The sequence below is a fragment of the Stegostoma tigrinum genome, chromosome 1 (assembly GCF_030684315.1).
Source record: "Stegostoma tigrinum isolate sSteTig4 chromosome 1, sSteTig4.hap1, whole genome shotgun sequence".
Classification (NCBI taxonomy): domain Eukaryota; kingdom Metazoa; phylum Chordata; class Chondrichthyes; order Orectolobiformes; family Stegostomatidae; genus Stegostoma; species Stegostoma tigrinum.
In genome coordinates this window covers 23,245,627-23,317,715 of record NC_081354.1, presented here as the reverse complement: position 1 = coordinate 23,317,715, position 72,089 = coordinate 23,245,627, and positions in this window count along the sequence as shown.

Below are 72,089 nucleotides of genomic sequence, written 5' to 3'. Positions count from 1 at the left end.
TAAAGAGGATAACTCACCACCATCTTCTCAAGGGCAACTAGGAATGGGCAATAAATGCTGGACAGCCAGTGATGCCCACAGTGAATAAAAAAAAAGCTATAGTCAAATTCTTTGTTGCATTGACATGCAGGAAAGATAATGGGAATGCAATGGATGGAATATATTTGGATTTTCATAAGGCATGCTATAAGGTATGACGTGGCAAAACATAAGAACCCATATTAGCATGGAAAGGAGCAATAGAATCCATACAATCTGGAAGCAGGCCATTCAGCCTATTGCATCCTTATCATCCCTCTGAAGAGCATCCCATCCAGACCCACCCCCAACTTCCTACAGCCAATCCACCTAGCCTGCACATTTTTGAACTGGTAATGGAAACTAGAGCACGTAGAGGAAATCCACACAGTCACAGGGAGAATGTGCAAACTCCATTGAGACAGTCACCTCAGGGTGAAATTAAAGCCAGATTCCCTTGTGCTGTGAGGCAGCAGTGCTGACTACTGAGCCACTGTGCTGTCAGGTAACTGATAAAAAACAGAGAGCTGGGATAAGGGAGGAATTTTCAGGTGGTGACCTGTCACCAGTAGAGGGTTGGGACCACAATTATTTCCAATACACACAGCGAACTTTTATTAACCAGCGCATATTGGAGCAGGAGTGCACCAGTTAATCAAATATTCTGGTTGATCAAGAGGTCCACATTATCAACATTAAAAAAACACTAAATAATAGAAACATGACAAAAGAGGTACACATACCACTGGTATACTTTATTTCCTGCATAAATCACATAAGTAGTAACGCAACTTTTCCTTAAATAAAACTTACTGGCAGAGAACCTTTTCATTCATGCCCTCAACTGACTGCTCAGACGTCATAGATCATACAATCTGTACAGTGTGGAAACAGGCCCTTTGGCCTGGAAAGTCCACACTGATCCTCAGTACGTCCCTCCCAGACCCTAACCCTAGCCCTAGCCCTAATCCTAACCTACACTTGCCTGAACATTGTTGGAAATTTAGTATGGCCAATTCTTCGCATATCTTTGGACTGTGGGAGGAAGCTGGAGCACCCGAAAAAAAACACACACACACAAACACATGGAGAACATGCAAACTCCACACAGACAGTCAGTCAAGCCTGCAATTGAACCCAAGACCCCGGTACTGTGGGTTAACAGTACTAACCACTGAACCAATGTGCCACCCAACAGCAGGGAAGCTGCGATATTACAATTAACTTCGGCTATTTCAGGTATATAATTTTTGCTAGTTTATCAAGAATGCTGGTTCATAGAGTGCCACTTAAAACAAAGTTTGCTACATATATACCCTGGATGAGGAAAGTGAATATTAAATAGCCAAGATTACAATGAAACAAAAATGGGTTGGAAAGCAAGTGCTGATGATGACAAGATATGCCTGCAGATGAAGAAAATCAGGTTAAGCAAGTGGGCAAAAACTTGGTGGATAGAATGTAATGTGGGAAAATATATACACTTTGGGATGAAAATAAAGGAGGTGAATTTTACCTATGAAGAAAGACTACAGAAAGATACAGAACAGAGAGAATTTTACAGTTTTGTCAATGACTGACAGAAAGCTAGCATCCAAATTCATAGAAAACTCAAATGAATTGTTCGGCTTTACGTTAAAGGGAATGAGTATAAAAGTGGAAACATTTCGGTGAAACAATACAAGACACTAGTCAAATCACCAAACAAACCGAAAAAAAGAACTGTAGATGCTGGAAATCAGAAACAAAAACAGAAATTGCTGAGAAAACTCAGCAGATCTGGCAACAATTGTGCAGAGATAACTCTTTGAGTTCAGTGACCCTTCTTCAGAATTGATTGTGGTTGGGGAAGGCTGGTGATAATTTTTCAAAGTCAGGATGGTTTGTGATTGGAGGGAACATTGAAGATTATGGTGTTACCAAGTATCAGCTCCCCGTGTTCTTCATTGTGGTAGAAGTCAAAGATTTGGAAAGTGCTTTCAGAGGAAGCTTGATGAGCAAAAGTAATATAGCTTGTAGATGGTAGACACTGCTGCCTTGGGCCATTATTGGGATAAAATGCTGAAGGTGTTGGATGGTGTGCCACTCAAGCAGGATGCTTGTCCTGAATAGTGTCAAGTTCTTGAATCTTGTTGGAACTGCGCTCACCCAGGCAAGTGGAGAGAACTCCTTCACACTCCTAAATTGTGGTACGTGGAGGGTAGACAGCCATTGGAGAGCTACAGAACTACTACCCACGAACCTGTTCTTGTGCCAACAGTATAGTAGGTCCTCATAAATTTCTGCCCCATAGAATTCCCCAGGCTGATGAGGTTGAAGGAGACATATGAGAAGTGCTAGCAGGCTAAGTGGCAAATTGAGAGAATGGAAAAACGTTCTTACAGGAAGCAGGCGTGACAAAATGAAGTCAAGGCAACTGTGGATTCAGTAGCTTGTGGTGAATACTGCTTGATAGCCTATTCCCAGAAATAATGGCAATGAAGATAAGGAAGGGAAGTACCTGAGATGGGCCATGTGAAATAAAAGACAAGTGCAAATTGATAGGGAAATTGACGGCATTTTCCAGTACAGGACTTGAGGAAGCAGCACCGATACTATCAACAATGTACCGGAGGCTTGGGGACTTTGGTTTGACCAGAAAAAAGAATGTTACACATTTATCATAAGATGATAGGCTTAGCTAAGATCCAATCATATACCTAAAGTGATAACACAACGTGGAGTTGGAGGAACACAGCAGGCCAGGCAGTATCGGAGGAGTATGAAAGTTGATGTTTTGGGTCTGAAGGGCCCTGACCCAAAACATCAACTTTCCTACTCCTCTGATGCTGTCTGGCCTGCTGTGCTCCTCCAACTCCACACTGTGTTGTCCTTGACTCCAACATCAGCAGTCTTTATTATTTCTGAGATACCTAAAGTGAACTGCTTTTTTTGAGAAATGAGTGGAATGGCAAAAGATGTTGCTTAATGCAAAATCAGTTGCTCCAAGAAGGGAAGGGTAATGTTTGTGTACTATCTGGGCTTTCAATCAAGGAAGATGGGAGCTCTCAATCTGTACCTAGTAAGAGATGGAGCTTACAAGAATTAGTTCTCCGTGGTAAAAAGGCAATACTTTCTACAATTGCTTTACAATGCCTTGCCATGCCTTTTTTGACAGGATATTTCAAAATCACAATTTCTGCCACTTTAAAGAACAAGGGCAACAAATGCATGAATATACCATCCCCTCTAAGGGGTTGGTTGCTTCATGATGCAGAATGATGGTGAAAGCATGAGTTCAATCCTTATACTCGTTGGATTCAGAATGAAGGTCCCAAATTCTCAACCACACTCCCCAAACAGAATGGTGAGCCTTTTGTTAAATGATCACGTCTCTCTCTCTCTCCCTCGCTCTGCAGAGTGAGCAGCCTTATCAGAAAAGGTTTCATAGCACAGCGGTCATGTCCACACCTCTGGAACAGGAGCACATCCCTTCCTCTTCCTGGTGTATAAGCCCTGCCTACTCCAAAAGCATGTAAGAGCGTCTCTGAACAGGTTGATTAGACAATATCAAGAAAGAAAACAGTTTTTTTAAACTCTGACTATTGTCGCTGGGTCAAAGTCATGAAACTCACTAGTGACTGGCATAGTAGACATTGATCCACAACATGTGTAACAGTAATGCAAGAAGACACCACCTTCTCAAGAATAACAGGATGAACAACAAATTTAATGGGAATTTAGTTTGAATATAAAATCCAGAAAAGGCCAGTGTGTGAAAGATGCTGAAGAGAAACAGAGAAGCGGGTAAAATGTTGACAAGCCAAGCACTTTGCTCTCAAAGCAGGAATCTCACACTTTTGAATCGGCAATTGTCTGGCAATCCAGCCAACGTCCTGTGATGCACCATTAAGCAGTGTGGCTTTCCATTCAGAACTTATTCACAGAGAAAGGTTGTAATAGGTTGTAACATTGTATCTGTCCGGGCTGGGTTGGCAAAGGACAAAGTTCCTTCCCTTTGCTACCTACAAGATCGCTATTCAAGAAAGGTTTGACGATTTCTTACAGTTGCAAGTCAATAGTACAAGATATTGTTCAGCATTCAAAATTATTTGCAGTCAGAACTGCGAACATGGCTAGCTATTATTAGAAAGGGAGCTATCATACTGCTGCAGTCAAAAGTGCTGGGGTTCAAAAAGTGACTTTGAAAGAAGATTGCATTTCGATGAAAAAAAATGTATTATTTGACAGTTGCAAAATATCAGGATCATTTTTCTGACTTCGATGACCTGCTGGGAAGCCTCACTTTCAAAGGCTGCATGCCAGAAATGTGGGTATATAACTGTCCACTATTTGCAGACCATCTAATATAATAGGAAATTGTGGACAGTTTACACAGTGGAAACCTAACCAGATAAATAGAAAGCGGGACATAACACCAGCGCTTCGTCGGAGGCTCACTGATGATGTTACCTAGAATGGTGACGAAACGTCTGAAAACTAACCTTCCAGCTCAGCGAGCAAACTCACATCCAGAATGTCCTCAATCTCAAGGGATGCCATACAATCACAACCATGCCATATGTTGAGATAACAAAGTGTGGAGCTGGATGAACACAGCAGGCCAAGCAGCATCTTAGGAGCACAAAAGCTGACGTTTCGGGCCTAGACTTTCTGATGAAGGGTCTAGGCCCGAAATGTCAGCTTTTGTGCTCCTGAGATGCTGCTTGGCCTGCTGTGTTCATCTAGCTCCACACTTTGTTATCTCTGATTCTCCAGCATCTGCAGTTCCCATTATCTCATGCCAAATGTTGAGAATGGTTAACTAGCACAGCTGCAACAAATGCACTTACTTTTCCTCCCCCTTCAAATTTCAGCAGAGAGTGTGAAAAATACATAGTAACAACATAGAGACAATGGGAACTGCAGATGCTGGAGAATCTGAGATAACAAAGTGTGGAGCTGAATGAACACAGCAGGCCAAGCAGCATCTTAGGAGCACAAAAGCTGATGTTTCAGGCCTAGACCATTCATCATTTCATCCTAACTACAAGAAATAGATGAACTAAAAGTTTGAGATATAATGCAATGTAAAACATGGTCAAAAATATAGGCAATTACAATCTAAGAGAGGAAACAACAATGAAGAATTCCAAATTGTGCGCACAAAAAACCGTTTCCATTGTGCATGAAACAGACAGTTGTAGATCAACTGCCAATTTTGCATTCATCTGATATTGATCTCACCAAAAAGGAACATTGTGTGGGTCATATAACACACAGTCAACCTTTTTTCTTTTCCCACCTAGGCAGTACAATTTAAATCAATGCCAAAGGTAAATTCCCATTATAACCTCTCTGTCATTACTAATAAGAACGTAAGAACTAGGAGCAGGAGTAGGCCATCTGTCCCCTCGAGCCTGCTGCGCCATTTAATAAGATCATGGCTGATCTTTGAGACTCGGCTCCACTTACCCGCCCACTCATCATAACCCTTAATTCCTTTACTGTTCCAAAATATATCTAGCCTTGCCGTAAAAACGTTTAGCGAGGTAGCTTCAACCACTTCACTGGGCAGGGAATTCCACAGATTCACAACCCTTTAGGTGAAGAAGTTCCTCCTGACCTCAGTCCTACATCTGCTTCCCTTTATTTTGAGGCCATGCCCTCTAGTCCTAGTTGTACCTGCTAGCGGAAACAACCTCCATGCCTCCACTTTATCCATTCCCTTCACGATCTTATATATTTCTATAAGATCTCCCCTCATTCTTCTGAATTCCAATGAGTATAATTCCAGTCTCCTGAGTCTCTCCTCATAATCCAACCCTCTCAACTCTGGAATCTGAGTGAATCTCCTATGCACCCCCTCCAGTGCTAGTATATCTCTTCTCAAGTAAAACTGCACACAGTACTCCAGGTGTGGCCTCACCAGGACCCTATACAGCTGCAGCATAGCCTCCCTGTTTTTAAACTCCATCCCTTGAGCAATGACAGGCAAAATTCCATTTGCCTTTTTAATCACCTGCTGCACCTGCAATCCCATCTTCAGCAGTTCATGCACAAGGACACCCAAGTCCCTCTGCACAGCAGCGTGCTGCAATTTTTTTACCATTTAAAACATGGTCCATTTTGCTGTTATCCTCACCAAAATGGATGACCTCGCACTTATCAACATTGTACTCCATCTGCCAGACCTTTGCCCACTCACTTAGATTATCTATACCACTCTACAGACTTTCAGTGTCTTCTGCACACTTTGCTCTACCGCTCACCTTAGTGTCATCTGCAAATTTTGACATACCACACTTAGTCCCCCACTCTAAATCACCTATGTAAATTGTAAACAATGGAGGTCCCAACACTGATCCCTGAGGCACACCACCAGCTACTGACCGCCAACCAGAAGAACACCCATTTACCCCTACTCCTTGCTTTCTACTGACCACCCAATCCACCATCCATGCTAATACGTTACCTGTAATACCGCACAACTTTATCTTTTGTAGCAGCCTTTGTTGTGGCACCTTGTCAAATGCCTTCTGGAAATCCAGAGATACCATATCCACAGGTTCCCTACTGTCCACCATGCAAGTAATGCCCTCAAATAATTCCACCAAATTAGTTAAACATGACCTACCCTTCATGAACCCATGCTGGGTATTCCCAATGGGACAATTTATATTCAGATGTCTTGCGATTTCTTCCTTAATCATTTACCCCACTACTGAACTTAAGCTAACTGGCCTATGTCTACTTCCTTTTTTAAGCAGTGGCGTCACATTGACTATTTTCCAATCTGCGGGAATCGCCCCAGAGTCCAGTGAATTTTGGTAAGTAATTACTAGTGCATTTGCTATTTCCCCCATAACCTCTTTTAGTATCCTGGGATGCATTTCATCAGGGCCAGGAGACTTGCCTACCTTTAGCCCCAGTAGCTTGCCCAGCACTGCCTCCTTAGTGATGATGATAGTTTCTTGGTCCTCACCTGCTATAACCTTCTTGCCATTAGTTTTGGCATGTTATTTGTGTCTTTCACTGTGAAGACCGACACAAAATAACTGTTTAATGTCTCAACTATTTCCTCATTCCCAGTTATTAAATTGGCCTTCTCACCATCTAAAGAACCAATGTTCACCTTTGCCACTCTCTTACAATTTACATATTTATAGAAACTTTTGCTGCCTGTTTTTATATTCTGAACTAGTTTACTCTCATAATCTATCGCACTTCTCTTTATAACTTATTTGTGGCTTTCTGTTGGCCTTTAAAAATTTCCAAGTCCACTAGTTTCCCACTACTCTTTGCTTTTTTTGCATGTTTTTTTTTCAAACTGATACTTTCTTTTATTTCCTTAGACATCCACGGCTGGCTCTGTCTTTCCCTACAGTTCTTCCTTATCATTAGAATATACTTCTGCTGAGCACTGTGAAAAATTGAAAATTGAAAACAATTGAAATTGAAACAATAATCATCACCATTTTCAACAAAGAATATGTTTCCCATGTTTTGAGAGGTTTTCAGAAACCCTGAGTATCTTACAAAAGGGGGAGCTTTGTGACATTTTATGTTGATGTAAACACAGAGTAGTGTGTCAACCGCTTCATATCATGTGTTGACAGAGGGTGAAATATCAAGGTCCAGCGGATTTGCAATTTGTACTTGGCCCCTTGGAGCGCTGTTGCTGCACTCCAATCGATCAGTGCTCCTTACTGGAGGAAAATAGAAAACAATACATTTTTTAAAAAGCTATAAATAAAATTTGAAAACTTCTCAGGGTACATCGTGACAGAATTTGTTTATAACTACAAAACATGAGCCAGCAGTTTCTATTGATTGATAGGGAACAAGCAGCTGACTGAAGCAGAAATAAAAGTTGAGTGCTTTAATCAATTCAAGGTTCCTCATTTCAACACACAACCAAATAGTTCCTGTGCTACAAATCTCAGTGTTAATCAGCATCGTTTATGAAGTCCCTTTAAAGTACAATAAGATTTGATAAAATATGAAAATCTTACCAGAGGAACGACAAAGTAAGGAAAGCAATAAAATAAAATAACTGCAGGTTATTTTCCAAAACCAATATCTGTTTGTCCCTTTAAACAGAAAAATAAATCCACGCGTTTAATATAGGGAGTCTACATGCGCTACTTATAAATGTAGAACATTAATGGCAGGCAAAGATCAATTGATTCATCAAGTTTATTTCACACATTCCATAAAGGCTGTGGCATTGTGACAAGATACATTCCTCCCGCACCTTCACCCCTAACATCTACAAATCAACCCTCCTGTCTATGAGAGATAAAGGAAAGGAGAAAATACAATCAAATACAGAAGAGAAATATTATTCTCGGCAATTCCGCTCTTGCCTCATCATTCACCCACCCATTCCTGACATCTCTGAAATATTACAATTGATGGGACAGACATTGGAAGACCTGACCAACCTTGAGTTACTTAATCAAGAGTTCATCAATACTTGATCAACATTTATACCAGAAATTCTCCAAGGACACTAACTGGAAATAAATTGAGTCTTGTGCTACTTCTCCTGATTGTACACCCTACAGGAACAACCCGGAAAAAAATGAGTGATTGGTCATGGGGTTCTTACTAGGGGCTTCTTTAGTTTGTGTGAAGACTGTGAAGAGGATGTGAGGCCAGGGAATGCTCTTTAATTTGCTGCACAAGTGGTTGACAGGAGAGGGCTGAGATGATATCCTCCGCATGCTACTTATCTGGGTATACGCATGTTAAAGTCAAACTTTTCAGAGTATTTTTAAAATTTATGAGGTCACCTATGACATGGATACTACTTTTGAGGGGCTGAAATTCATGCTACAGTCCAAAATACCCTATCATGAGCAGACGATCAATTGATCTCTCAATGAATAAAAAAACTCAATGAATTACAGTAATTACCAGATAAAGACAATAGAAACAAAAATGAATTAGTAACCTTTCATTTATAAATGCATAAAGTGAAATAGAAATGTAAGATAGCTTTAAATTACAATTACTTAGTACATCTTAAATTAAACATGTCAAATGCAAACGTTCATTAAAATCCTGCATAATCACACTGTTGAACAACATATGGGCCTATCATATTGGAAATGATGATGTGATAAACTTTGTATCACACTAATTACACATATCATAGTACTCGTTCAATAATAAACTGAAGAAATCCTTGCCTAAAGTTGGTGTGAATTGTAGATTTCAAAACACATAATTGCATGAAAAAAATCATTTCTTCATCATAACATTTATGTACAGGATAGTACCTTGACTCACAAATGTTGATTTGTTATCTGTGAAGAATTAAGGTTTACTTTTACACGAGATATGTAGAAGAATCCAGATTTTCTGGCTACAAATAAGGGGTCAACATTTAACATGAGATTGACTTTAACTTTAGTATATGCGGGACTGTAAATCACTCTTCCACAACTATTATTTACAGCAATACATCAGAGAATCTACTTACAGTTCTGAACATCCTATGAATGTCCAGGCTCAAGTATTACCATTGATAATGGGAACTGCAGATGCTGGAGAATTCCAAGATAATAAAATGTGAGGCTGGATGAACACAGCAGGCCAGGCAGCATCTCAGGAGCACAAAAGCTGACGTTTCGGGCCTAGACCCTTCATCAGAGAGAGGGTCTAGGCCCGAAACGTCAGCTTTTGTGCTCCTGAGATGCTGCTTGGCCTGCTGTGTTCATCCAGCCTCACATTTTATTATCAAGTATTACCATTGCTGGATTTGCAAGCCTAGAGTAAACCTTCCGGCTTCCTACAGACACCAACTCTTACAGATGCACCATAGGAATTATTCTATCCGGATGCATCATGGCTTGGTATGGCAACAGCTCTGCCCAGGACCATAAGAAACTGCAGAAAGTTGTGAACACAGCCCAGACCATCACACAAATCCATCTCTCATCTGTGGCTTCCATATATTCTTCTTGTTGCCTCAGAAAGGCAGCCAACATCATCAAAGACCCCTCCCAACCTGGTTAGCCTCTTTCCGACCTCATCTTCGGGGCAGAAGATACAAAAGCTGAAACACATTTACCAATAGGTTCAAGATCAACTTCTTCTTCGCTGTTATTCAACTGCTGAATGGACCTCTTTAGTTTCAAACTGAATGTTGATCTTGCTTCTGTGTACCTCCTATACAGCTGTAACCTAATGTGCCTCACTCTGTCTAAATACCTTATGACCTGTACGTGCTTGTATGCTATTACCTGCCAGTACTGCCTGCAAAACAAAGCTTTTCACGGTACATGTGACAACAATTAATCAGATCAAACACATGAGAAACTGTATTCACACTCTTTTGGTCCCTGAGACACAAGCATGGTGATACAGTGTACCCTGCCAGAGCTCACCTCTCCTTCAGTTGAAGGGATCGAAGGAACTCACAATGCCTTGTTATATGGAAATTGTGGCTAATCAGCAATTCGATGCTAATCCTCCTCATTCTGTTAAAGTTGAGTAATGTCTTGATAAACACTCAATCACTCCAATCTAAGCCTTTCATTAGTTTGCTGGTATCTGTTATGTCATCTTAACTCAAGTTGGCTCAATCAACTATAGAAAGCAGAAATGTTGTATATTCATCAAGTAGAAGACCACAGCCCAACTTGCATTCATTTATCCAACAAACACTTCTTCAATAACAAAAACAAAGTTGCTGGAAAAGCCCAGCAGGTCTGGCAGCATCTGTGGAGGAGAAAACAGTGTTAATGTTTTGGGTCCGGTGACCCTTCCTCAGAACTGATGGTGGCTGGGAAAATTCAGTTTATATGCAGAAAATAGGGAGGTGGGTGGGGTGGGGAGTAAACAATAAGATAGAGCCCAAAGAGAGAGAAAGACAGTTGGACAGGCAAAGGAGTTGCTAACGATCAGGCTGAGAGGTTGAATAGTTGTTAATGGGGACTGTTAGTGACTAACAATGGCGGGGTATGTAGTGGAAGACTCTGTGGTAACAAGGCCTGGTGTGTGGGGTGGGGGCTGGGACATGGGGGAGTTTAGGCCCTAAAATTATTGAATTCAGTTTTGAGTCCAGAGGGCTATAGGGACCCAGGTGGAAAATGAGGTGTTGTTCATCCAGCTTGCGCTGGGCTTCACTGGAACACTGCAACAAGCCGGAGACAGAGATGTTGGTCAGGGAGCAGGGTGGTTCATTGAGGTGGCAGGCAACAGGTAGTTCATAATTCTTCATTATTCATTTTTTTCATACTAATTAAAAGTTTTAAAATAATTTTGGTCATGCTTTGGTTTTGAATTTGTGAACAATTGCAAAAATTTATTAAGTAAACTTTCAGAAAAGTCAAACCCATTTGATTTATGCCAACACAGAACACTGATGCTCTGATGTATACAAAATCTCTGCGAATGGTTTCAGTGCACTCATTGAATATCAGTTTAGATCAAATACGTGTTGTAATTTAGAAGGTTTGCAACAACTTATGAAGGTTTGATGCTATTTTGCTATTTTGGTAATGATTGAATGAGAGAAAAATTAACTGAATTACTTGAATTCAATCTCTCTAACAGATCTGAAAATAAGATAAAACTAAACTGGGAATTCCCCAATCCTAGGCTATTAATGAGAAGGGAGTAATGTTCATAAGCAACCAACATTATCAAACTAATTCTCTCTCACATGCCCAATGAATGTGATTCCCTGTGATGGCACAAAATTACATAGTTATGCCAAAAATGTGAGGATACAAAATACAGTCTCTAAGAGATAATTGGAATGTGTAATGAAACTTACTTAGACAATGGTTTAAATATAAAAAGAGACAGAGTGTTGATATTTTGTCTGGGTGAAGAGGCATGATACGTTGCATAAAATGCTTTATTTCAGAGGAAATATGATTTTTCTCTGCACTCCCAACCTTGTACTGTTTTCCTCTGGACTGTTTGAAGTTTGGACATGTGTCTTATGTATAAAATACACATCACCCTCACCAAAGTTGGACTCACCATTTTTAATAGGGCTGACAATTAGATTTCCTCCTTCACACTAATTTTGTCAGTGGTGCAGGGTTTTGGAAACTCATTAATTGTATTCCAGGTTTCAGAATTTGTGAATAAAAATGGAATGCCTGTTGAGGAGCTGAGAACATTCTGAAAGGTAATTGTGAAATTTTTTCACACCTTCAAATGCTACTATTAGGTGCTGAACGATAGATGTACTTATAATGCAGAGATTCACCTTTGGAATCAGCCCTTTAAAGTTAAGTTGGCACGTATATTGGCTAGAATTATGCAAGCATCCAAACACGTTATTGTTTTTACACTGCTTTTATAATGGAGAAAGCACCATAATGCAGTAAAAGAATACATAGTGAAAGTGTCCTCAGCTGTCATATTTATTTGGAGTGCCAGATCAATTGTTTTAAAAAGAGCCTCACACTAGTGGTGAAAAGTACTCTATCACTTATTACCCACTGAGCACTGCAATACTCAATAAACCCCAACCACCACCAAAACCCCCGCCCCCCGCCCACTAGGCCCCCTGATTGACAGGCATTCTGCTTTGAAATGAAAATTGATATTTGTGTGTCAATGGAGCTGGGAGTTTTATGGTGTACAAAAGTGCCAGAATGCAAGAATTAAGAGCAGGATTAAACCACTTTGCCTCTCCAGTCTGCTGTTCAATAAGAACGTGGATGATCTGTTTATGGCCTCAATCCCACTTTCCTATCTCTTGCCACATAACCATTGCCTTCACTGTCAATCAAAAATATATCTAAATCAAGTTTGTACGTATACAATGACATAGTCCCAACATCCTCTAGAGAAGAGAATTTTGCAGACCACTGACCTGATAAGGCAAAAGAAATCCCTCATCTATTTTAAATTGATATCATTAATTTTTAAGTAATGTCCTTTCATTGTGGCCTTTCCCCATAAAGTGAAATAGCCTTTCAGCTTTCACCCTGTTCAGTACTTTCAGGATTTTATATATTTCAATAAGTTACTGCTCATTCTTTGAAATACCAATAGGTGCAGGTTCAACCTATCCAAACTGTCCTTAAGTGATTAGCCCTTAATTTCCCAAATTAGCCAAGGGAAACCTGCCTGAACTGCTTCAAAAGTAGCCTGATCCTATCTTAAGTAAGTAGACCAAAACTATATCGAGTATTAGACAATATGGTGGCTCAGTGGCTAGCACTTCTGTCTCACAGCACCAGGGACCCAGGTTTAATTCCAGCCTCAGGTGACTGTCCTTGTGGAGTTTGCACATTCTCCGTGCGTCTGCGTGTGTTTCCTCTGGATGCTCCAGTTTCGTCCCGCGGTCTAAAGATGTGCAGGTCAGATTGATTGGCCATGGAAAATTGCCCATAGAGTCCAAAGATATGCAGGCTATGTGAATCAGCCACGGTAAAAATGCATGGTTATCGGGATAGGGTGGACCTTGGTGGTATGCTCTTTGGGGGGTTGGTGTGGACTCAATGGGCGAAATGGCCTGCTTCCACACTTTAGGGATTTTATGATTATTCCAGATGCAATGTCTGTAAGGCTTGCACAGCTGTGGCAACACTTCCCTGCTTTTACATTCAGTTGCATTTGTAATAAACACCATAATTCCATTTGCCTTCCTAATCACTTCCTTTGACTGCATACTAATATTCCATGGTTCATAACCCAGGACAAAAATCTGTCTGTACTGAAAAGTGTAGCAAGCTCTGTCCATATGAATAATTTAATGCTTTGCCAACCTTCTTGACAAAGTGGACAGTTCACAATTTTCCACTTTTGCTCCACCTGCTAGTTTTTGCCCATTCACCTAATTTCTTTGCTAACAACTTTAAAACAGTATTCCATTATGGGTGCTTAGCTCGTTTTAAAAGCTTCAGTAGCACAGGTTATCCCAGATCCACTGAAATTGTTATGAACTTCATATAATTGTCCTTCACGATTCAAGTTTGTTTACAAACCCAGTCAAATCTGAAATAATTGTATGTAGTTTCCCTGTTTTTCTCTATGAAAGTGAATTTGAATTCAGTGTTTTCTTAGTTTGTTCAATGCTTCTTAACAATGATTTTAATTTTAATGCTTTTTTTTCCCAATGATTGTGGACCAAGTGGGAAAAGGACTGCAAAGGAAAGTGTGAAAGATATTGCAGTTTTAAAATAAGTTGTTCAGACTTATTGTGAGTTATGTCAGGGGAAGCACAGTGGCTCAGTGGTTAGCAATGCATCCTCACAACACCAGGGACTCAGGTTCAATTCCAGCCTCAGGTGACTATCAGTGCAGAATTTGCACATCGTTCCTGTGTTGGCATGGGCTTCCTCCAGGTGCTCCAGTTTCCTTGTGCAAGCTAGATGGATTAGCCATGCTAAATTGTCTGTAGTGTTTGGGTTATAGGGGGATGGGTATGGGTTGGATGCTTCAAGGGTCAGTGTGGACTTGTTGAGCCAAAGGGCCTGTTTCCATACCACAGGGATTCTATATTCATATTATTGCCTTCTGAAAGTAGTGTGGGCAGATTGCTGAATGCATGGGCATAATGAGAGCAAGTATACCACAGGTTTGCCAAGGGAGATTCTAGAGACTGATTTTATTAAAACAGGACCATCTATGTTTGTCAGGAATGCTCAGCATGACAACAACTTTTTGATTGGCCCCTAGGCAGGTGGTCAACGTATGTATAAACAATGCAATGGCTGAAAACTGCCAGACCCTAATAAGACAAAATTCTCTCTCTTTCCTTGCAGAGAAGTAACATGTAAGAAGTTAGCTAGCTATTTTCATTCACCATCTGCATATTAATGCATCAGTGCATTACTGGAAAACATGCAGGTTTCCATTAACCAGAAACTGAACTCGATTAACTGTGCAAGAACTGAAGGGACCAGATCAGTTATGAGCAAGGAATCCTGTGTGGTGAGTAACTCAATTTCTGAGTCCCTAAATCTTGTCCACCATCTTCAAGTCAGGAGTATGAAGGAATACTCTCCACTTGCCTGAATGAGTGCAGCTCCAGTTCACTCAAAAAGCTTGATATAACTTGACATGAAAATCATTGGACAAAGCTTTACATTGGAAGGACAACTTTATCATATTATTCTCATAATTTCAAAAAATGCCAGATGTACAACTGTAAAGCTCGGCTTCATACAGGCGATAAAGTTCAATAGGTTGTTCCTTTATTTATTAATGATATCAATAATCCATTCTTTAATTTACTTGTGGGTGTCGTGAGCTGGCTAGCATTTATTGCCCATCTCTCGCTCCCCTTGAGAAGATGGAGGTGAGCTGCATTCTTGAACCACTACAGGACAGCAGGAAGGCTTCATTGAGGAGCATTCTGGGAGTGGTCGGCTCAGTCACTATGATTGATCAGCAGCATGAGGAAGAATCCTACTCCCCCTCCACCCCTGATGATAAGCAGAAAGAAGTGCATCGAATAGAGGCCAGCAGAGAGAATTCAATGAGGAGCAATCTGGGGGAAGACAGCTCAATCACCATGGCTGTTCAACAGAGTGCGGAAGAACACAGTGTCAAGAAATGGCAAGCACCAAACATTACATTGCCATAGTGTTTTCATCTTACTCTCTTCCTCCAACCAAAACAAAAAGAGAAGCGATTGAAAGAAACTGTTAGAAAGTTTGTTGTAGCCTAGGAAGTATTTTGTGTGTTTGTAAAGATTGGCTTGTAATTTTAGTGACGAGTTGATGCTGCTACTTGATGTAAGTGTGGACTTAGGTAAATACTGGGCTTCAGTCAGTAAGGCAAGCAAGGTAAAGGCACGGTAAGATTCTTTTATCTTTCTTAGTGTAAAGGGGCAACGATGGCGGTTAGGACAATGGTATGCTCCTCCTGCCAGATGTGCGGAGATCAGGCACCAATCTAGTGCTAGCGAGTTTTGAAAAGATTTGTAGCTCAGGTTGAGGTTCTGGATGTGAGTTTGCTCGCTGAGCTGGAAGGTTCATTTTCAGACGTTTCGTTACCATTCTCGGTAACATCATCAGTGAGCCTCCGACGAAGCACTGGTGTTATGTCCCGCTTTCTATTTATCTGGTTAGGTTTCCTTGCATTGGTGATGTCATTTCCTGCATTGGTGATGTCGTTTACTGTTCTTTTTCTCAGGGGATGGTAGATTGGCTCCAAATCAATGTGTTTGTTGATGGAATTCCGGTTGGAATGCCGTGCTTCTAGGAATTCTTGTGAGTGTCTCTGTTTGGCTTGTCCTAGGATGGATGCGTTGTATCAAAGTGGTGTCCTTCCTCATCTATATGTAAGGATACTAGTGATAGTGGGTCATGTCATTTTGTGACGAGTTGATGTTCATGTATCCTGGTGGCTAGCTTTCTGCCTGTTTGTCCAATGTAGTGTTTGTCACAGTTCTTGCAAGTTATTTTGTAGATGACGTTCGTTTTATTTGTTGTCTGTATAGGGTCTTTTAAGTTCATTAGCTGCTGTTTTAGTATGTTGGTGGGTTTGTGGGCTACCCTGATGCCAAGAGGTCCGAGTAGTCTGGCAGTCATTTCAGAAGTGTCTTTGATGTAGGGGAGAGAGGCTATGGTTTCTGAGCCCGTTTTGTCTGTTTGTTTGGGTTTATTGCTGAGGAATCGGCAGGCTGTGTTCATAGGGTACCCATTCTTTTTGAATACGCTGTATAGGTGATTTTCCTCTGCTCTGCGTAGTTCCTCTGTGCTGCAGTGTGTGGTGGCTCGTTGGAATAATGTTCTAATGCAGCTTCGTTTGTGGGTGTTGGGATGGTTGCTCCTGTAGTTCAGTATTTGGTCCGTATGTGTTGTTTTCCTGTAGACGCTGGTTTGAAGTTCCCCATTGGCTGTTCGCTCTACTGTGACATCTAGGAATGGCAGTTTGTTGTTGTTTTCCTCCTCTTTTGTGAATGTTATGCCAGTAAAGGGTATTATTGATGGTCTTGAAGGTTTCCTCTAATTTGTTTTGTTCAGTGATGACAAAGGTGTCATCCACATAGCGGACCCAAAGTTTGGGTTGGATGATTGGCAGAGCTCGAACAAACAGAAAATAAGGTCAGTGCAATCACTCTGACAGGATTATACTATAGACTCCCAAACAGACAATGAGACATTGAGGAATAAATACCTAGGCAGGTTATGGGAAGATGTAATAAAAACAGAGTTGTTATACTGGGTGACTTTAACTTCCACAATATTGACTGGGACTCCATTAGAGCAAGAGGCTTAGATGGGAAGAATTATTTCAGTGCATCCAATATGGTTTCTTGAAGCAGTATGTGTAAAGTCTAACTAGAGGAGGGGCCATACTTATTGACTAATAAGCCTGGTCAGGTGATTGACCTTTTAGTGAGACAGCATTTTGAAAAAAAGTGAACATGACTACTTAAGTCTTAGGATATCTATGAACAAGGAGAATTCAGGGACTTGTGAAAAGGTACTAAGTTTGGGAAGGGCAAATTTTGCCAGTATTAGGCAGGAGTTAGGGAGGGTTAACTGAAAGGAGCTGTTATCAGGCATCCTGCATTTGACATGTGGGAATTACTTAAAGCCTTATTGATGAGAGTTCAGGGCTGCATGTTCATGTAAGGAAGAAGGACAAGGATGGCAAGGTAAGAGACCTCGGATAACAAGAGAGGTTGTGAACTCAGTCAAAAAGGAAAAAAGGAAGCATAATAAGGTTTAGGAAGCTAAAATTGGACAGGGCCCAGAGACACATAAGTAGGAAATAAATCAAATAGCGAATTAGGAGAATAGGATGGGGCCATGAAATGACCATGGCATGTAGGGTTAAAGAGAATCCCAATGCATTCTATACATACATTAAAGACAAGAGGATGACTAGGGAGATGGTAAGACCACACAAGGATAAAGGAGGGAACTTGTGCTTGGGGGTAGAGGATGTGGATGAGATCCTGAATGACTTCTTTGTGTCAGTATTCACCTAGGAGAAGGCTAAAGAGGATATTGAGATTTGTGTGGAAAATACTAAAATGCTAGGGTGTTTTAGATCAAGAAAAAGTGGTGTTGGGTCTCTTGAAAAGCATTAGGCTGGATAAATCCCCAGGGTCTAGTGGTATCTACTGCAAGTTATTGAGAGAGTCAAGAGAGGAGATTGCTGGGACCTTAACCAAAGATCTTTGTATCCTTGCAAGCCACTGGAGAGGTCCTGGAGGACAGGTGAGTAGCTAATGTTGTTTCTCTGTTCAAGGAGGGAAGTAGGTATAATCCAGGAAACTACAGACCAGTGAGTGTCACATTGGTAGTTGGGAAGCTATTGGAGACAGTTTTTTGGGATCGGATTTACATGCATTTGGAAAAGCATGGCCTAATTAGGAATAGTCAGCACAGCTTTGTGCACGGCAGGCCATGTCTTAGTGACTTGATAGAATTTTTCGAGGAGGTGACGACGGTGATCAGTGAGAGTAGAACAGTGTATGTTGTCTATATAGATTGAAGTAAGGCTTTCAACAAAGGCCCTCATGATAGGCTCATTTCGAAGATTAAAATGCATGGGACTTGACTGCTCAGATTCAGAATTGCATTGTTCATAGAAGGTGGAAGGATTTTCTGGCGGGAGGTCTGTGACTAATGGTGCTCCGTAGGGATCCGTATTGGAACCTTTCCTGTTTGTAACATATGTCAATGACTTGGCTGAAAATGTAGATGGGTGAGTTAATCTGTTTGCAGACAATACAAAGTTCAGTGGAGTGTGGATAGCGTAGAAGTTTGTCAAAGAATACAAAGGGATATAGATGAATTGCAAATTTGGGCAGAGAAATGGCAGATGGAGTTTAATCTGGGAAAATGTGAGGTGCTGAACTTTAGGTGTTCAAATTTTAAGGAAAAGTATACAGTTAGTGGCAGGACCGTGAACAGCATTGATATACAGAGGGATCTTGGGGTTCAAGTCCATAGCTCCCTGAAAGTAACCATGCAAGTAGATAGGGTGGTAAAGAAGATGTATGGCTTGCTTGCCTTCATTGGTCAAGGAATTGAGTACAAGAGTCAGGATGTCATGTTACAGCATTATAAGCTTTTTGTTACGCCACACTTGGAGTATTACGTTCAATTCTGGTTGTCACATGCTGGCAACTTGGGAGAAGATGCAGAAGAAGTTTAGCAGAATGCTGCCTGGATTAGAATGTGTGAGCTATAACGAAAGGTTAGAAAAACCCAGGTTATTCTTTTTAGAGTGGCAGAGGCTGAGGGGAGACTTGATAGAAGTCTATAACATTATAAGATGTATAGATAGCTTCGAGGGTCAGAATCTTTTTCGCAGAGTTGAAATGTCTAAAACTATGGGCGTGCATTTAAGATGAAAGGGGTAAAGCTCAAAGAAGATATGAGCAGCAAGCTTTTTTTTTACACTGAGAATAGTGGGAATCTGGAAAGCGCTGACAGGAATGGTGGTGGATAGGAGATTTTAAAGGACTTCTAGACAAGCTCATGAATGTATAAGGAATTGAGAGGTATAGACCAAAGGCAGACAGAAGGATTAATTTAGTTTGGAGTCATGTTCAGCTCAACATTGTGGGCCAAATGACATGCTCCTGTGCTGTACTGTTCAATGTTCTTTGTTCACCAGAGGCTATGTGCTGTAGGTTGACCAACAATGCCTTTTGGGAGGGAGTTTCAAGAATTTGACCCAGTGACAGTAAAGATATATTTCCACGTCGGGATGGTGAGGGGCTTCGGGGTCATCAGAGGGTGAGATCTTGCAGGTCATCATGTTCCCACATGTCTGCTGCTTTTGTTCTTCTAGAAGGAACAGTCATGGGTTTGGAAGATGCTGTCTAAGGATTGTTGGTGAATATTGGCAGTGCATTTTGTAGATGATTCACACTGCTGTTACTGAGTGTCAGTGATGGAGAGAATGACTGTGGATCTGATCCTAATCACGTGGCCTGCTTTGTCCTGGATAAGCTCAAGCTTCTTGAATATTATTGGAAATGCACAGTCTGGGCAAGTGATAATCATTTCATCACACACCTCGCTTGTGCCTTGTTGATGATGGAAAGACTTTGAGAAGACAGGAGGTGAGTTATTCAGTGCATATTTATTGGTCTCTGATGAGTTTTTGTAGCTATTGAGTTTATGTGGCTCATCTCATTCATTTTCCTTTCAACACTCACAAATATTAATGGGAAGGACTGGGGGAAATTCACTGATAGTAATGCCATAGGAGATCAAGAGCAGACGTTAAATTCTATCTTGTTGGAGATGATTCTGGCAATTGTGTGGCTCAAATGTTCCTTGTCACTTGTCAGTCCAAATGTGACTCAATCTCCTACGATCCGAAGAATTCCCACCCTATCCAGCCTCTCCTTATAACTCAAATACTCCAGTCCTGACTGAAACAACTCCATAGAGGAGTTCATTGAAAGTGGAGTTGTACACTGATAGGATAGTGAAGAAGGTGTTTGATATACTTACCTTTATTAGTCAGTGCAGTCAGGAGAGGAGTTGGGAGGTCATGTTATGGATGTACGGGACATTGGTTAAGCCACTTTTGATATACTGTGTGTAATTCTGGTCTCCCTTCTATTGAAAGGATTTTGCAAAACTTGAAAGGGTGCAGAAAATATCTACAAGAATGTTGCCAGGGTTGGAGGGTTTGAGCTACAGGGAGAGGTTGAGCAGGCTGGGGCTATTTTCCCTAGACGGTCAGAGGCTGAGGGATGACCTTATAGAAGTTTATGAAACCATGAGGGGCATGGATGGGGGACAAGGGCAAGATCTTTTTTCACTGGATGGAGGAATCCAGTTTAAGGTGAAAGAGGCAAGATGTAAAAGGGACCTAAGTGGAAACATTTTCATGTGTGTATGGAATGAACTGCCAGAGGAAGTGGTGGACTCTGGTACAATTACAACATTTAAAAGGCATCTGGGTGAGTATATGAATGTGAAAGGTTTAGAGAGATATGGGCCAAACACTGGCAAATGAAAATCCTTGACTTTGGCACAGCATCCAAAGTGTCAAAATCTCTGATATTCCTCTTTTAATCTGTCATCCAAGGCTCCCTGATTGGACCAGATTAACAGCCCAAATCAGGGAACTCATATTCTATGTCATCCAGCTGGTTGACCTCATTACAATCACAACAGTGGCAAAAGATTTGTAATTTTTTATGAACCCTCACTAATCTAATAATATCATTCCTATAGAGGGGTAATCAGAACAATACACATTGCCCAAAAAATGGCCTCACTAATATTATGTACAGCCTCGACATGATATCCTAACTCCTATACTCAATAGTTTGAGCAATGAAGGCAAGTGAATGGTGCTGAACATTGCACAGTCATCAGCGAACATCCCACTTCTGATGTTATCATAAAGGAAGATCATTGGTGGAGAAGCTGAAAATGGTTGAGCCTGGGGCACTATCCTGAGAAACTGACAAAGGGCAGCACTCGAAAAGGTTGTGATTTTAAATAAACCTGTTGGATTATAGCCTGTTGTTGTATGTTGTTTAACTGAGGAACTCCTGCAGAGATAACCTGGAGCTGAAATGACTGATCTAGAACAACAACCAACCAGGTGGCTTAAAATCATTGAAAAGACTTGATGCGCAAAACAGCGAGAGTTGTAACCCAGAGTCGGGGTGCGAGGCGAATGCAATGAGAGAGATAAATAAAATGGCTGCCCTCAATGTATGAGGTAGTAGGCAGGAGATGGTGATACCATGCAGAAGATCATTGCCTTCCTCCTTGCATTACTGACAGTCATGCTTCAACCAGGACACAGCCCTCACCTGAGTCACAATTTGGGACCTGGCTGCAAATCCTGTTGTGTAGCCTCTTTGGTAGTGTTTAGGAAAAAGAAGAGCCCTCGTTTTCACCATCCTACCTATCAAGACATTATAGTTGTTGTTTCTGAAAGAGCAAGCATGCTTTCTTTTCTTTCGGGCCATGGATGAGATCAGTTGAGGACCAAAGCGTCAGTTGTAGTTCATGTCTTACAATGCCAGAAGTCGCACATAAACTAATTTCAGATATGTTGCCAGTGGCATAAAGACTAAAGGCACCAGCAGTGCCAAGCGCCTTCACTCTCCAGCTGCACAATGCCCTGGAAAAGGTGCGTAAGAGTCTAATTACTTAATTAATGAGATGAAGAGTTGAAGCTTGCATGAGGAACATTATCCTGAGCTGTGGTAGACTGAGCACCATGAATCTCAATCCACATAATGTTTTAGTTGAGGATGGAAAAGTTCTGTCTCATGTTGAGAGTGATTTAGAATTATTTTGTTTTATTTTCCACATATTACCAACAATAAGTACTATTTTGATTTTTTTAAAGTTGGAAGGAAATCAGTTTGTGTCTGTGTGTTTTACAGTCACAGTACTCAGCACTTCCTGAAGGAGAAAACACCTTTAGGTCAGCTGAGGCCTGGAGAGGGGAGCCATTCCACAACTTTTCCTGCAAGAATAACATCATTACAGGTGTAACATGCCTTCTCTTTCTTTTCTTCGGAACCCATCTCTTAATGTCTCTGGTACACAGGAAAGTCCAGTCCTTGAAACACAGGTATATTTGAAAGACAGAGTTTTCACTTTTGCTGCTATTTATGGAATAGACACACACAGGACAGTTAATTAATCAGCATTCCATGGCAGTCATGTTACATTTGGAAATTCTAAAACATAAACCTTACAACTTGAAAAATAAGACAATATCAACTGGACAGCCAGGGACATGGAAAAAAATGTATATATATACCTACAAGGTATCCTGGGATTGCGTGCACCCGCAATGAGAACAGTTTACAATGTCCATTTTTCTTTTCTAAATTCTTATAACTACGCATCAACAGGTCTACACAGAGAAAATGTTACAAGTGAACAAATACCCTCTCTAGAGTCAGGAATCACGTCTTATCCCCTTGCTTGGAGAGATTCTTTGTCATTGTGCTCTGAAGGAATGCAGATAGATATTCAGTAATAGTCGACAAGGATTAATCGCTCCCTCAGTACTGTGGACAAAAGTGTGAAATAAGCCTTTTTTAATTGACACTGAAAAACCATCGTACTTTCTGTTGTGATTATAGACAACAGGACAATGTAAATTGCAGCTTAAATGCAAAGACAGGCATTTTAAGGTTATAACTGTAAACACAAAGCTTATACACCTAAATAAATCCAAGGTAGCTCAGTTTTAAAAAAAGAGGCATTATTTACAGTACAATTCTTCGACAGCCTTTAAGGGAGGCTTGAAAACGCTTCTGTCAGTTCATAACAAATTTTTCAAAAACTAAAATGGCTTTTAAAGATGACTTATGGAAGTAATTGCAAAAGATTTCTGATTCTCAGCAATGACTTCCTAAGTAACCTGCTTAGTGAAACTTAAAGTTCAAAAATGTAAGTAAAAATAAATGCGAAATATTCACATCAACATTTGCATCTAATATGTTAATGCCGATGATGAGCTCAAATGCTTTTGTGACAAAGCAGCGGGAACTGGAGCTGAAATTATACTTCGAATATATATGAAGCTGCATGGTTCTGTTGTGTGATGGAACCTCATTAGCACCCTGAGGCATCACATGTATTATTTAAGATGGAAATGTCCCAATTATACTTGACCTAGGAAATCCATCACAGTCACATATTAAATTATTGTACTTTCCCTTTGTAATGATTGTAACAAGATCAACTAGGTGGACCTTACAGAATCAGTTTCCTGATTGGGGCTGTTAATTTAGTCCAATCAAGGATCCCTGGCTGACAAAGAAGAACAGGAGTGTCAGAGGTTCAGTTCATCTGGAGCCCAGCAGCTTTCTCATGATTGACAAAAAAGGAAAGAAAAAGTTCTCATCTCTTTAATTTTGTTAGGCGGCTGAGAGATATTACCTTGCGCAACGTTAATTCACAGTCAAGTGACGCAAACAAGTGTGCAGATCAGAACCTCATTCAGAGATTAGGCACAATGGTCGTGGTAAATATTTGAATGCCAATGAAAATGAATGAAAACAAATTGGCCACTACTCCAAAACTGCCCAATTTTCAGTTCCATACTTCTCCTTCAATTTTGTAAATTTACTAACCTAAGGTAAGCTGAAGGCATGACAAGCCCATAGACAGCTGAATCCATAAAAGTATTCATGGAGTTGGTGTATTTGGGAAAAAAAATGATTTTTGTTGCTTGGCATTGCATTTGTGGAAAACAACTCAGATTTCTCTTTTAAAATGCTTGTATTAAACAGGCCACTTTTGAGTTTCATTATAACTTCAGGAACTGAAGTCTCTGCATAGATTATTAGAGTTTTGTGAGGGACTCCTAATGAGAGTGAATAGAGGGGAACTAGTGTTGTATTTGGATGTCAGAAGATGTTTGACAAGGTAATTCACAAAAGATTAAGTCATAAGTTAAGCGCCCATCATTTTAGAGGTAGTATATTGGTGTGGATAGAGAATTGTCTAATGGGCAAGAAACAATGAATTAGAATTAGGGGTTCTCCTTCAGACTGGCATTTTGGGTGTTCCACAAGGAACAGTGCAGGGAATGCAACTGTTTACAATATATATTAATGACTTGGAGGAAGGAAGCAAATATACTGTAACTAAACGTGTAGGCAGCACAAAAACAGGTAGAAAGACAAGTTGTGAGAGAGATACAAATAGTTTACCGAGAAATATTGATAGAATAAGTAAGTGAGCAAAGGGTAATGACGTACAATGAGGGAAAAAGGATGTTCTGTTTCCACTAGTTAGTAAGTCAGTAATTAAGGGTCAGAATTTCGAGGTTGTCAGCAAGATAGCTAGGAGTGAGATGAGGAAAAACCTTTTTACCCAGAGAGTTGTTAGGATTTGAAATGCACTGTCTGGGAGAGTGGTGGAGGCAAATTCTGTGGGAGGTTTCAAAAGAGAACCGGATATATATTTCAAACTGATGAATTTAGGGGGCTAAGGAAATAGGTTTGAAGAATGGGATTACCTGGGTAGCCTTTTCAAGAGCCAGTGCAGACACAATGGGTTGAATAGTCTCCTCTGTACTGTAAAATTCTATGATTCTATCCACTTGATAACTGTCAGGTATATCTGCGATATCAAGGTGTAGAGCTAGATGAATACAGCAGGCCCAGCAGCATCAGAGGAGCAGGAAGGTCGACATTTCGGGCCTCGACCCTTCTTCAGAAATGGAATATATCTGCTGTGTGTTTGCACTTGATCCATTAGTTCCCATTTTAGAATAAAGCTCAAAAAAATGACACAGATTGATACGCAGTATAAAGTATAAAGGAAAGAGAATGATCTGGTTACGTGAAAATATCCTCAAAAGAAAAGTCACTTAATGCAGTGCATTCTTACATAAACAGTGATGCAGCAAATTCCATCTTTAAGTGATAAAAAAAATTAAACACATTAATCTGCCTAAAACTGCCATCGTCTTCCATTTGTTCTCCCTTAAAGCAGGATAGAATAAGGCAGTCTTTAATGTTACGTAAACTCAATGAGAATAGTGAAGTGTTTATATGTTGCCAATTACAGCAACGACTTTTGTACAAAAATACCTAGGCTCAGCTTTTTTTGTTACAAGATTTTAGAAAAGTCAGAAATAAAATCTCCAGCTTGATAGAAAAAGAGTTCAGTACAGCAGACCACTTAGCTTCAAGTCCACACTGGTCCCTGGCATCCCTTTCTCTGGTACTGTCTTAAATTGAACAAGTCTGTTTGCAATCTGGGTGATTGTTTGATTGTCCAATGAGCTTTTAACATCTCTTTCATGCCATCACAAAGACTGCCTATTTCCACCTCTGTAATATTGCTCGGCCATTCTCCTGGCCACGACCTTGAAGTCATTCAGAACTCTGCTACGACATACATTAGTTCTCACTATGCCCTGTTCTACTTTCACCCTGCACTTGCACCTGGTAAAGCAATATCCTGAATTTAAAATTATCATTCTCATTTTCAAATTCTTCAATGGGCTCGCCCGTTCTCTATCTCTGTAATCTCCTTGAGCCCCAAAACCTTATGTTCTACTGATGTTGCATTCCCAGTGATCATTGCTTGAACACTGGTGCCTTCGATTGCCTTAGAATTCACTTCCCATGCTTCTCTGCCTGTCACATTTTCTGCCTGCAATACATTCAGTGAGGCCTTCCACTTTGATCAAACTTTAGTGGCTGGGTACCACACGTGGTTTCATAATAATCTCGTGAAGTGCCTTGGGTTATTTCATTATATAAAGGTGCTGTGTATTGTTGTTATTGTGTTGTCAGCCTTTGGGACCTTGATTCAGAGCTAGCTGGATTGAAAAGATGACTTTTTTCTGTCAGCTGCAATCTAGGCTCAAGAGAGATTATTTCACAACACCTATGACAAAAAGAAAATTTGTTTGCTTCCCATTTTGGATGTGATCCGGGACATTCGTTTGTCCCATGCCTGCACCCATTGACACAGGCAGCAATCAAATATGTGCTGCCTCTCGTTTTGCCTGTTTCTAGTGTGGAGTTGAGTAAAACACATGCTGCAGCTATTCTGCATGCACAGTGAGGAGCCTAACCACTGCAAATGGCCCAGCTAACCTCTAGAAGCAGTGTACCCTTCTTAAAGAGGAGCTGCATTGACTGGAAATAAGCTGTTACTGACTGGCAACACTGCAAATAGCTTCAATTGGAAATCAAGCAAGTGGAACACTGGGATAGAGAGAATCATGCAAGGAGTCATGGAGGTAAAGGAGAGGAGGGACAGCATGGGTGAACTTCAACAAAGAGTCTATGAGCAGGAAACACAGACAACGGGTGCATTCATTAGACATGAACCAAAATGTCAAATCAAACAATAGGCTTGAAAGCACTTCATTTCATTTGGAGAGTTTGGTGCTGTAGCTGTACTGTCAGCACTTCAGAGACAGCCCAGTTTCATAGCCCCTTCTCCTCTCTGTGGATCACAAACTGATAATTTTTATCACAACATGTTAAAGCATCCAAGGTACTTTAGAGGAGTGCGATTACACAATTACTAACTCCAAGACACATGAAAATATATCAGGAAATTTAACAAAATGTTTTGTCAAAAGAGCGTCTTAAATGAGGAGAGGGAGGAGAGATGTGGGAAGATTAAGGGAAGGAATTCCAGACTTAAGGCCTAGGTAGTTAGAAGCACAAGCACTAATATCAGAGTAAATAAAGTTGGGAGTGCACATAAACTGAAATTGGTGGAACATCGAGATCTTGAGTGTTTGTTGATCTGGAAGAGTTTGCACAATTAAGGGGCAGTAATTTAAAGTAATATAGTGTTAGGTTTGCTGGTAGGGTTACTTTAAAATTTGTGAATGTCTAAATGGGTGAGAGTTCAGTCACCAATTTCAGTAGAAGTCATTAGGAAAATATTCTGACATGGTAACACACGGAGGTCAAAAGTTTCTTATCCAAGAAGCCAAAATTGCAAAATGTTCCATTCCATGAATCAGTTGACATTTACACTTTGGTCAATTGGAAAGGAAATATTTCTCTTGGAACCATTGAGCTGCAATCGTTTTTGTAAGCTGGTGTCATCTACAGTTTACAAACAGTTCCTTTGCTCACGGCATATCCTTACTTTGTGTTCAAGCTACTCTATCTGAATTATAAACAACTGACTCAAAAAGGAAGGCTGGACGTGACTTTTAGGATTGGAGACGCAAAATATTTCTTTTTAAAACAAATCTTTGTTAAATAGTGGTATGCTTATATGATTGATTAATGAAAATCGCTTTTGGGATAGTCACAGCAAAGCCAAAAGTCACATTTCAAGTCTCCTGTGAAACAGATTTTAGAAGCATTGAATGTGCTTTTCTGTGAACTTTTCACAGACTGCGTGCAGGGCTTCAGCGACACAATCCATAATCAAGATTACTTTGGCTTCTATGTCTAAAAAGTTCAATTTTGCCAAATCTACATTTGTTTTTGTGCTGGTCTTCAGGTTGGCATTGATTCAGTGGAAGTGAACAAGAAAGATTAATGAAGTAAAGGTTTCGCCAGCCTTTGTATGATCAATCAGATCACCAGGCAAAATTTTTCTCCTAGCAATGAATCATCCCAGCTTGGGTAGAAATAGCTGTTTCACTCCAGCTCCACTGTGACCAATGGTAATGTGGGCATGTTTTACTTCTTGTGCCCAACATCCTAACTCCTGCACAAAAGCCAATGGGTGATATGCCCTTTCTCAACAACAGGTTAAAAGGCATGAATATTTATTATGTCATCAGTTCAAAGTAGTTTCCCTGCCAAGCCTCACATCATCTCGGAAATATATTGGTGTTCCTTCAATAACATGACATCAAAAGTCTGGTTGTTTATCTAACATGTTGGGCAGTTTACCAGACAGTGGCTCAAATAGACACTCCCTCAAGGGCAGTTAAGGGGATGGGCAATAAATTAGATGTGCAAGCAACACCCACATCCCAAGAATAAATTGAAACAAAAGTTAACAGCCTCCAACGTTGAACATTTAGCTTTGATTAGTACCAAGCTTTTATGCTCCTGATTCCCTGAGTTCAGTTAATTTATTTCCGCATGCTACAACTGATTTCTGCTAGAAACAGCATCGTTCCTTATAATGATCCATTTGACTTTTTTGACCAGAAAGCCTTTGGGCCAGATGACGGTCAGTGCTCCCATTAATGTATCAGCACCAATTTAGGCTATAATGAGTGGCCCAAATAAGTTTTATACTGGATCCAGAAGACAGTTGTTTAAAATACAATTTGACAGTGTTTTAATAGCCGAGAGTTCTGCTCTATTAGCATAAGGCTGTTTAGTTGAATCACTATCCAAAATTGAAAAAGGAACTATCATTGTACAGCTGTTGAAATTCTAAGCACATTCTCAGAATTACAAGCTTTATCAAGGAATGAAGTCTACCCACTGTATTCAAGATATTTTGATTAATAATTCTACTAAATAAATATGTGTTCACATTTTCTGGGAGTGCAGATGTCCATGGTCAGAATGATCACACCACATGTTCGCATTTGTAACGCTGCAACAAACTTCTATTCCAGGCCCTTCATAATCACTGATAATGGGAACTGCAGATGCTGGAGAATCCAAGATAATCCAAGATAATCCAAGCTTTGTGAGGGGTAGGTCATGCCTTACAAACCTTATTGAGTTTTTTGAGGATGTGACTAGAAAAGTTGATGAGGGTCGAGCTGTGGATGTGGTGTATATGGACTTCAGTAAGGCATTTGATAAGGTTCCCCATGGTAGGCTCATTCAGAAGGTCAGGAGGAATGGGATACAGGGGAACTTAGCTGCTTGGATACAGAATTGGCTGGCCAACAGAAGACAGCGAGTGGTAGTAGATGGAAAATATTCTGCCTGGAAGTCAGTGGTGAGTGGAGTTCCACAGGGCTCTGTCCTTGGGCCTCTACTGTGTGTAATTTTTACGAGGGGATTGAAGGATGGGTCAGCAAGTTTGCAGACGACACAAAGGTCGGAGGTGTCGTTGACAGTGTAGAGGGCTGTTGTAGGCTGCAGCGGGACATTGACAGGATGCAGAGATGGGCTGAGAGGTGGCAGATGGAGTTCAACCTGGATAAATGCGAGGTGATGCATTTTGGAAGGTCGAATTTGAAAGCTGAGTACAGGATTAAGGATAGGATTCTTGGCAGCGTGGAGGAACAGAGGGATCTTGGTGTGCAGATACATAGATCCCTTAAAATGGCCACCCAAGTGGACAGGGTTGTTAAGAAAGCATATGGTGTTTTGGCTTTCATTAACAGGGGGATTGAGTTTAAGAGTCGTGAGATCTTGTTGCAGCTCTATAAAACTTTGGTTAGACCGCACTTGGAATACTGCATCCAGTTCTGGGCGCCCTATTATAGGAAAGATGTGGATGCTTTGGAGAGGGTTCAGAGGAGGTTTACCAGGATGCTGCCTGGACTGGAGGGCTTATCTTATGAAGAGAGGTTGACTGAGCTCGGTCTCTTTTCATTGGAGAAAAGGAGGAGGAGAGGGGACCTAATTGAGGTATACAAGATAATGAGAGGCATAGATAGAGTTGATAGCCAGAGACTATTTCCCAGGGCAGAAATGGCTAGCACGAGGGGTCATAGTTTTAAGCTGTTTGGAGGAAAGTATAGAGGGGATGTCAGAGGCAGGTTCTTTACGCAGAGAGTTGTGGGAGCATGGAATGCGTTGCCAGCAGCTGTTGTGGAAGCAAGGTCATTGGGGTCATTTAAGAGACTGCTGGACATGTATATGGTCACAGAAATTTGAGGGTGCATACATGAGGATCAATGGTCGGCACAACATTGTGGGCTGAAGGGCCTGTTCTGTGCTGTACTGTTCTATGTTCTATGTTCTATGTTCTAATAAAATGTGAGGCTGGATGAACACAGCAGGCCAAGCAGCATCTCAGGAGCACAAAAGCTGACGTTTCGGGCCTAGACCCTTCATCAGGGAGGGGGATGGGGTGAGGGTTCTGGAATAAATAGGGAGAAAGGGGGAGGCGGACCGAAGATGGAGAGAAAAGAAGATAGGTGGAGAGAGTATAGGTGGGGAGGTAGGGAGGGGATAGGTCAGTCCAGGGAAGACGGACAGGTCAAGGAGGTGGGATGAGGTTAGTAGGTAGGAGATGGGGGTGCGGCTTGGGGTGGGAGGAAGGGATGGGTGAGAGGAAGAACAGGTTAGGGAGGCAGAGACAGGTTGGACTGGTTTTGGGATGCAGTGGGTGGAGGGGAAGAGCTGGGCTGGTTGTGTGGTGCAGTGGGGGGAGGGGACGAACTGGGCTGATTTAGGGATGCAGTGGGGGAAGGGGAGATTATGAAGCTGGTGAAGTCCACATTGATACCATTAGGCTGCAGGGTTCCCAGGCGGAATATAAGTTGCTGTTCCTGCAACCTTCGGGTGGCATCATTGTGGCACTGTAGGAGGCCCATAATGGACATGTCATCTAAAGAATGGGAGGGGGAGTGGAAATGGTTTGCGACTGGGAGGTGCAGTTGCTTGTTGCGAACCGAGCGGAGGTGTTCTGCAAAGCGGTCCCCAAGCCTCCGCTTGGTTTCCCCAATGTAGAGGAAGCCACATCAGGTACAGTGGATGCAGTATACCACATTGGCAGATGTGCAGGTGAACCTCTGCTTAATGTGGAATGTCATCTTGGGGCCTGGGATAGGGGTGAGGGAGGAGGTGTGAGGGCAAGTGTAGCATTTCCTGCGGTTGCAGGGGAAGGTGCCGGGTGTGGTGGGGTTGGAGGGCAGTGTGGAGCGAACAAGGGAGTCACGGAGAGAGTGGTCTCTCCGGAAAGCAGACAGGGGTGGGGATGGAAGCATTTCTTGGGTGGTGGGGTCGGATTGTAGATGGCGGAAGCGTCGGAGGATGATGCGTTGTATCCGGAGGTTGGTGGGGTGGTGTGTGTGAACGAGGGGGATCCTCTTTGGGTGGTTGTGGCGGGGGCGGGGTGTGAGGGATGTGTTGCGGGAAATGCGGGAGACACGGTCAAGGGCGTTCTCGATCACTGTGGGGGGAAAGTTGGGGTCCTTGAAGAACTTGGACATCTGGGATGTGCGGGAGTGGAATGTCTTATCGTGGGAGCAGATGCGGCGGAGGCGGAGGAATTGGAAATAGGGGATAGAATTTTTGCAGGAGGGTGGGTGGGAGGAGGTGTATTCTAGGTAGCTGTGGGAGTCGGTGGGCTTGAAATGGACATCAGTTACAAGCTGGTTGCCTGAGATGGAGACTGAGAGATCCAGGATGTGCTGGAGATGGCCGAGGTGAACTGAAGGTTGGGGTGGAAGGTGTTGGTGAAGTGGATGAACTGTTCGAGCTCCTCTGGGGAGCAAGAGGTGGCGCCGATACAGTCATCAATGTACCGGAGGAAGAGGGGAGAGTTTGGAGTGGGTGAGAGGGGTGGAGAGGTTGAGGCGGTTAATGTCTCGACGGCAGTTGGAGATGAAGAGGTCGAGGGAGTTTTGGAGGCCTGGGGGTGGTGTCCAGGAGGAGGACTTGTGTTGGAAGCGGGTGAAGGGGTCAACGGCCTCAACCTCTCCACCCCTCTCACCCACTCCAACCTCTCCCCTGCAGAACGGGCAGCCCTCCGCTCCCTCCGCTCCAACCCCAACCTCACCATCAAACCTGCAGACCAGGGTGGCGCAGTGGTAGTATGGCGCACTGACCTCTACATCGCTGAGGCCAGACGCCAACTCTCCGACACCACTTCCTACCGCCCCCTCAATCATGACCCCACACCCGAGCACCAAACCATCATCTCCAACACCATTCATGACCTCATCACCTCAGGGGACCTCCCATCCACAGCCTCCAACCTCATTGTTCCCCAACCCCGCACGGCCCGTTTCTATCACCTTCCCAAAATCCACAAACCTGCCTGCCCTGGTCGACCCATCGTCTCAGCCTGCTCCTGCCCCACCGAACTCATCTCCACCTATCTGGACTCCATTTTCTCCCCTTTGGACCAGGAACTCCCTACCTACGTCCGTGGCACCACCCACGCCCTCCACCTCCTCCAGGACTTCCAATTCCCTGGCCCCCAACACCTCATCTTCACCATGGACGTCCAGTCCCTATACACCTGCATTCCGCATGCAGATGGCCTCAAGGCCATCCGCTTCTTCCTGTCCCGCAGGCCGGACCAGTCCCCCTCCACCGACACCCTCATCCGCCTAGCCGAACTCGTCCTCACCCTCAACAACTTCTCTTTTGACTCCTCCCACTTCCTACAGACTAAGGGGGTGGCCATGGGCACCCGCATGGGCCCCAGCTATGCCTGCCTCTTTGTAGGTTACGTGGAACAGTCCCTCTTCCGCACATACACAGGCCCCAAACCCCACCTCTTCCTCCGGTACATTGATGACTGTATCGGCGCCGCCTCTTGCTCCCCAGAGGAGCTCGAACAGTTCATCCACTTCACCAACACCTTCCACCCCAACCTTCAGTTCACCTGGGCCATCTCCAGCACATCCTGGATCTCTCAGTCTCCATCTCAGGCAACCAGCTTGTAACTGATGTCCATTTCAAGCCCACCGACTCCCACAGCTACCTAGAATACACCTCCTCCCACCCACCCTCCTGCAAAAATTCTATCCCCTATTCCCAATTCCTCCGCCTCCGCCGCATCTGCTCCCACGATAAGACATTCCACTCCCGCACATCCCAGATGTCCAAGTTCTTCAAGGACCGCAACTTTCCCCCCACAGTGATCGAGAATGCCCTTGACCGCGTCTCCCGCATTTCCCGCAACATATCCCTCACACCCCACCCCCGCCACAACCACCCAAAGAGGATCCCCCTCGTTCACACACACCACCCCACCAACCTCCGGATACAACGCATCATCCTCCGACGCTTCCGCCATCTACAAACCGGCCCCACCACCCAAGAAATTTTTCCATCCCCACCCCTGTCTGCTTTCCGGAGAGACCACTCTCTCCGTGACTCCCTTGTTCGCTCCACACTGCCCTCCAACCCCACCACACCCGGCACCTTCCCCTGCAACTGCAGGAAATGCTACACTTGCCCCCACACCTCCTCCCTCACCCCTATCCCAGGCCCCAAGATGACATTCCACATTAAGCAGAGGTTCACCTGCACATCTGCCAATGTGGTATACTGCATCCACTGTACCCGATGTGGCTTCCTCTACATTGGGGAAACCAAGCGGAGGCTTGGGGACCGCTTTGCAGAACACCTCCGCTCGGTTCGCAACAAACAACTGCACCTCCCAGTCGCAAACCATTTCCACTCCCCCTCCCATTCTTTAGATGACATGTCCATCATGGGCCTCCTGCAGTGCCACAATGATGCCACCCGAAGGTTGCAGGAACAGCAACTCATATTCCGCTTGGGAACCCTGCAGCCTAATGGTATCAATGTGGACTTCACCAGCTTCATAATCTCCCCTTCCCCCACCGCATCCCTAAACCAGCCCAGTTCGTCCCCTCCCCCCACTGCACCACACAACCAGCCCAGCTCTTCCCCTCCACCCACTGCATCCCAAAACCAGTCCAACCTGTCTCTGCCTCCCTAACCTGTTCTTCCTCTCACCCATCCCTTCCTCCCACCCCAAGCCGCACCCCCATCTCCTACCTACTAACCTCATCCCACCTCCTTGACCTGTCCATCTTCCCTGGACTGACCTATCCCCTCCCTACCTCCCCACCTATACTCTCTCCACCTATCTTCTTTTCTCTCCATCTTCGGTCCGCCTCCCCCTCTCTCCCTATTTATTCCAGAACCCTCACCCCATCCCCCTCTCTGATGAAGGGTCTAGGCCCGAAACGTCAGCTTTGGTGCTCCTGAGATGCTGCTTGGCCTGCTGTGTTCATCCAGCCTCACATTTTATTACCTTCATAATCACTGACATTTTCTCCTCTCGTGGTCAAAGTTCCATTCCAGTCAAGAAAGCGACAGAAATGATGATATCACAAATCTTTAATTTGATCTATTTTACTGAGTTCTGATGAATACCTTTATTAACAATAACTGGACCAGGGACTCAAGTAGGATTTGAAAGAAGCGACAGAAAGTAAGAGCGTGTCCAACAATTCAAAGACTTTTAACAGTGGTTTTCTGCAATGAATCATTGCAGGAAACTAAATGTCAAGAGCGCTGTTTTTCTCTCTTTCTGGTAACATTGGAGGCTAAAGATTGTTGTGAACAGATTGTGATTTTCTCCCTTGGATACTCGCATTGTTGTTTTTCAATCAGTCAACTTCATGCTGTAAGCTGTAAGTGTAAAGGTGACTGCAGACTCGTGTATTTAAAAAATGGTTTTGCTTATATATCGAATTAAAATGTGTTTCCAGTCAGAAAAATCATTGCTGCTGAATAAAGGTTTATTACAATCTTTGAAAATAATTGCCATCTTATTAATAATCTAAAATTAACCTTACATCTTTTTAAAGAATTATATATTTAATGTATATATAAAATTTGTTGACTGGTTACATTCTCACTTTAGAGTGACACTGACAAAGAGTGTTAGGTACCTTTGGAATCTGCCTGATTTTGCATCAATTATTTCAAATAGATGAAAAATCAAGCTCCACAATTTCCCAACTTAATATCCTTTTGGATGCATTGCTAAAAACCTTGAGGATACAAATGGGAATACATATAAAATCACCCACTGAATTAACTTTGATGAGAAGCCAAATGAAGGCCCTTATCCAATCAAGGTTTGTGGCCATTTTCTATCAACATTATGGTGAAGAGTAAAAGAAATGCCAAGGAACTTTCCAGTAAGAGCTCTGTGGGTCACAAGTAGTACATAGAACAAAGAACATCGAACTATACAGCACAGGAATGGGACCTCCAGTCTATGATGTTCTGCCGAGCATGACACCAAATGAAACCGATCCCTTCCACCTGGCATTTGTCCATATTGCTCCATTCTTTGAATATTCAGGTGCTTCACCCCTAGGAATGCATTTCACACTCCTAACACTCTGTGTAAAAAAAACTTGCCCCTCATGTTTCCTTTGAACTTTCCCTCTCTCACCTTAAATGCATGCTCCTTTGTATTAGGCATTTCAACTCTGGGGAAAAAAAAAATTCTGACCATTGTAGATGACACATTTCATCAAAGCTTCCGCACTCATCAGGCTATATATGTGGTCTTGCTATTTAGGTGGTCCTTAAGAACACAATGAGGTCTGTTGGCTCCCACATCATGCAAATACAACATATTGCCCAGCCTTTTATCCCTATTTTGTTTACTTAATTCTTGATTTGTACATTTTAAAAAAAAATCCCTCCTGGTTCTTTAGTTGGTAATTTGTAAATATTCCTCCTATTTAACTTTAGTCTGAAAGTAATCTATAAAAGATACTCAGATTAGTCGCTATTGCCAATGAACTTATTGTTTTCCTGTGATGTTGCACTTTGCAATGTGTTGGGCCCCCAAGCCTAGTTTATTTCATCTTATCCTATTAAGAAAAAAACCTTATCAACTATGATCCAAAAAAAGCAGGTAAAGTTCTGGAGAAGGGTCTAGGCCCGAAATTTCAACTTTCCTGCTCCTTTGATGCTGCTTGGCCTGCTGTGTTCATCCAGCTCTACACTTTGTAATCTGAAAAAAACACCTCTCCACTTCTCCAAATCAGGATGATGGGACTGGAACTTTTAGGTGGTGGTGTTACCATGTATCTGCACCCTTAACTTTCTAGATTGAAGTAGCCATGGGTTTGGAGAGTGCTGTCTCAGTATCCTTGGTGAATTTCTGCAGTGTATTTTTAGATAGTGGAGGAAACAGATGTTCGTCGATCAGTAAGCTTTGCAGAGTAAGAATAAAAGGAAGAATAGATTACATCTGAAGTGAGACACAGGTCCAGTGAGTACATAATTCGGTGGACTTTGGAAGCAGTTTGGGAACTCAGTACAGGCCCTTTGACCCACGATGTTGGGCTGACCTATTACTCTACTACGATCAATCTACGCTGCATACCTTACATTTTACTAACCTCTCGGTACCTATCCAAGAATTGCTTAAAGCTCTCTAAAGTATCTGACTCCACTATCACTGCTGGCAGCACTTTCCACACACCCACCACTCTCTGTGTGAAGAACCTACCTCTGACATCTCCCTTATAACTTCGTCCAGTCACCTTAAAATTATGGCCCCTCGTAATAGTCATTTCCGCCCTGGGAAAACATCCCTGACTATCCATCTCTGACGATTTAATTCTATACTCTTACTTTTACTCACATTCCCAAACATCAAGTCTACTCTGGCTAAGGCTCTAATTTCCAATTATATTCCTGTCCTTTTTGAGTTCAACAGATATACTCTGTACAGTGTTCCTTAGTGGGGGAAAAACATCAGCAGATTGGGGTTCCAGTCTCAGTGGCAATCAGAATATAAAGGCAATGATGCTACTTCCTCACTCTCATGAGTTTGAGGCTGGTCTGGTGTGAACAACAACATCTGTGGATCCATGGCTTAAAAAAAAATCATTTGTTAAATAGCAAACAAATGGTCACACATACTTCAACTGATATTATCCTTTGTAGGTGTAAGTTCCAGTATTGCCAGGAAAAAGTGGGGTCTCATCACTGTGAACAAAAAAAAGACTTTGAAAGTCGCCCTAAGAAACCATGATCTTATCGTGGGCATGGTGGCTCAGTTGTTAACACTGCTGCCAGACAGTGCCAGTGACCTGGGGTTAATTTCACCCTCAGATGACTGTGTGCAGATTATATATTCTCCCTGTGTCTGTTTGGGTTTCCTGACGGTGCTCAGGTTTCCTCCCATAGTGCAAAGACGTGCAGGCTCGGTGGATTGGCCATGCTAAATAACGAATTTTGCTCAGGGGTGTGCATACTAGGTGAATTTGCCATGGGCAATGCAGGGTTATAGGGGTAGCGTTGAGGTCTGGATCTGGATGGGATGGTGACCAGAGGGTTGGTGTGCACTTTGTGGGCTGAATGGCCTGCTTCCACGCTGTAGGAATTCTATGATTCTTATTGAATGGCAGAGCAGGTTTCAGCAGCTAAATGACTTATTTCTGTTCCTAATTTGTATGTACATACATAATTGTTTAATTACCTTTTGATGGGCTGTTTCTAAGATTTGAAGATTTTCTGAGACAGTATCAATTTTACCTCGATGTTCTTTGCTGACAGTAGTAAGTTTATTATGAAACTCTAAGACTTCTTTGTGCTCGATTGAAGATCCTATTCAAACTTCATAATCAGAGGTCTCAGATATTGTGGCCACCTTGCTACACTTGGAGAATTCTGAAGCTTTGTTGATATTCACTTGTGAACTAACTGCTCTAAGTTTTTCTTGAGTCATTGTCCCTAAGGTGTACACAATCTTTTGTTCTTCTTCCACAAAATCATAAGCAGCAATATCTGGGTACCAGAATTTGTTGAGTCATCTATTATATTTATTCACCCTCTCAATGTCTTTTAGTCTTACGACACTTGGAGACTGCTGTGATCTTTTCTTCTTCTCTTGTTCTGCTCATCTAGTTCTGCAATTGCCTCCCTCCTGACACTCATCACCCTCCATAATTGTTGATGGGTGAAACCTCTGCCAATGGGATCCTGTAATTGCAGTGACTATATCCTGTTTATTCCTGTGCTTTCTGCTATCAGACTTCCTGGGTGTTCTTTCCATTTCTTGTTTTAGGCTGTTTTTAGTGTAGCTGTCATCTAGCATTTATAGGGCAGCTGAGAGATTCTGCAGGATTTAGGGTTCATTGCTCTGTGGCTTACCTCCGGATTTTGTCGCACTACAGGTATTAGGATTTCTCTGTGCCAGTTTTGTCTTATAGTATTAAAGCCCCTTGTTAAATGACACATCCCTGTGCCCTGCTGTGCTGCAGGCCTTTCTCATACACTTGCCAGGAGTTTACTGAGCCCAGAGATTGTCTCCTGAGAAAGCATTCTTGCTACTTGACTGGTGTATGTTTCTGTGTTCCTGGTCAGGACTTCTTCCAGGAATTTCCTTTTCTCCTCTTTCTGAGTATTGCTTGAGCATTCTGCACCCTTATACCATTGAAAAAAGCAGGTCTCCAGTCAAATAAGTGAACGTTAACAGGTTTAATGAAACATAACCACCTAAAAGAATGAATAAGAGAGAATTTGTCCGAGAGATAACATATTCAGGTCCTGCATCTATATCTTATTTGACATCATCATGACACAACATAGTTTACACATCATCAGTAGATATTCTTGGAATAAAGATATCATTAAACCTGTACTTTACCAGTTGAGAGAGAAAAAAATCTTACTTTTGAGATGGGCTCAGACTTCTGAGTATGACCTCTTCGGTTTCATTTTTGAATTATGAGGGAAAAGTCAGAAGTTACTTTTATTAATGCACCTCTGAGTAACCAAAGCCACCAAGATTACCAATGCATGCATTCACTCTTCAAAATTGTCATTGTAACAGTCTCCAACAACATTATCACTTACCTTGGACAACCCTTATTCCTTTACAATGTTCCAGCAGAATAAAACAGTGATTTCAGCAGGTGACGATGGAGAGGAGCTGAGTTAAATAAGTTTTCCACTTTCCACTTCTTATTCTCTGAAAGCACTAGGCCATCAATTTTACAATCACTTGCTATTATATCAATATAATGCAATTTATTTATGCAAGAACACTATTTGTGAAAAGCTTTGGAGTTATTAACAAGACTCCAGGCAAATAGCCAAGGGTGGAAAAAGGTTGCAGAATAGACTGGGAGCTGTGGTATTTAAAACAAAATGAGCAGAACACGGTGGGGATGCAGACCGTTTCAATTAGCAGACATAACTGCTAAACGTAACACAACTGACATTTTATGTTCATTAACAATTGTGCCTGAGCAAAGCACCAATATGACCAGAATCTTGCACCCTCCCACCATAGCAAGTGGGAAATACTGAATTAGGTGGACAGCTCTGTGGTTGCGGACTCCTGCCACATCTCCACCTTCACCTCTGAATTATCTATGGCAGGAAGGCCATGTTTATGGGCCCCTTAATTACACACTTAATGGCTTCATTTGGCAGCACTGTGGGGCATACCAGCCTACTGCCAATCCCACTACAAGAGAGGGCATAACATTTTTCCTTATGTATACGAAGTGTCCTGATAACCATCATAAGAATTTATTTTTGCATTTCAGTAAACATTACTGGACTGTTTAAGAAATTGGCTTTGCTAATCTCACAGCTAGTATGTAATATACCTTTAAGGGACGCACACGATATCAGCATTTTATCATTGCATGTGGCCTGATTCTTTTAATGTCCCCAGATCCATCTTACTGAGTCCTGTGCAGTGTAACACATTGACGGAAGCATGTCAGAGTTTACATCCAAATTGCTAAGCTTGAGCCCAGGCAGGCAAGTGCCTGTGATGAAATATATATACACGCAGGAAACTGTATTAAAAGTCTGTTGAATCCTTACACACATCTTAGTCTAATGGGAGCTAACATAATTATTACCTTGTCAGGTACGAATATCCTTCTGAAAGTAAAAAGCCCATCATTGTATCTGTTCCAGATAGTGAGGACAGAAGTGATTTGGATTAACAGCAGTGGGTGTCGACAAAGGAACAACTTCCAGTTACCAAATTACGCACGTCATTGCTAGCATTGCTTAAACCGTGTGAAAGCCATGAGGTTTAAATTAAATGTCATAATTCACAAGATGAGCAGGCATAACATATATAAATGTAATCTGCAACTCCAGAGGATAACATTGACTTTATTTTGCAAATATTTAAGTACATTTAATTTCTATGTCTCCTTTCATTTTATATTACATTATTACCTTAGTTCCTTTCTTTTTATATTGGCTGCCTTCAGATCCTAAGCAACTTGTTTTGACCCAGAAAACAGTTAGTCTTTAAGGCCTTTAGGTCCTTTAACCTAATGATACCAAAAGTATGATAATGATGTGTCTGGCACCCTTAGATTCTGAAATACCTTTGTAGGAAAGAAATCCATCTCACTTTGCTTCCATTACAAAGCACCTACCCAAAAAAAAGAAAATACTGAACTAGATTATTTTCTTCACTACCTGAGCAGTAATCTGGAGCCATGGGTTGCCTGCCTGCCTCTCAAAGAATGCATTCAATTTCATTGAAATCAATTGTACAACAGTCAAATGGCTTCAATATCAGGACAATCACTTTGCATGATATCTGCCCAGTGCTGCGAAAATGAGAATTTATTCCACTATTTTGGGAGATATTTGTCATCAAACCTTCTTGAAGTGAGAAGACACATTTAAATGTCAAAATGCTTTGTGCCCCTCAAAACATTGATTGTTTAACTATTCTTAACATAATCCATTTGGCAAGATTGACTTCAATCCACTTCGATTTAACTTCATGGGCAGTAAATGTATTGCCTGTCTGGAATTTAGTCTTTAGACCATAAAGTTTTCAGATTTGTTTTCTGTTTCTTGATTAAGTTGACAGATCTATTGGTGGTAATGAAGCGTCACAGCTGATGCCCAGAAGTTTTCAGCTTGAGAAGGCAAATATTACGTAAAACTGAAAAAAATCTGATTATTATTTTAATATGTGCCCATGCAAGAATAGCGACAGTTAGATTATGATGCTTTACATGGCCATATAGTCTAATAATGCTTCCAAACTAGCCGTTCTTAAAATCTGTCAAAGAGATCATTATGCAGGTGAAGATTATTACTTGTTAAAATCAAATATTAACACATTATTATAGACACTTGACAGCAATAAAATAACTACGTTTCAGAATTTCATTTATGTTGTTAATGGCTTGGCAGAAGTACAGTTGGTTTTGATCATGTGATACACTTGCATGGAGGCTTCCCAGAAACTGCAGAATATTTGTCACAAGATTCCAACATAAGTGATCGGGCTGACAGCCTCTCATTGCAAGGGAAGGCTCCATGATGACAGGAAGACTGATTTGATCTCCAATACTTGAAGGGGCCTACCATGCAACTTGATAGTATATAGATTGGCACTGCTTGTGTTGCTGCTCTTCTATTAATTCAAATTGTATCAGTACAGGATAAACGATGCTTGTCCACATAATGAAGATGTTGCCCAGAGTGAAGACAATTTTCCATTACAGACGTATAAATGTCGATAAGTCTGAATGCAGCCGTCAGAACAACGTTCAAATACACTGAATTTAGCTAGATAGGATTGCCAGCTGATAAACAGCTCCATTAAAATGATAGGCATGGGCTTATGTAGTTGCAATAAACAAAAACTGGTCACCATTGTGCTTTTGCTCATTTATGTCAATTTGTCCTTATTCCATTCAATTAAAAAAAAATCTTAGAATAATAGATTTTTAAAACATTGATGATCAGACCCAGGAAGTTAATTATCTCTTATAGTATCAGAGATAATGGGAACTGCAGATGCTGGAGATTCCAAGATAATAAAATGTGAGGCTGGATGAACACAGCAGGCCAAGCAGCATCTCAGGAGCACAAAAGCTGACGTTTCGGGCCTAGACCCTTCATCAGAGAGGGGGATGGGGGGAGGGAACTGGAATAAATAGGGAGAGAGGGGGAGGCGGACCGAAGATGGAGAGTAAAGAAGATAGGTGGAGAGGGTGTAGGTGGGGAGGTAGGGAGGGGATAGGTCAGTCCAGGGAAGACGGACAGGTCAAGGAGGTGGGATGAGGTTAGTAGGTAGCTGGGGGTGCGGCTTGGGGTGGGAGGAAGGGATGGGTGAGAGGAAGAACCGGTTAGGGAGGCAGAGACAGGTTGGACTGGTTTTGGGATGCAGTGGGTGGGGGGGAAGAGCTGGGCTGGTTGTGTGGTGCAGTGGGGGGAGGGGATGAACTGGGCTGGTTTAGGGATGCAGTGGGGGAAGGGGAGATTTTGAAACTGGTGAAGTCCACATTGATACCATATGGCTGCAGGGTTCCCAGGCGGAATATGAGTTGCTGTTCCTGCAGCCTTCGAGTGGCATCATTGTGGCAGTGCAGGAGGCCCATGATGGACATGTCATCAAGAGAATGGGAGGGGGAGTGGAAATGGTTTGCGACTGGGAGGTGCAGTTGTTTGTTGCGAACTGAGTGGAGGTGTTCTGCAAAGCGGTCCCCAAGCCTCCGCTTGGTTTCCCCAATGTAGAGAAAGCCGCACCGGGTACCAACCAGCTTGTAACTGATGTCCATTTCAAGCCCACCGACTCCCACAGCTACCTAGAATACACCTCCTCCCACCCACCCTCCTGCAAAAATTCCATCCCCTATTCCCAATTCCTCCGCCTCCGCCGCATCTGCTCCCACGATAAGACATTCCACTCCCGCACATCCCAGATGTCCAAGTTCTTTAAGGACCGCAACTTCCCCCCCACGGTGATTGAGAACGCCCTTGACCGCGTCTCCCGCATTTCCCGCGACACATCCCTCACACCCCGCCCCCGCCACAACCGCCCCAAGAGGATCCCCCTCGTTCTCACACACCACCCTACCAACCTCCGGATACAACGCATTATCCTCCGACACTTCCGCCATTTACAATCCGACCCCACCACCCAAGACATTTTTCCATCCCCACCCCTGTCTGCTTTCCGGAGAGACCACTCTCTCCGTGACTCCCTTGTTCGCTCCACACTGCCCTCCAACCCCACCACACCCGGCACCTTCCCCTGCAACCGCAGGAAATGCTACACTTGTCCCCACACCTCCTCCCTCACCCCCATCCCAGGCCCCAAGACGACATTCCACATTAAGCAGAGGTTCACCTGCACATCTGCCAATGTGGTATACTGCATCCACTGTACCCGGTGCGGCTTTCTCTACATTGGGGAAACCAAGCGGAGGCTTGGGGACCGCTTTGCAGAACACCTCCGCTCAGTTCGCAACAAACAACTGCACCTCCCAGTCGCAAACCATTTCCACTCCCCCTCCCATTCTCTTGATGACATGTCCATCATGGGCCTCCTGCACTGCCACAATGATGCCACCCGAAGGTTGCAGGAACAGCAACTCATATTCCGCCTGGGAACCCTGCAGCCATATGGTATCAATGTGGACTTCACCAGTTTCAAAATCTCCCCTTCCGCCACTGCATCCCTAAACCAGCCCAGTTCATCCCCTCCCCCCACTGCACCACACAACCAGCCCAGCTCTTCCCCCCCACCCACTGCATCCCAAAACCAGTCCAACCTGTCTCTGCCTCCCTAACCGGTTCTTCCTCTCACCCATCCCTTCCTCCCACCCCAAGCCGCACCCCCAGCTACCTACTAACCTCATCCCACCTCCTTGACCTGTCCGTCTTCCCTGGACTGACCTATCCCCTCCCTACCTCCCCACCTACACCCTCTCCACCTATCTTCTTTACTCTCCATCTTCGGTCCGCCTCCCCCTCTCTCCCTATTTATTCCAGTTCCCTCCCCCCATCCCCCTCTCTGATGAAGGGTCTAGGCCCGAAACGTCAGCTTTTGTGCTCCTGAGATGCTGCTTGGCCTGCTGTGTTCATCCAGCCTCACATTTTATTATCTCTTATAGTATCCTGGTTCTAAGAAATATCATTCCAACAAGACTTTCCTTTAGCCTTTTGTAATGAAGTGGTGTTGATTATATAAACACATTTTGACAGGAAAAAGTTCTGACTCGAGGGTATCACTGCTGGAATGAATATCATCAAGTTCTTCTGTCACAATTGTTAAATGCAAAACGACATCTCACGCTACACGCTGAACTAAACAGGCTTATCATGCTTCCCTTGGTAACAGTGGCTTTCAGCCATTGATTACAGCTTTGCCTGATGACCGCGGAGGAGACCTTTTCCTCCTGAATACAGTTTCTGACTGCAGGGCCTCCATCACGCTATCCATCACACCTGTCTCCTTACTACCTGGAGACACAGAATACCTCATTCAGCAACCACCAGTGATGATTAAAATACAATAATACTGCATCACCCAATAGCTAAAACACAGTGAGGTGTCAATCTTTTCCGATTCTGTAACTAAAATTTGCACTTTCAGACAACAGTGCATCAATAAGAAAGTTTTTAAAATGAAAGAAATTTTTTTAAGTGTTCCTTTGAATTACAAAGTGAGAAAAATGTTAGGATTAATTACAGTATATTTTTCAGGTCCTTATACAAGGCCGGGACACGTTATATTGCAAGGTATCATACATTTTGCTAAGATTGATTAAAATTAGATTAATTACTTCTGCCTTGTATCTTTCAACTTTTTAAATAATGTCCAATGTATCAGGAAATTATTTTGTGATATAAACAATAAATATTCTAATTTTAATACTGAACATGCAAATCTGATCATATCCAAAATTTGCTTTAATTTCATAAATGTGGTTTGAATATCAAAAGATGATTAGCTTCTTTTTTCAAAACTGTTTCATTCTGTGGTGCATGCAGATGTAAGCTATGATATGACATGAAATTACACAAGTAGTAGCTTTTGTCTTCCTTTCCTTTTATTTCCTTTTATGTGTTAACATACCTTTGTGATAACAGCTAGGCCAGTGACATTTTCATCATAACTTCATGAATACAGCTACAATGGGTTTCTCATGAGAATTCCTTTGTCTTTGTGGTTTATGGAGGAAGAGCAGTGAATAAAACAGAGATGTAAGCCAGATATGCCAGAGCCTTCAAGCAATCAGTGTATGCATGTTGATATTTTCAGGCTGAAATGCTTTTGCCCATCTTGCCGGAAGAGTACTATGTGTATCGCCTGTGATTTACAATGGGAGTCATGATTGAATTGTGTTGTATCCTACCATGTAAACACATAAAGTCTCAGGAATTCAGGGCAGCACAGTGGCTCAGTGGTTAGTACTGCTGCCTCACAGTGCCAGGGACCTGGCTTCAATTCCAGCCTCAGCTGACTATCTGTGTGGTGTTTGCACATTCTGCCTGTGCCTGTGTGGGTTTCCACTGGGTGCTCCAGTTTCCTGTTACAGTTCAAAGATGTGTAGGCTGGGTGGATTTGCTGTGCTAAATTGCCTGTAGTATTTGGGGATGTATAGGTCAGGTGGGATGCTCTAAATGTCAGTGTGGACCTGTTGGGCCAAAGGGCCTGTTTCCACATTGTAGGAGTTCTATGATTTGAATTGTGCAATCTGTAGTTATGAAGGTCACAAAGGACTTTCCATCAAATGTCTCCAGATCATTCTAATGTGCCATTGACAAGATTAGTACATTTTACAGTCTTCAGTACATAGAGATAAATAAAATGTGTTGGATGCCTGATTGGCTTCAGCAAGAATTGAATCTTCTTTCTTAATGAACAACATCAAATCTCCAAATATCATTTTTTTTACAGACTGCACCATTGTGAACTGCTGCAGTGTCTGACAATTTTACTTTTGTGCAGCATAAAGGATTCCACTCAATGAATGATCATCTAATTATCTACCATAGGCTTTGGACTATGCCAGTATATGTTCATTTCCCAGTAGCAGGAATTAAATCAGTGAAGCTTTGTTTGATGGTTTCTAGTTAGACAATGAATAAGCTTGTTGAACCTAGAAGACATAGCCTGTTTCATTTCGAATCTCTCAAGACAGATATATAATCACTAGCTATATAGGAACTCTTCTGTGAGTGTTACTATAGGTATAACATATAAAACATTGCATTTTAATTTTGCAAAGAATAATATAGTCGGCTTTCTAATTGCAGCTAATGAATTTCTTTACCTCCAGCACATCACCCGGCATTGCCATCAATGTTTGATGCTCAGAAACATCCTTCTTTTAAAAAGTTCTGTTGAGCCTTAGTCAATGGGCTTATCCAGGAAGATGTAATGTGAGCTGGCTATCTAGACAACAAATTGTTGCATCTCAAAAACCGTACCTAACTGCTTTTCAATTGTGCCATGTGTCCAATACAATTCATTATCATCTGCCTCACTGTCTAGCTTGCCTTGATAGAAGTAACTGAGCTAGTTTTTGAGGAAGAGAGTCAGCAGTGAACATAAGTGAAGTGTCACCCAGGGTTGAGCTCTCTCTATGGGCTGCAAGACCCCAACTTAAGGATCAAAAGTGAGCCAGGTGCCTACAGTGTATGGAAACAGTTCCACGGCTGTAACTTTCATCAACTTGACTAATTACTGACCAGAGGTTAGGGTCACCTTCAAAGTAAGAGTGTTGGGTGGGCCCTCAAAACTGGAGGACAAATAAGACACCATCCAGCATTGAAACAGTCGCAAACCATCATCTCATGAACCGAAAGAGAGGGAACATCAATGTAATGGCATCCTTTAAGTTTTCTAACATTAATATAAAAAGTGCCTTTAGCAACTGGGTCAGTGGCTTCAGCTGAAATTATTGAGCGAAGGAAGATATCAGAGCCTATCTGCAGTTCTTACCACCACCCCTGGTGTCTCATATTTTCAAATACCACTGTGATGGTATCTGGTTTGGGTAGTTCACTGTCACTTATCCTCATTTCTCTAGGTTGTGTTTAGGTCAATCAGATTGACAAATTATCAGTGGTAGAGATATTATAGCTGAACCTGAACAGAAGAGTGCTTGTCTTAGGCAATATGGTAGATTTTTGATTGATAAGTACACGTTATGTTAATTTGTTAACCATAATTGCCAAGGACTATTGAGAACTGTACATTAGACATCTGTTGCATTTAGTTACTTATGCAGATCTCAAATATTTGCATCCAAAGATTGTGTGATGTCGTCATGTTGGTAAATAACAATGTAAAATAAACATTAATTTCTTCAGATATATGATCTTATACAGCATGGTCCGCCGCCAGAAATCCATTGCTAGGGCCATGGGAAAATTCTAATCAGCTTCTGACGAAGGGCTTTAATAGATCTTCCACAAGCTGAATTGGCTACTCACTGCTCACTGGTGGGTTGTTTTTCTACTCTGATTACATACAAGGAAAATGGATGAGGAACAGCCTGAAAATGGGATAGAGCTGGGAAATCAGCATGTCAGTCGATAATGTGCTCACCAGTGTTTGTGTTCCTTCCAACAGGGGTTAAAATTTACCCACCAGAGAGCCATTGGGTCTGACCTGGCTTCTGCCTGTGTGTCTGGAAATGCAGAAAAGGAAAATAAATAAATGTTGCAATATTTTCCAAATGATTGTTTATTCTAATCCAATATTCAAACAAAAAATGCAGTTCATGATTTAGTGTCAATGAGTGAAAAAAAAATTGATAGGGTGAGGCAAAAAACTGCATGGTTGTTACAAAATCCCAAGCTGGTGCCAATTCTCTTAATTCCTCTCCTCCATTCCCTCATAACTAAAGGATTGTATCCTGTAGCTAGTGTTTAGTGTTTCAAAGCCATGCCTTATTTGATGTTTGTATACAAAACCCTCTTTATCTCCATGATCTAGCTTTTGTTATGAACTATCTTCTTACAGCACAAACAGAAGAACTGCGAGATTGCTTAGGCCTTCATTATTACAAGGATATCCAAACATCAGCGTTCAATCCAAGTTGTGCCTGAACCATGCAGGCAAACTAGCTGACACACTTACACTAGCTTGAAAGCAGACAAAGCATGGGAACAGCGGTGACACAATGTAACCTCTGAGTTGCATTGATGTTCAAGGCAAATGGAGAATGCAATTTAATACAGTATGGTGAGGATGTAATTATCAACGTCTACGGCACTGTGTACACTTCATTAATGAAAGGTAATAATCCGTTCTATTATTTTGGCAGGCTACTGAAGTCATTAAACATTTTCCAGCACTGCCTCCAGGTTAACAGTATGTGGCTCATCGAATTATGCTGGTTTCCATTTCCTGTCATTTTGGATTGGCAGTTTGCCTGCAGGTCCCATGGTGCCCCATTCTCTAAAGAGCATTTCTCATGTATCTCATTTCCTCTATCCAAGTTTCCCTGTGTCTATCACAGAACCTGTACCCTACTCAATTACTTGTCAACATATTTGCAAAATAGAAGAATGAAGCATTGTGAACCTGCAGAACATGGTATTCAATGCTGCTGTCAGCCTTATCATGTAATGTAGCTATAATATATAATTTCCATTCATCAATGGGCAAATTCCAAATCACAAGTATTTTCAATATCTAGAATTAATTACAGAAATATGTGAAAGGTCACCACATCTAACAGGCACTCTTTTCTCTCTAACCTAGTAAAGATTAACTTACCACTTCATGATAACCATAAGTGCATGCAGTACTTTAATTATTGTGTAACAAAGTTTGATACAGGTGTACGGCGCCATATAGCTTCCTTACTTATTAAGTCTCCAATTCTCACTACAGAATTAAAGTACAATTGAAGTATTTTGCATCTTTTTTGATGGACTTGCTAACGTACTCCGTAACTTTAAGTGATTGTTCTATTTAAACTCCAAGATCCCTTTCTTCCTCCACATCTCCATGTGCATCTTTCAAGTAATAAATAATCTCCCTCTTCTTCCCATACTATAATCTATCAGATTTATCTGTGCTAAACTTCACTGATCAAAATCTCAACTATGTACCCTTCTTCCAAGTTTATTAAAATCCTCCTGTAATTGGTTACAGTCTAAATTAATAAAAATTATTTCTCCAGTTTGGCATGTCCGTGAAATTAGGAATTTTGCGTAGAATTTGAGACCTTCCCCATTCCTTCCACTCTGTGGGATAGGTAGCAAGGGAAAGTATAAAACTGGGTGGCATGGCAAGTGTGTTTACCAGTTAATTACTTGTTGCCTCTTTCACCAGCAAAAAAAGGGCACTCAAGCCAAGTAGTAACACTTCAAGTGGAAAGACAGTGCCAAAAAGATACAACCTCTACTTCACTCCATCTACTTCTAGTATCCACTGGCCCTTTCCCAACCTCTTCAACCTAGTGCCCAAAATCACTTGCTGTGGCACACCAGACTGCCCCCAGAAATTGTCTCACTTATCTTTTCGTTTCGTTTCATCAACAATTATCATTGAGGTCAGGCTGCAGTCACAACATTGGACACTGCTCTTGGTGGTGATTCTGGGAGAATAGATCTGTCAGCCATTTGTTTGGCTATTAACACGCAGAAATGGGCTTTTCTCCCAACCATGTGGCTATTAAATTTTCAATTGAATGCAAGCTTAAACCCAACATTTAATCCAGAAGTGAAGGGATCACTGTCTAAAATTCAGCCTTAAATTTTTAATTCCAAAAATCAAATTGACCACAGGAAGTACACCAGGACACCCATTCCCCAATAAATTACAAAGAAAAATTACAAAATAATCATTGGAAGAGGTAATAATATCTCCTGAATGTCAGAATTTAGAAGAATAATATGAAGATAATGAATCTGAAGAAGTCCATTAAAGGACACCAAAAATCCCGGTAGGCGTGAAAAATGAGCATTCAAACAAATAAACAAATGATAACGAATTAATTCATTCATTGTCATCAAATTTATAAAAAAAATGTTTGGATGAAGAAAGAAACTTACCATTGCTGATCTCACCACAATGAAAACTACTCATTGAAAAAATAGGCAACTCACCTGCAGGAAGACCTGAGCTGCATTGTTAAAATTTTTTGCCAATGTTGTTATGTGTACCTTGCCTTTAAAAGAGTTCACCTTTAAGGTTATTCTGCTAAGTATCTGTATGCTTTCCATTGACAGAAGTCAGTTGGCTTTCTGGAATGTCTCCTCAATAGCTTATAATGTGTTTCACTGTTTTAAATAAACGAAACCACAGAGTTAACTTGCCCATGATGGGCAGTTGATTATGAAAACATTATTCTAGCCGTGGTGAAGATTAGTGGAAAACATTATGCTGATGAGGCCAATGATGCCAGAAAAATCATACAATCAAATTAAATGTATAGATAGAACATAGGGGTGACAATCTTAAACTGTATAAGAAGTTCATGAGACAGCTTTCAATGTTTTGGTTCATAATAACATAGGAGAGTGTTGAAAACACAGTTGGCTGGTAAACAGACAAATCACTAAAAGGAGGCCTTTTAACTCACGTGAGAAAGGTAAGAGATCAGAGTATATGCCAGATGAACAGCAAGGAAAAGTCAAAGACATACTGTCAGAGTCCACAAAATTCTCTGGTTTATATTGAGACACAGCAGACCTCATAACAGAAGTAACTTGACTAAAAAGCATTCATAGTTTATAGATTTTGGTATGTTTGATGCAAAAAAGAAATTAGCCATTAAGATTTGGATAATAAGGTGTCCATAGATATAACAAATCTGCATTAAAACAAGAGCTAAAAAATCCCAGAAGATACGGACCACATTAGAAAATCAATTCAGAATGAGAATAATGTTCCTTATTTATCAGTTAGAATTAATGGTATTTATACAGAAGTCTATAGATTCTGACTCTGTGAACATATATAGGGTAAAGTCAACTTATGTGAGTTATTTTAGATGGGAGCTAGCAAACTGAATTATTTAAGTGATGATTGCATCCTCACACATAGGAGCATTCCAGAAGGATTTATTAAAGAAATTAAAGACTTTCAGCAGCAAAGAACCACTGAAGGATGAATATAATTATAAAACAATCCACAGATCAATGAAGTTTATAGGTGTTAAGTGCAAACTTGATGTTTAAAGTGATCATAAAAATACCCAAACAGAGGAAGACAGCTGAAATGTGGCCTTCTGCATACACTAAGGAAATGCTTAGCTTTTAATTAATCTTGTGAGGCAAAAATGACAAGGAATATCTTTAAGTTACAGGAAAAACTATCTGGTATCCCATCAGAGGCATATAGGTGAAGTTAATCAGGATTTGATGATGTTCGTGATAAGAAAAGGTGCGATGAACAGATGTTTCCCTTGTAACTTCATGGTAAACACCAGAATGATCACATCGTCTAAAGTGTTCACAAAATGCCAGATTATCCGGTCTCAGAATACTGCAAACATGTTAAACAAATCAGACTCAGCAGGAGAAGCTGCAAGGACATCAGCTTGAGCTCAAAGCAATGGTAAAGAAAATAACACACCTGTAAAAACAAACAGAGATGCAGAGTGGAAGCAAAAAGGAAATACAACTCACTCACAAGACAATTCTTTCAGAAATACATACCAATGATGACACTCCACTGGAAGAACTCAAGCAGGGCATCGAAGAAACCAATCAATCACAAAACAAGCAAGTTGAAGTGATCCAGGCTTCCAAAATATCGATAAATAAAATGTTGGCAGTCGGACAGTTATCAGAATTGGGTATGAAGAAGAAAAATATTCTGGCTCAACAGAAGGCAAAACATTGATAGATGTAGAAGAACTTCAGGGTTCAAAAACAGCAGTTTTAAAAAGAACTGGAAGCTCTTAAGTAACAAAACAATAATTGGAAAAAGATTTGAACCACTTGATACAACTTTAGAAGTGAGATGAGTAACAAAGCTCAGCTGTTCTGCACCAGAAAACTAATTTTTGAATAGTAACTGAGCTTCTTAAAAGAAAAACCTGTCTGTACAAAGAGAAATTACGGACAGTATCATTGATGATTGTAGAAATCGACACCACAACAGACACCTCCACACAAAGTCACCCATCATAAGATCTCAATACCAGCAGATTACTGCTTAATAGAGATTCAGAGGCTCGATAGCTATTGTATTCATCAAACTTTATTTTTGAAAGAAAATGGATGTTTCGCATGAACCACTGCCTTTAAGAGAGTTCACTTTTAAGGATTCCAGCTGCTGCGTGCATAGGTTGCTGTGATTCCATCAGCCAATTGGTCTGCTGTGGTTTTGCAAGCTACACATTCACAGAAACCAGTTTGTTTGCCATAATTTTTGCTTCTAATTTATGTGTTTTACTGTTTAAAATAAACTAACCCATCACATTGCATAGCAAACCAGCAGTCCAACCAACTGAACTAAACAACCTTCCGAGGAGTCAACAGCTGTTTTATGATGCAGACTGATGCCAACAAACCCCACACTGGTTAAGGTTACCAGGAAGGACTCACCTTCTCATTCTTTCCCCTCACCTGACATATGGTGACCATCAGATTAAATTATCTTCAGTCATGTCTCTCTCTCTAATTAGTGAGGACCCCTATAGTCTTATGACTTTTTCTTAAAATTTAAATTTAAAATAAAAGCGTAATAACCCTGGACTAACAGAAGTGGCCTAATGAATTTTCTATGAATGGGAACATTTATTACATGCATAGTTCAATTATTTCATAAAATAGCAATCGACTTGCACGGTTTAAATTCCAGAATACAGGATGGTCTTAATTCGGTGCAACCATTTGATATGTACTACACTTAATGGTCAGGTCCTGGGTAGTGTTGCTAAACAAACAGACCTCAGAGTGCAGGTTTACCTTTCCATGTAAGCGGACTCACAGGTAGCCAGGACAGTGAAGAAGGAATTTGGTACACTTGCCGTTATTAGTCAGTGCATTGACTTTAGGAGTCGGGTGGCTGTACGGAGCATTGGTTAGACCCCTTTTGGAATACTGCATTCAATTCAGGTCTGCCTGCTATGGGAAGGATGTTGTGAAACTTGCCAGGGTTCAGAAAAGATTTACAAGAATATTGCCAGGGCTGGAGGGTTTGGGCTACGGGGAGAAGTTGAATAGACTGGGGCTTTTTTCCCTGAAGTATGGAAGGCAGAGGGGTGACCTAATAAAGATTTATAAAATAATGAGGGGCATGGATAGGGAAGTAGATAAGATCTTTTCCCGGGGATGGGGGAGTACAAAACTGGAGGGCAGAGGTTTAAGGTGAATGGGGACAGACTTTAAAGGGATCTAAGGGGCAACTTCTTCATGGAGAGGATGGTGCTTGTATGGAATGAACTACCAGATGAAGTGGTGGAGGCTGGTACAATTACAATATTTAAAAATCGGCTGGATAGGTATATGAATAGGAAGGGTTTAGAGGGATATAGGCCAAATACTGGGAAATGGGACTAGATTTATTTAGGATATCGGGTCGGCATGGATGAGTTGGACCAAAGGGTTTGCTTCCATGCTGTACAACTCTATGACTCTGTGACGTTATTGGGCTGGGCATATGCCTGGCGTTAGGAAGCAGGCTTGAACAGATCAGTGGCAAAGGTTTCAGGCTTCTTCCTTCTCACATGAATATGCCTCAGGAGCCGAAGCTTTAAACAGGAAGAGGCTCGAGGCATCTGCAAGATCAATGTGGAAACAACAATGATCACACCAGGTATTGTCCACTGAAAAAGCACTCCACAGGCACACACCTAATTTCAGTGATATCTCACAGCATTCCATAATGAAAGTCGCGCTGTCATTTTAGGCAACATTCTTGACATTTTGCTCGTCATCTATTTTCTTAGAAATGGTTAACCAGAGTAGTGTTGCACAGAATGTTCTCAAGCTATTCAACACTTCATGGTATCCTAAAAGCAACTGCTGTCTTTGCTAAACACTACAGCACCTGTACAAGAATTAAGAAGGGACCTAAGTCTGGGTGGGATGCTCCAAGGGGCAGTGTGGATTTGTTGGGCCGAAGGGCCTGTTTCCATACTGTAGGGAATCTAATCTAATCTAATCTAAAAACCCTTGGCCAATAAACTGAGATTTAAGGAGGAATGGAGGTTTTAAAAGAGGAGAGAGGGTTGAGAGACAATAAGATTTATGAAGGGAGTTTTGGACCAAGAAAGTTGAACACATGTGTGTCAATGCTAAGCAAAGGGAAGAATAATCCACACAATGCTGGAAAAAGGTGATAACAAAAATATTCTTGATGAGAGGGGAGGGTGGAATTTAGGTTGGAAGGAGTTTACAGGGACAGTGAAGGACAGACTATAAAGGGATTTAAATGTATAGATAAAACGTTTAGTCAAGAGTAAATACAGTTGAGTAAGCATATGGAAGATGGCTGAGAAACATTTTTTACATTTAGGATATAGGCAAATGAGCTTTCAATGAACTTCATCACACAGATGGTGAACATAGGCATTTGGGAAATATTGGAGTAGCATTTTGTGAAGGTGCCTTGATGAAGGTGTCAGATTTCAGCAGCAGATGTGCTGAGGTAAAGCCAAAATGGGATGATGTTATGGGGATTGAAAGCAGTGACATTTGCAATGGAGAAGATTTGGATTTGAAAGTGTAGCCTGGGGTCAAATGGGCACTGAGCCTATGAACAAACTGATATAGCAAGCACAAAGAGGCTATGGCATCAAGTTTGTGGCAGGAGTTGAAAACAAGAGCCTTGGCTTTCCAAATGTCTTTTTTTTTCCGTAGAAAATTCCAGTTCTTAACCTTAACTGGATATCAGAAAAAAGTAGACTGACAATATTGAGAAAGTATAGGGCTTATGATCACACCAGGTATTGTCCACTGAAAAAGCACTCCACAGGCACACACTTAATTTCAGTGATATCTCACAGCATTCCATAATGAAAGTCGTATTATCATGTCAGGCAACATTCTTGACATTTTGCGCGTCATCTATTCTCTTAGAAATGGTTAACCAGAGTAGTGTTGCACAGAATGTTCTCAAGCTATTCAACACTTCATGGTATCCTAAAAGCAACTGCTGTCTTTGCTAAACACTACAGTGCCTGTACAAGAATTAAGAAGGGACCTAAGTCTGGGTGGGATGCTTAGGTGAAGTGTTTGAGAGTTGGACTTCTGTCACATCAAGGTATATTTGAACCATGGTCTTACATCTGCAAATGTTATTTAATAATTTTGTTGAGGCCCATTTCTAAGCTGCATAATAGGGACTGCATACCTAGCCAAAACAGATTTCCAAAGCACTGTACTGGAGCATCATGCAGTCGTTGACATAAGCTGCGGTATCTGTTTCACTTCCTGGGTAGGTAGCTTGCATGGAAGGACAGCATCTGAGGAGAGGGAACTACCTTGAGCCAGGTAGAGTGGGAGCCAGAGAGAGAGGTTGCGTAGTTAATTTTGAGGAAGTGATACTGTTAGAGCACAAGGCAAGCATAAATGACGAAAAAGGCATCAGATGTATGTGAGATCATCAAGCTTATGGCAGGGAATGGGGGATATGTTTGGCTTCAAAGGCAATAGGGTGGAAGAAGCAGAAGTGACTTCTAAAAGGATATCGCAGAGCAGAAATTGATGAGAAAATGCAGCAGGTCTGCAGCATCCACGTGAAGAAAGTTAAGTTAACATTTTGACTCCATTGACTCTTCATCAGAACTTAAACAGAAGTCAGGTCTGATGAAGAGTCAGTGGAGTCAAAATGTTAACTCTGCTTCCTGCCCACAGATGCTGTCACACCTGCTTAGTTTCACTGTCACAGAAAACAAAGTGTGGAGCTGGATGAACACAGCAGGCCAAGCAGCATCCCTTCACTGTCACTTTCTGGTTTTCTTTCAGATCTCCAGCATCTACAGTCCTTTGTATCATTTTAGTTGAAAGAATTCCTTTGACTTGAAGACAGAGAAAACAGCAAACTCCCTATTTGCTTTTAGAAGGAAGAGTGTAAACGAAAGGTGAGGGAATTTGGAGTACTGGGGTTGATGAAGCTTGTCTTTGGAGTTTATCTTTGACTTCTAATATTGTTCAATGTATTGTTAACATTCAAACTTTGTAGGTGAATGAAGCAAACTGCAATTGTAAAAGTCAAAACTTAAGCAGGTGTTTAAAAGAAATCACATTCTAAACTTTTTGCTAATCTACATTTTGCTGTGACTTGTGTTGAATAAATGATCATCATAGAATCACAGAATAATAGAACCATACAGTACAGAAAAATGGTTCATCAAGTCTGTACAGTCAATTTATTCAACTACCTGAATCAGTCCCACTTTACCACAATCGGCCCATAGACCTGAATATTCTGACACTGAAAGTGTTCATCCAAGCACTTTTTAAAGCTTGTAAAGTTTTCTGTCTCAACCACCCTCCTAGGCAGTGTGTTCCAGACCCCCCACCACCTTCTGGGTGAAAAGGATTTTCCACAAATTCTCTCTAAACCTCTTGCCTTTCACTCTAAAATTATACCAGTTTGTTATTGGCCCTTCAACTAAAGGGAAACACTGCTTTCTATTCATCCTGTCCATGCCCCTCATAATCTTACAGTTATGTGGAATAACTGCAGAGGATCATATCCCTTCACCAAGACACTCTTTATTTACTTGGGCACAACATACAGATTGTGGCCAGCCAGCTCAGAGTGAGTCTCCTGAATTGAGCTAACTCCCCTATTTATACTTTTTTTCTTCATCATTAATCACACTTTCATCACCACTGAAATAGCTGCACAGAAGCCAGCATCTTGTCACCGAATCACCCTTTATTTACTAGTGTACAGTACGCCGACTGCGCCCAACCAGCTCGGAGTCAGTCCTCAAGTGAGGAGATTCTAATCTCCTGGTTGTATTTGTACATATAGTTCTTATTTTCTTCTTTTTTGTTTTAGAAACTCTCCACTACTGTCATACAATGGTAGCGTTTATTTTCCCCAGCACCCATGTTGTGTGTGTGTGTGTGTGTGTGTGTGTGTGTAGGACACAGTGAAAAACACCAGTTGTATGGACAATTTTATTAATATTCCACTCCCCTGTTTATATTGGTCAGCCAGGGCTTCCCGATTGACCCAGGTTAACAATTCAATTAAGGATTTCATAAGCAACATGATCCATTGGCCAGTTTTAAATCTTAAATCCTGGGTCATTCATTGCCGTACAGATGACAAGTAACACTGTAACTTTAGAAAAATATCTTAACAAATTGTAGCCACAGCATTTCTCTAGTGAATTCCATTGATTTCCTGCCTATTATTCTATCCTCTCGCTCCTCTTTTCTCCCCTCTTCTTGAAGGGTAAAATTGAATGCTATTTACTGGGAGTCTGTTCTACATACATGAAATTCTTCTTATTGAAATTTTATTGCTGGAAAAATAATATGTGAACAATAGTTTTACTTTCAAAACTCGTGCACAGAATGTGGATGTTGCACCTACACTGCCACTGGGAAGGAGTTACGGGATTTTCCCACAGCAACATTCAAGGAACAAAAATCACCATTCCAAATCAGGATAGAGTGCAGCTTGAAGGGGAGCATGTAGATGGGCAGTCCCATGTATCTGCTGTCCTTCTCCTTTCAAATGGCAGTTTTGGAAGGTGGTACTGTCTAAGGAGCCTTAGTGAGTTGTTGTCATGCATATGGAGATGGTGCGCACTGCTGCTACTGAGCATTGGGTTTGAAAGGACTAAATGATGAATGTGTTAGATGGAGTTCAAGCAGATTGTTTAGTTTTGGATGGTGTTGAGTTTGTTGTGTGTTGTTGGAATGGCAATTGTTCAGACAAGTGTGGTGTATTCTGTTAGACTCCTGGCATGGGTATTGCAAATGATGGAGAAGCTTTGAGGAGTCAGGAGGTGAATTATTGAATGCAGAATTTCCAGCCACTGACTTCTATATTTATTGTATTCACATCACTGGTCAATGATAAGCCCCAGAATGTTAATAGTGTGTTATTCAGTGATAGTAATATTATTGAATATCAAAATATGGTGTCTAAATTTTATCCCTGTTGGAGATGGTCATTGCCTGGCAACTATGTTGTTAAGATGTTGCTTACCACTTGTCAGCCCAAGCCTGAATGTTATATAGGTCCTGTTTAATTTGGTCATAGTCTGCTTAAATAGCTGAGGATTTAAATTAGATTCCCTACAGTGTGGAAACAGGTCCTTCAGCCTAACAAGTCCACACCGCCCCTTGGAACATCTCACCCAGACCCATCCCCCTATAACCCACACACCCCTGAACACTACGGGCAATTTAGCATGGCCGATCCACCCAGACTGCACATCTTTGGACTGTGGAGGTAACCGGAGCATCCGGAGGAAACCCACACAGACAAGGGGAGAATGTGCAAACTCCACACTGACAGTTACCTGAGGCTGGAATCGAACCTGGGTCCCTGGCACTGTGAGGCTGCAGTGCTAACCACTGAGCCACCATGCCACCCGTTGCAAACATTGCTGAACATTGAACAATTGTCAGTGAATATACGCACTTTTGATACCAAAGAAAGAAATTCATTGCTGAAGAAGCAAAAGCAAATGGATAAGGACACAACCCTTAGGAACTCCTGCAATGATGTCCTATTGCTGAGATGACTGACATCCAACAGTCACAACCATAATCTTTTGTGCTACATATGTCTCTAATCAGTGGAGAGTTTCCCTTGATTCCTATTGATTCCAGGTTTTTATGGTTCATGGATTCCACACATGGTCAATTAATTCCACACATTGATGGGATTTGTCCCCCCTTTCCCTCAAGTTCAGCGCTTTTTTTCTGTTTTTGAATTAAGGCTAAGATGATGTCAGGAGTTGTGTAATTCTGATTGAACACAAATTGACAGGTTATTGTTAAGTGCTTTTTGTTGGCACTGGTGATAACACCTTTTACCTCTTTGATGATGAATGAGAGTAGACTGATGGAGTGGTAATTGGCCATCTTAGTTTTACACATTTTTTCATGTTTGTCGGAAATAACTGGGCGATGTTGTAACTGCACTGCGACAGCTTAGCTCAGGACACAGCTAACTGTATTTGTCATCATACACAGTACCTTTAGAGATTGAAAACAATATTCAGATATGTGAAACAATTGACAGAGGCAGTGACACAAACCAAGTGGTATTGGATCTGAGATGCTGGAGACTAGGAACTGCTGATGCTGGAGAATCTGATGTAACAAGGTGTAGAGCTGGATGAACACAGCAGGACAAGTACCATCAGTGGAGCAGAGAAGCTGTTGTTTTGGGTCTGGACCCTTCTTCAAAAATGGTATTGGATCTGACTTTTGTTATTGACACTTGTGAAACAAAATGCTCAAAAATGTTGTTACACAGCTCTGGAGTAGGTAAGACTTGAATCTGGATCTCCAGGCTCATAGCTAGAGACACTAACACTGCACCACAAGCACCCTCAGTCAGAAAGCTATTAGGGGCAAAACTTGGAATTCAATTCTTTTGGGGTTGGTGAAATTATACATTAGATCTACATATAATTAGTGAGCAGCCTGATTTTGCCCATGTTGGCTTACTTTCCAAGGGAAATTTTATCCCATCGTCAACTTTGCTACCTATCAACAATCAGGAACAAGAACTTGCCTAGGCAGGATTCTACTAATAGAGACAAACCACTCAATTACTTATCAAATGTCCTTCATCAAATTGCAGTTTTATAGCTCACTACTAGTTACCCATTATCACATATTTAAGCGATGTGCATGGCCTATTTATATGCAAGTCAAATCATTTCAATGAACGGTGTTAGCTAGGTCATGAAATATTATTTTAACAAAAAGAGTAGCTAAGCCTGAGCTGACTTTCAATGTTGGATGCTTGAAATAAAGCAATGTTATGAAATATTTCTGATTAAATAATCGCTATACTCTGATAATACGACATCTAGCTAATGTTTATAGTGGAGATGGCTTGTATTTACTTAAGAAATCTTCACATTGGTTTACAGTTTCCATTTGTTTACATGAAAACACAGGTTTTTACTTCATAGCCCAAATATTGGCATCAAAAATCTTATTCAAAACACGTTAGCAGATAAAGGCCTTAGTTCTATAGAATTTAGAAAGAAAAGATTTTTTTTGAAACAAACACACAATTGATCGGATCGATATTTCTGATTAATTATGATTTCCGCAATTGAGTTGAGAACGTACACAAATAATAAACACATTAAGTCATTTTGGTAAACATCTGAGCAAAATGCATTTTTATAGTGCCTTCAATGGAGTAAAGCAATCCAAAATACTTCCCAGGAGCTTTCACAATTCAAAATAGGACAGATGACGAAAATCATAGTCAAACAGATAGAACAGTTAGAACAGCCTCTCTGATGAAGGTCTAGGCCGGAAATGTCAGCTTTTGTGCTCTTAAGATGCTGCTTGGCCTGCTGTGTTCATCCAGCTTCACACTTTGTTATGTCAGATAGAACTTAAGCAGTGTCATAAATGAAGACAGAAAAATAGGAAGGTTAAGGGAGAGAGGTAGTGCTGAAGCAGCTTAAAGCCAGCTGCATATGGATATATTGAACAAGGGAGATAAAGATAGCTGAATTAGAGGACTAGAGATTCAATGGAGGGTTGTAAGGCTGGAGAAGGCTACAGAGAAACAAAAAACCAGAATGATAAGTTTAAATTTGAACTGTTGACACACAGTAGGTGGTGAGCACAGGGCTAATGATGAACAATGGTATCAAAGTGGATTTCACCAGCTTCAAAATCTCCACTTTCCCCACTGCATCCCAAAACCAGCCCAGCTCGTCCCTGCCTGCCTAACCTGTTCTTCCTCTCACCTATCTCCTCCTCCCACCTCAAGCTGCACCTCCATTTCCTACCTACTAACCTCATCACGCCCCCCCCTTGACCTGTCTGTTCCCCTCCGGACTAACCTATCTCCTCCCTACCTCCCCACTCATACTCTCTTCTCCACCTATCTTCTCCTCTATCCATCTTTGGTCCGCCTCCCCCTCTCTCCCTATTTATTTCAGAACCCTCTCCCCATCCCCCTCTCTGATGAAGGGTCTAGGCCCGAAACGTCAGCTTTTGTGCTCCTGAGATGCTGCTTGGCCTGCTGTGTTCATCCAGCTCCACACTTTGTTATCTTGGATTCTCCAGCATCTGCAGTTCCCATTATCTCTGATGATGAGCAAAGTTTGCTTTGAGTAGGATATTGACATCAGAGTTTTGAAAGTATGTATATAGAGAATAGAAGCGCATTCTTTTTGGGAAACTAATTTAATTCAGCGTAACCTTCACTCTTTACATTGGGTTAAACATATACTGATTTACAAAGCACATTTTTAATTTATTTGATGGAAAACTCCTTTTTGAAAGTCTGTTGGAAAGTATATAATTCTGGACAATGTGAATTTAATTAATTTATGTAGGTGAATAGTGTTCTGTACGATATATTATGCCATGACAAGGAACTGACATCTCATGGGTTCTGTGACATGCATATATCCTAAATGCACCTCAGACTTTGACTGAGCTCATATCCAATTCCTTCTTTATAGAATTGTGAATCTTGGGATAACTCCTTGGTCATTTAGCAGTGTGTTTTGAAGTAATCTCTTGTGAAAATGCGGATTGGGGAACAAGAGTAACTGTGTCTAATGCATGCTAACAAAGAAGTTAGTAAATAACATTACTTTCCTTCCAGGTGAAACAGTGCTTCACTTTTTCATTCTACTAGCATTGCAGCCTTAAATTCACTGCAGCAAGCTGCGTAACGGCACCTCATTTTTCATTCAGGTACCCTACAATCTTCAGGACTCAACTCTGAGTGTTCCAATTTCAGACTGTGAGGACTATCTACTAATTTGATTATCGCTTCATCAGTACTCATCACATCTCCTCATGGGTTGTGTTTGCCCTCAGCAAAGTTAACCTTTTTTCCCGCCATTAACATTTACCATTAACACTTCAAAAAAAATACCATTCACTACTGCAATTAGCTCCACCTCTGCTTTTTGCTCTGGGCATTCCTACAATTTGTTCTAATTCTTTCTCCACCTCTTTAATATATAGCATGAAGCTCATATTTTTCCATCTCCATTCAGTTTTAAGAACAAGTCGTTGGACTCGAAAGATTGACTCTACTTCCCCATCCACAGATTCTGCCAGACCAGTCAAGTTTCTTCAGCAACTTCGATTTTCATTTTAATTACTATTACTGTCCATCAGTGTAGGCCTAGCCTGGAGGGTAGGGAATGTAATCTGTTCTTCCAGTCAACAAATGAAAGAATATCTTTTTCCACACATGGATCAGAACTTGGCTTTTGTTCAGTTTTCCAAATCTCTAAAATTCTCAAAATATAAATATTAATGGAAAAGACATTCCAATCCCACTGTTGCAACTGTCATGTCAAGTTAACATTTGTGTTAATAAGTTTAGGTAGATAGTCCTTTTTTAAGGTGGTAGTGTGTGTGCATGGTTACTGGACTCACCAATTAAAGAAATGATTTACTTAAAAAGTAAATTACATGCTTTAAGGTATTTTCATTTGTTACTTTCAGCCTCAGAAAGAAAACTAAGAATGTCAGCAATTGTTAATTTCATGAAAAAGATAGCAGTGCCTGTAGATATGTGAAATTTGCTAAATTTGAGAGAAGCTAGCAACACAATTCTGCTACTAATTATTTGTTGTCCATATCACTGTAATTTCTAGTCTCAAAATGTGCCATGTGCTCGAGGCTATCAATGAAAGATACCACAATCAGTGTGCAATGCGAAGTTATTTAAGAAATGGCTAACAACAGACAGAGTAGGCTTGATGAGCTGAATAAACTAATCTTGTTCTGACATTTCAAGTAAATGGCACAAAGTATAAAAATATGTGAGAGTTGATTTGACCAATTATTTGCATACAATATGAATCCAAATTCAACAGTCAATGAATTTGAAATATATAGGACCATATAATAGCACAGCATAGAAGGATATTTGTTTCATCAAATCAGCATGAATTGTCTAGAAGTGCAGCTCAGTAATTCCCACTTCTTTGTTTGTCATCCTATTTAGATATTTTTCCTTCAAACATTTATCCATGTCCCTTTGACAACTATTCCTGAACGTGTATCGATATTACCTGACCGTGCATATGAAATCCTCACCACTCAGTGCACAAAAAAAGCCTCATGTTGCTGATCCATTTATCGATTACCTTAACTTTACCTCAAGTTTAGCAGTGTATTTACTCTGAGGACAATTGTTTTGATGGTCGCAGACCACTTGAGAGCGGAAAATGCCACCTAAACAGTGTCATGGTGGGGTTCCAATTTTTGAAATGTACTATAGCATGTAATGAGTAGAAAAATATATTGTGGTAAGGTTGTTAAAATTAAGTCACTGATGACTGAATGAAATTGGTTTATATGAGTTTAAAAGTGTTTTATGCACCATTTCACAGAGAACAAAGATGTGGGATTTTGCTCTGATGTTATTCTCTCAAGGGAAACAAATAATTTCTAAAAGTAAATTTGGACTCCCAGTTATTAGCTGGAAGAATTAGGTCACAAAGTGTTGAGTACAGGTTTAATTATATTTTAGTTCTCAGAATAGGTATAGAACATTGTCAGCTCATATTAATACTGGATTTGTCAGATTTCAACTGAAATCTGGCTTGATAGATCCAACTTTCCTTTATTTGGTTTTAGCAAAGTGATCTCTCATTTAAATGTAAGTATACAATGCTGCAGGTTCTGATTTAACAATAAAACAGAAGTTTATGAACAAACAAAAATAAATTAAATAGAATGAACTAAACTATTTGTTAAATACAGAAATTAAAGTTTTTTTAAATCATACAACAGAAGTATAATCCCAATAATTTGAAAATGCTCCTTTATAAATTGAAAAGAAAATGAACGATGTTGTTATAGTATCTACAACACCCCTTGCACAGTTCATAAAAGCATTAGAGTCCTATTTCTATTACCTCAAGAAGTTTCAGTCACTTGCATCTTTAGCTTACAGATTGAAATTGCAGATGCTTTCTGCTTGGAACTATTAAACACCCAAGTGGAGCTTTAACAAACCTCTTCAGGTTTTTAACTCAATATTTCTGATCTGAGAATAACAAAAATAGTTCACACCAAGATAATTTACTTTGGCTACATTCTTCTCTTCTTCAGAGAACTAGCAATTACAGCAATTTTCACCCAAGAATTTCACAAGACTGTTCAACACCCAAAACAGAAAAAAACCTCTCTGCCTATGTCATAAGTACTTCAAGTTCTGGAAATTTCTAATTAACTTTGAGTCCTTCACTTTTTTGAGTTGTAAAACATTCTAAGGTAAATAAAAATCCGTTATAGGGGTACACAAACCCACTGATACTAAATTTAGGTTTCAATATCATATATAAGAGATAACAAAGTGTAGAGCTGGATGAACCCAGCAGGCCAAGCAGCATCTGAGGAGCATCATCAGATGAAGATTCTAGGCCCAAAACATCAGGTTTTGTGCTTCTAAGATGCTGCTTGGCCTGTTGTGTTCATCTAGCTCCACACTTTGTTATCTCGGATTTTCCAGTTCCCATTATCCCTGATTTCAATATCATATAGTTTGGATCACAATATGTGCATGACAACTTACAATGTTGTGACATTAGATCACATGAAACTGGGACCCAAGTCTGTAGTATACTGGAAATGTCATCTCATATCTTCCTTTATTTATAGTTATGCTCATTAACCCCTCTTCATGTTCATCTACCTGCTGAACCTATTTATATCCAGGAAGTTTCATCCTTTAAATAAAAGCTATTATGTGCAATAGTTAAACAAAACAACTTCTTCAAATGTAACACTACCTAATTTGTAAATACTTATATTTTACACCTGAAAATGTCAACAGATCACTTCCATTCTATTTTTATTTCCCCCCAAGTGTTCCTTTGTTGTTTACATAATCTTCATGTTTCCTTCATTTCTCTGGAGACAAAATCAACTTGTTCCTGACCTCATAAGAATTCACTCTGATCATCCTCAATGGTCCTGCAATTCTTCAACCAGTGTTCAAACTATTTTATTCTTCCAAGGATTCTATTGAGATTTGCTCAACAGCTACTTTTTGAATTTTGGGAATAACTTTTTTGAGGGATTCCTTTTTCATTCTCATTATCTCCTTTATTAAGTGATACAGTCACATAATAACATTACATTGTGTTTTGTGTTGATATATGGGTTATTTTAAATAACACAGAAACAGAATATATCAATAATATTAAAGATCATTATAACTTCATTAATCATAAAGCCAAAACACACAAGCAAAGTGTTAACATCCTCAACACTACCATATTGAAATTTTTAAAAGACAACTGGAATAGTAGGGAGGCACAATGGTACAGGGGTTAGCACTGCTGCCTCACAGTGCCAGGGACCCAGGTACAATTCCACCCTCAGGTGACTGTCAGTGTGGAGTTTGCATGTTTTCCCTGTGTCTGTGCGGATTTGCTCTGGTTTCCTCCCACAGTCCAAGGATGTCCAGACGAGGTGGACTGGCCATGCTGGTTTGCGCATAGTATTCAAGGATGTGTAGATTAGATGGGTCATAGGAGGATGGGTTTGGGTGGATCTTCTGATGGTCAGTGTAGACTTGTTGGGCTGAAGGGCCTGTTTCCACACTGTAGCAATTCTATAGGTTTGGACCTAATCTTTGTTAAAACAAAAACTGATGCACACTTCCACACATAAAAAGTTATCACCCAACATGCTTTTTTTCTGATTGGTGAGGTCATAGCTAACTGGTTGCATGTTTCTTTCTAACATAGTCACAGCTTATAACATATTTTGAGATGTGATAGTTTCAAAATATGAATCAGTATTATGCTATCTAATTGACAGAGTGTTCAATCCAACAGGATCCATTACATTTTCCAGATATGTTAGCTATTCAAATTCTGCAACCTTAAGCGAGAACTCCACTTGCATTTACAAAGAAATCAATACCATAGTCACTTTATAATTTTCTGACTCCTAGTTAGCTGTGAATTCCTTTCCAGTGAAGTGTTAATCTCCTGACTCCCTTTTGCAGATCTTCCCTCTCCTTTTTGGATCTCTCTCCCTTTGAATTGCTGCCTCCCCTTTACAGGCACCCTACTCTCTTTGCAGCCCCTATATCCTCTTTGCTGCTTTCTCCCATCTTTGGACTTCTTCATTCTTCTTTACAGCCTCAAATTCACTCAAACTTGCCTCACTATCCATACCTTCCTCCACGTCCTCCCAACATTAGCCTCAATTTTCTTCCCACCCCATCTCTGGCTTTTGCCGTAGTTCCTAACCTCACTTCCTAAGGCTTTGTTCATTGTTAACTTTTGCCCCTGCCATCCATACCTTAGGACATGGCACATCACAGCTAGATATTAACATTAACTTACAAAATATTTGTTTGATTCTTGATCCCACATGAACAATTGATGTCTTTGAATAGGATGACCATGATCTCACTGGATAAACTAGCTCTGTTAGAAAGCTGAAAAAGGACCACTGACTGTCTCCTGTTTTCACATTTATAATTGTGAACCTTATGAAATGAACACAGGCCAATGAATGATTTTTAATTACAGTCAGTAAGTTTACCAACCGTAGAAAACCAAGTGCTTTCAATTCTTACATTTAAAACATGAATCTGAAAACTAAACATAGTATTCCTAAAATGCACCGTTATGATCCTGGCTGATGTTATTATTGGACAAGACAGATCCTAGCCAGAAACCTGGCTTGATGGATCACAGATTAATTTATTTTGGTTTTAACAAAATAGTGTCTTACTCAAACATAAGCATGTGAGGCTCAAGAGTTTGTTTTGAATATACAATTGAAGTTTATTAACAAAAATGACAATAGAATAAAACATGACATCTATTTATAATACAATTTCAAAAAATTCCAAATGCCCAGTGTAATTTATATTTCCATTAATCCCAAAATGTGCCTTTATAAATTTAGGGGAGACAAATTGCTTTAGTATGGTATACAAACATACCCCTGATACGGTACCACTCAGACATTTTGACGAGAAATGCAGCTAACTTTTGCCTGGAGTTATTGTACACCTGAGTTTCAACATATTCAGATTTAATTAAGCTCTTCAAGGTTTCTTCCCAACACTTTTGGTCATAGAATTACAGTAATGCGCCACCAGAAGGTAACCTGGTTCGTGATGAATCCTTGCTTTGGCAGGAGCACATATTCCAATGAACCTCAGAAAACCACTCCAAATTCTAAGAACAGAAGCCCAGTAGTCTTCGTATCTAAGCTATGCATCACAGAGCCTTTGAGTCATACAGCATGAAAACAGACCCAATTCAGACCCAACGGCTCAACTCATTCATGCGAACCAGGTTTCCTAAAGTGAACTATTTGCAATTTGCCTACATTTGGCCCATATCTTTCTAACCTGTCCTATCCATGCATCTGTCAAAATGTCTTCTAAATATTGTAATTGTACCCCAGCCTACCATACCTCTGGGAACTTTTTCCACCAACACACCACCCTCTGTGTGAAGATCCCTTTTAAACCTTTCCATTCTCACCTTAAATCAATGACCACTAGTTTTGGACTCACATATCCTTGGGAAAATGCCTTAGTTATTCACCTTATCTGTGCTCCTCATGATTTTATATACCTCTATAAGGTCACCCCTCAGCCTTCTACTCTCCAGGTGAAAAAGGCTCAACCCTTAAATCAAATGCTCCAGTCTTAGTAACATCCATTTTGCTTTTCTTAAGATTAAAAAAAATCTCCAAAAACCTCTAATAAATCATTATTTAACTTGCTGAGATCACAAAATAAAGGAAAAAAACAACGATCCATCCTCAGGCCAGGCCTCCAGAAATGTTTTATTAGAAACCACCATGGTTACATGAATAATTTAAATTGCTTATTAGCTTTAGGTACATAGAAACCCCAGAAGTTACAAATTCAAAACCCAAAAATCCAATTTTTCAATAAACAATATTCTACTATCCCACAATTGGCATCACAATATGAAACAAGAAATCATACATTTGTGCAACACTATGGAGAATTTTCTCAAACAGAGGCTGAGCAGATTCCCTGTGTAAGGAGGGGCAATGAACAAAACAAAATGTTTCTGAAACACAGGCCATAACTTACTGTGCTCAGCTATTTATGTGGTCCCTTCAATAAATACATAAATATGTTGAGCTGCGCAAGAGGATTTGCTCTGTTACAATTAAAGTATAATCCTTCCAGAATTTCAAGAAGATAACATAAGCAAAAAGACATACAATGTAATGTTCTTTTATTTTAACACTTTGTTCTATGTTGTGGTGCCAGACAAGAATAAAAGCAAGAAACAGAGCAGGACAGAGTGAGATTCTGAAAGCTAAAATTTGATTGCGTCGTCAGGTTGGTAGTGCCTCATTTCTTTTGAAGATTACTCAATTGAACATGTGCTGGCAAGTGTCAATATCAAGGACCAAGGAGATATCAGCCATTGTCACACCAAACATGCTTTTCAATGACAAGTCCAGCCATTTGGGTATTAAAATATTTCAATTACATTTCAAAGACTTACGAGTCACATCATGGCTAAAATACTAACTGTAGTTTATTTAGACAATGGGAAGAATAAATACAATAGTTAAAGTACCTGTTTAACTCATTCTGGTTAGTTGGTTCAGCAATAAATCTGGCTAAAAGTACATGTGTAAAAGTAAGAGTAATTTACGAAGAGAGGTTGACTGAGCTCGGTCTCTTTTCATTGGAGAAAAGGAGGAGGAGAGGGGACCTAATTGAGGTATACAAGATAATGAGAGGCATAGATAGAGTCGATAGCCAGAGACTATTTCCCAGGGCAGAAATGGCTAGCACGAGGGGTCATAGTTTTAAGCTGGTTGGTGGAAAGTATAGAGGGGATGTCAGAGGCAGGTTCTTTACGCAGAGAGTTGTGAGAGCATGGAATGCGTTGCCAGCAGCAGTTGTGGAAGCAAGGTCATTGGGGTCATTTAAGAGACTGCTGGACATGCATATGGTCACAGAAATTTGAGGGTGCATCCATGAGGATCAATGGTCGGCACAACATTGTGGGCTGAAGGGCCTGTTCTGTGCTGTACTGTTCTATGTTCTATGTTCTATAACACAGGACAATGGTGAGTGTTATTTAAGTGTTATTGAAAGTAAAGGCTCTGGCAGAACTTCCCATCTCTAAAAATAAATAGAATAATATGAGATTTTTAGAAATGTATTGGCTTTAAAGGAAATCTGTGCCCCATGTCAGCATGATAACTGTATTTTTAACAAATTTGTTATAGAAACAGACAAAGTGGTATGGTCAGCAGTATGTCAAGAAGCCTTTGAGAATCTGAAAACCATTCTAATAAATAAATTGGTATTAGACATTCTAGACTTTACCAAACACTTTCAAAAATGCCAATTGACACTACAGACTTGGACAATAGTAAATGAGAAGTGGAGAAGCCAGTGAGGTTTTTTTTCCAGAAATTAAATCAACCATAGCACGATGTACTTTAGTGTGGGAAAGAAAATGTTGGGCTTACTGCAGTTTCTTCAATACTTTTAATTCTATTTCAACATAGTTGCAATGAAACGTTGACCATAATCCAATAGCACTCATTGAAAAGCTCAAATATCACAGTACAAGATTATTCAAATGGAGTCTATTGATTCAACCATTCAGTGTAAAAATTATTCACATTACTGGAAAAAGTAAAATAATTACAGATACCATGTCCTGCACAATAATGAAATAAGTTCTGGATTTAAGAGACGATAAAATATTCTGTAATACTTTTATAAAGGGAGAGTAAGTATAAATAGATGCAAATCTCAACTTTTGTTGCCTTTGCATCACAACACCTTGTGATGACACACATTGGAAAGAGTGCAGTGGAATCCTGTATGACAGAAAAGTTTTACTCATTCTATACAAAGAATCTTTAAGACGGTTTAGAGTCTCGCCTTGTGATACAGGGCAAAAATTTGGGCAACATCAAAATTGAATATTAATGATTTGCTGATGCTGAGATTAAGTTGTGGAGGAGTAAGATGACAAAATCAGGCCACGGTTCATTAGCTCATGAGGATAGAAGTTGGGAGCATTAAAGAGAAGAAATTGAAGTGGTGTAGAGGGACAGAGAGGTAAATGTGACAAGGTAAATGATGGAGATGGGATTTCCAGGAAGAAAGACAAGGCCTAAGAATTGACAGAAAGATGGTGAGAGCCTTAAACCCAGAGAGATTTGATAAACAATGGATGACTGACTGGATTTAATGGAGAAAGTTGGTCAAGTAGCATTGTGGCAAAAATAAACAAATAAAATGGGAAAAAAAGTAGAAGAAAGAGATCCACTGTTCATGGCATTGGGGAACTTCTAGACAGGATAACAGATAAAAATAAACTGCAGACGTTGGAATCCAAAGTAGACATACAGGAGGCTGGAAGAACACAGCAGGGCAGGCAGCATCTGGAGGAAAGGAGCAGTCAAACTTTTGGGTATTACTCTTCAAGGCAATTTAAAATGTGAGAATGGACAGCCCTTTCACTCCTTGGAGTTCACCATCACATTGAAATTAATGCTGTAATTTTTGTCCCAGGGTCAGGGGAGCAGAACGGGGAGAAATCCAGGCTCAAAACCGACCTTTAAGAATGGCAACCAAAATGTCTGATTTTGGGGGCAGGAGTGAAGAGCTCTCTGGTTAATGAAATGGGCCGGGTGGAGAGCCTGCCTGAGAACTCCAGCGCTGTATGCAAAGCCCAAAATATAAGCATTGAAACAGAAAGCATCCTTCCTTCTCTCAGACACTTACTCCCTTTAATCTCTATGCTCAAACCATGACAATCAGTGCCCCTACAGACACTGCTTGGCCTGTCATAGCTGTCTGGCAGTTATGTTCCTGAATCAATATCTCAAGATTCTTCACACAGCCAGCTCCTAAGCATCCACTCTCATGGCCAATAATACCCGAGAAGCTAACCTATGTTCCTGCGCCTAGAGGCCATATACACACCATGTGCTACACTAAGTCTATCTATCTATCCCAAGGGCCCTTATTCCTTTTTTGCCTCCTATTATAACCACTATATTTATATAGACACGATGCCATCTCAGTACCAACTTATATCATCTATTCACTACCCTTTGTCCTTCTCTATCACCCAGCATTGACAAATGTAGAAAGAATGGTCAATGTCCAGGTTTGTGTTATATAAATAACAGTAGCATTTGTGCCACACAAATGCCAATTAGTGATATTCTCCAACAAGAGATTATCCCTTGACTATCAATTGTATAACTATCTCTAAATACCCATAAGCATCATACTAGAGTTAACATTGACCAGAAATGGTGCAATACATTTAAAAATTATGGTTGCAAAATAAGATCAGAGGCTAGGAATCCTGAATTGAGTGACATACCTCCTGACTCCACATCTGTCCGCCATCTATAATGAACAGGTTAGGATTGTGATGGAATGTTCTCCACTTGCCTGGATGAGCAACAATATTCAAGAAACTTGAATACATCCAGTAAATATGAATAAATAGTATATAAGAGACGCATTGTCAATCTGACATTTTCTGTTTGTTCATTCTTTGGTTTCCTGATTGCTGGCTGGACCAGCATTTATTTTCTGTCTCTAGTTGCCCTTGACAAGGTGGTTATCTTCTTGAACCATTGTAGTTCATTGGTGTAGCTACACCCACAGGGCTGTTAGAGACGTGGTTCCAATATTTTGAGCAGTAACATTGAGAGAATGGTGATTTGTTTTCCAAGTCAGAATGACAGATGGTTTCATGGGGAACTAACAGGCAATGGCATTTCCACGTATGTGTAACTGTTTCACTTCTAGGAGATGGAAATTATTGATTTGGTATATGCTTGTCTAAGGTATCCTGATAAGTTGCTAGTAATGCATTTTATAGATGATATGCAATACTACTACCTACATCACTGGTAGGGTTAGTGGATGTTGAAGGTGTTAGTTGGAATGACACCCAGGTGGACTTTTTTGTCCTGAATGAGATTGTGCTTGTTAAGTGTTGTTAGAGATACATTTGTTCAGGAGTATTTCATTACTCCCCTGAGGTAAGTCTTGGAGATCATGGATAGACTTTGTGGAGTAAGGAGATGATTTATTCATCACAGCAGTCCAAGCCTCTGACCTGCTGTCTCATAGCTACAGTATTATATGATTTGTCCAGTTCAAAATCTGATCTGAGGCTTCTAGTATCTTCTTGACAGTTCTACATTTGCTGACACTTGT